Source organism: Quercus lobata, chromosome 4 (assembly GCF_001633185.2).
Source record: "Quercus lobata isolate SW786 chromosome 4, ValleyOak3.0 Primary Assembly, whole genome shotgun sequence".
Taxonomy (NCBI): Eukaryota; Viridiplantae; Streptophyta; class Magnoliopsida; order Fagales; family Fagaceae; genus Quercus; species Quercus lobata.
Genome location: NC_044907.1, coordinates 77,721,435 through 77,793,523, shown reverse-complemented (window position 1 = coordinate 77,793,523; position 72,089 = coordinate 77,721,435). Strand labels below are relative to the sequence as shown.

Genomic DNA, 72,089 nt, shown 5'->3' with positions numbered 1-72,089 from the left:
AACACAACTAACTTTTTGAATTTTATAAATTTTTCATTAGTATTTGAGTTAATGATAAGTTTTAGGCATGAGAGAAATGGTATTAATTTCAAATGATTGAGAAATATTTGTAATTGGGTTTGACGTTATTTAAAATTGACTTAGAGTAGTTTTGAAATGGGGTGACACTTGACTAAAAAACTATGGTGGATTTAAAATTAAATTTAAGATGCTTCACACAAAATTATACTGGAGCAGTAGATTATCTTAATCCTTTGACTAGGTTCCACTTTAATTATATTATATTATATTTATTGGTGGAGCCAAGGGGGAAGCAATTTCTCCCCTTTTCTTTTCATCATTGTTGTGGGGCGCAAATGATTTATGGGCCAGGCCCCTCTACCCAGGGAGAGTCCAAAGGCCCAGGCCGAGGAGGATTATGGCCCAAGTTCAACGAAATAGCCTTTGGGTACCGCCGAGGGTAGTTCAGTCCTCGGCAGACCCACAGTACCTCCAAAGGGAAGGGTAAAAACGGTATAGGACTGGAACATGGAAGAAAGATCTAAAATATCCAGGGAAAGCTGCTGTTATTGCCATTTAATGTTCTGAACCCGACAGAGCCGCATTCTTTGGCTTTTACAACCATCCCCAACGACTTTGGGTATGGGCTGATGGGACAAGTATCAGTCTTGGAAAAGTTGACCCTATACGTGGACGAAGGACAATGAACGCAAGGAGATATAAAAGGAAAGATAAGTAAACTAGAGAAGGGGCTGGGAAAAATGGCCAGAAACCAGAGCCTCCCAGCCCACCTCTAGGAAAAAGACTCCAGGGGTGTAGGAAAACTGAAACTGGTACGAACACCGTGAAAAACCCACCGCCTATCAACCAAGGCCTAGCCTTCCAAACCCACGCTCTACAAATGATATTGTTAGGGGCCTTTTTACATGCGAACCCGACACTGTTACGGTCCGCCACGAATCGCGTCCTTACAATTGGCACCGTCTGTGGGAAAGGCTTGTGTGTTGGTATGGGAAGTGGGTCGATAGAGTTTCTTCGTTATATCTAACCGTCGGTTATAGAGTTCTAGCATAAAGTTCTGTTAGGAACTATGTTTCTTGATTAGGGGCTTGGTTGGGGAGCCAACTCCCTTAAAGCCAAGGTCCCCTGTAAAGAGTAAACTAGGTACCTTGTAACGTTAACCGTATGGATAAACTCTAGGGGCTTGGCCGAGGAGCTAACTCCCCTAAAGCCAAGATCCCACACAATGAGAAAACTAGGTTTTGGACAGAACCAAGGCATTGCATGGTCCACGGACCCAAGCCTCAGGGGAAACCAACTACCTGGATGTGGAAAACTAGGTTTTGGACAGAACCAAGGCATGCATGGTCCTCGACCAAGCCTCAGGGAAACCAACTACCTGGATGTGGAAAAAACTAGGTTTTGGACAGAACCAAGCATTGCATGGTCCTCGGACCCAAGCTCAGGGGAAACCAACTACCTGGATGTGGAAAACTAGGTTTTGGACAGAACCAAGGCATTGCATGGTCCTCGACCCAGCCTCAGGAGAAACCAACTACCTGGATGTGGAAAACTAGGTTTTGGACAGAACCAAGGCATTGCATGGTCCTCGAACCCAGGCCTCAGGGGAAACCAACTACCTGGATGTGAAAACAGGTTTTGGACAGAACCAAGGCATTGCAAAGTCCTCGGACTCAAGCCTGTGGGGAAACCAACTACTTGGATGAGGAACCAACTATTTAAAGAAAAAACTATGGCCCGTAAACCTCGAAATCCCTCCGAAGAGAACTCCGCGTTAGCAGACGGGTTAATACCTTGATGGCGCGGATTCCTCGGTCTACCCTCGGATCCCCAGTATCAAAGGGGTTGATGCGATACGGCGCAACATATTACCCCAAAAGCACAACCAAAGTCCCTCGCTACTTAGCTACCCTTTCAGACGAATTATTTAGAGATTATCGTTCTCGGACATTGGTCTAGCATACATCGCGTAGTACTCAGCGCTTATCCCGGTTAGTTCCAAGAATTTATTTATTGAAAGTTACCATTGTTATACTTGATAATATTTGTGAGTTTAAATTAGTAGGAACCCGTGTTAAAGCATTTTTTCTGCCTGGAATATCCTTAAGGGCAAGCTTGCATTTAATATTCATGCATAAAGTAGTTGTTACGGAGAAGAAAGATATGTATGGAGAAATAGACACATATTTTATTAAGACAAAGGAACAGTACAGTGTACAATGAAAAGCTGAAACAAGCTTACACTGAAGCTGACTACATAAGTAAAGGAAAATACAAGCGAGTGGAGAGAAGGCCGTGGGGACAGCTCAGAGGAGAGGTTGGCTACTGCGCCAAGTTATTGTCTAAGGAAACCATTCCTCGACACCTCTGCATGCCCATAACTCAGGCAGCCAAAGAACCTGACCTCAGGCTAACACCATCTACAGAAAAGGTGCTAGGAGCTTGAGGTTGGGAAGCCCCCACAAAAATTTGCCTGCCACAAGGTAGACAGTGCTGATGGTGGAAATTCCTTCTTTGGACATACCGAAAAACTGGCATGACCAGAACCTGCTTCGGATTTCGACTAAAAGAGGGAAGAGGACCCTCTCCCCTATGACGAAATGGAATGCTCCCTTGAACTTGCACCTCCTTGGCCCGTACCTCCCTACTCTGAGTCTCGGGGGGACATGACGCCTTTGTGGCGGAGGGAGCTCCTTTTTCCCAATCTCTGCCTCAAGCATGATGAACTAAGGGAGGAATCTGAAGGATTTGTGTGTGAAAAGGAGAAACAACTTTCTCTCCTATTTATGTTAAAAGATAAGGTGGTGGCATTTAATTCGCGCAGCGTCCCAAGGAACGCTACAGACAAAACGTCTCTGGCTCGACTTCCAACGTCGTCTGCAACCCTGAGATTAAAGGAGTCTCGAGAAGGTGCACCTCGAACACTGGGACGCCAAAAGGTACCGCGTGATCAAAAGTTATGGAAACACCTCTTAATTTGTGGGCCCAGTAAATTCGCGGCCCAGGCCCGTTCGGCATATGGGCCCAGGGACAGAACCAAGGCCTTGTATGGTCCTCGGACTCAAGCCTATGGGGAAACCAAGTACGAAAAATTATAAAAATTACAAGTTTTTGGGCAGAACCAAGGCCTTGTATGGTCCTCGGACTCAAGCCTATGGGGAAACCAAGTACGAAAAATTATAAAAATTACAAGTTTTTGGGCAGAACCAAGGCCTTGTATGGTCCTCGGACTCAAGCCTATGGGGAAGCCAAGCACGAAAAATTATAAAAATTACAAGTTATTGGACAGAACCAAGGCCTTGCATGGTCCTCGGACTCAAGCCTATGGGAAAACCAAATACTTGGATAAGAAAAGGTTTGACTCTCATAAGAAAGGTTACTTGGTAAAAATGTCAGGTCACTTCATCCACGGCTTAAACACCATAAAATGTTAAGGCCAATAAAGGTGTAAGGAAGGGGGTGGAACGCCCCAGCATTTAGTCGTATAAGAGGGCTATTCATTTGGTAGGGGATATGTCCTCGGACGGCTATTTCTCACACGGCATCAAGCCTTCGGTTCTCTCCTCGGCTAGTTCCGGGTGAGTACTATTTTTTTTACGGATCGGCCTTATTGTGCCAAGCACTTCTACTAAAGCTATGGCGACATCATTTTATTATCAAATATTTTGGTCTTAGTCGTCATTGATTTAGATGCTATATTATTGTGCCGAGCAGCGCTTGCAAATTTATGAAAACATAGAGACATAACATGCGAAATAAGGTAGACAACAATTTTTATTAATATAAAAAATCATTACAACATACAAAAAGGGGCTCAAACGAGCCTATACAAAATGTAAACTGCCTAAGCAACCATTACATCTGTAGTACAGAAAAGTAAACTGTCAAGCGTCTTTTAAACTCGTCTTCAAAGTTTCTCCAATCTCTGCCTCATTGCTGCTCATACTGAGAGAGGGACTCACTTTAAAAAAGAAAATGAATGAAGAAGAAGGAAATAGTAAGGAAGAAATCAATGACGAAGATGAGGGGGATGAATAAAGAAGATGAAGGACATGAGTAAAGAAGGAGGAGAAGAAGAGAGAGAGATGAAGAGACAAAGAGAGGAACAAAAGATAGAAAAGAAACAGCACCAGGGCGGAACTGGTGCTGGGAAGACAATAAGAAGAGGGAGGGGAAGGGCACCAAGGAGCAAAAGAGGGAGAAGCAGAAGCACTTAGCCCTTGCCTCCGCCCTGACTCCTAACACGCCGGTGCCATATTAGGTACGCTCGTGAGGAGCCGGATGGTAACGATCTTGGGTGTTCTCGACTCAGTCACGTCGAAAGTTTGACGTGACGAGTCCCTGCTTCGGATTTTGACTGAAAGAAGGATGAGGTTGATTTTGAGTCTTCGCCATCCTTGTCCCGATCGAGCCATGATAAGCTTTATCGGAACGTGGCGTTTTTGGGAGGGGTGGGACTTTTGCATCCCTTGTTGTTATGGTAAAGTATTTTACGATTAAGTGTATAAACCGGCGAGTAAACCGAATCTTAAGGGAGGCTAAGTATTCCAGAGTCGCAGGAGGATGAAAAGGGATTTTTGGTAAAAACAATCACCTCCTCCTGTCCTACTTATACAGAGGGCGGAGCGGGGGGCATTTAATAGGTTCAGATCTCCAAAGGAACCAGCAAACCCAAACACGCCGGTTCCGCTTCTCCACCCCATCAAAATAAACCGTCGAATTAAAGTAGTCTCGTAAATAGTGATTATTCAAAGCGCGTTTTGAATACCCCAAGCGATAAGAATGCATCAAGCGCGAAATTTAAAACTGTCTCGTAGACCGGTGCACCTCTTAGGCATATGAAGCGCCGCCAGCATGTTCAATAGGCCGAATGGATTGGGCCGTAGGAAGAAGTTTGGCATCACCAAAACCCCCCTGTCCAGCCCAGAGGTTGGACAGCCGGGTTTTGAGGGGCTAATGTGGGGCGCAAATGATTTATGGGCCAGGCCCCTCTACCCAGGGAGAGTCCAAAGGCCCAGGCCGAGGAGGATTATGGCCCAAGTTCAACGAAATAGCCTTTGGGTACCGCCGAGGGTAGTTCAGTCCTCGGCAGACCCACAGTACCTCCAAAGGGAAGGGTAAAAACGGTATAGGACTGGAACATGGAAGAAAGATCTAAAATATCCAGGGAAAGCTGCTGTTATTGCCATTTAATGTTCTGAACCCGACAGAGCCGCATTCTTTGGCTTTTACAACCATCCCCAACGACTTTGGGTATGGGCTGATGGGACAAGTATCAGTCTTGGAAAAGTTGACCCTATACGTGGACGAAGGACAATGAACGCAAGGAGATATAAAAGGAAAGATAAGTAAACTAGAGAAGGGGTTGGGAAAAATGGCCAGAAACCAGAGCCTCCCAGCCCACCTCTAGGAAAAAGACTCCAGGGGTGTAGGAAAACTGAAACTGGTACGAACACCGTGAAAAACCCACCGCCTATCAACCAAGGTCTAGCCTTCCAAACCCACGCTCTACAAATGATATTGTTAGGGGCCTTTTCACGTGCGAACCCGACACTGTTACGGTCCGCCACGAATCGCGTCCTTACAATTGTCTTTTAAGGATTAAAAACTACAAAATTCAAATGAAGGTAGAGAAAAAGAAGAGTTAGAAAATAACACGGCTAGAGCTATTATTAAAGGAAAAAAAAATTATTAAGATTTTTAAAAAAAATTTATTGTATTAGTATTAGAAATTATTGAAGACTTATATTGTATTAGGAAATTATTTTCTGATAATTACTGTGTAGAATTGCTCATTATTGTGTAGTATTGCTCTCTTTTTCTGTTCACTGAATTATTCCGAATTTTCTATTCATTTTCTTTTTTTTTTTGTTTTTTCTAGCTTTTGTAAGGCTCTCTCTCTCTCAATAACTTTTATATCAGTTGTATGAACCAAGCCGTAAAGCCACTTGAATTATCAGTCAATTGAAATATCAGTCCTAAGCCCCTCTCAGTTCCCTATTCTCCTTATCAGTCCCCAAAAAATATAGTTGTGTATGTGGGGTTCCCATTATTGCAGAGGACAAAAAAAAAAAAAAAAAAGCCTATTATTGTGTGTCTAAAGTTTATAACAACTTAAATTCTTTATGTAATACTTTATTCTCTTTCATAAAATGATAAAATTTGTGTATAGAAAATAAAATTTTAGAATAATTTTTTAATAACATCAATTTACAATTTTAGAATAATTTCTTAATAACATCAATTTACATAAGTTGTATTTAATTAGTTTATGTGACTATTAAAAGAACATTCCCATAAGTTTAAAATTTTGACTTTGAAAAAAATAAAAACGGCCTATACATGCCCCCAAAAAAAAAACAAAAACAAAAACCTTCATATATAATCAAAATATAATTAATATGCAATTTTCTTTCATGACTTTTCTTCATTAAAACAACAGCCAAAATATATATACAAATGTTTTTGTACAACATATACATGCGCATTTGCAAACACACATGTTAGAGTACTACATGTAATATAAATTTTTCCCCTCCCCAGCTCCACCATTGATGCATGTAATAGATTATCTTGACTAATTTTTTACTTTAAAAGTTAACAAAAAATAATTATATATTCATATATATTTTTGTAAGGTCCGATTTTTTTGGTCCGGCCCAGGATGCGTGGGACTTTAGACCAGCAAGCCTGGTACAATGAATTTGTAGAGAGTGAACCAAAGAGCTAGGTTTTGGTGTATGGACAACAGTTATCATGGTGTTTTCCTTGATAGGATGAGATGGACTGAGTTCATCTAGGAGAATTGGTCCTCGGTACAGTTCCGGGAGCCTTTTCTGGTCCCTCTTGTGTGTTGGGGGGTCTTCACCCCATCCTCTTTGTTTCTTTTTACTCTCCTTTTATAGTAGTTTTCTTCCTCCTGAATGGGGTCCTTAGGGTAGGTACTTGTCCCATCAGCCCTTCCCTCCAGTTGTTAGGAGTGGTTGTAAGGACAGAGAAGTATGGTCGTGTCAGGCACAAGGTACTGAATGCAATAATGGCAGCCTTTCCTTTAGACACTTTCGTTGTCCTTTTCTGTTTTAGTACTTTTCCCGTTCCGTGGGATGATAGGGAGTGTCACTACCGGTGGCAGGTTACCTCCTCCATCCTCGGCTACACTGTGCCGAGGAGGGCTCTCCCTGTGGCTGAGGAAGGGCTTTTCCTCCCCGCGACTAAGGAGGGATTTTTCCCTTGGGCTGGGCCTTTGACCCAATATAGACATCGACATGAGCCTACTGGTCTTTTACCCCCCACAATTTTAATTACCAAGTATTAATAAAAATTAGACAATATTGTAGAAAAGATAATATTTAGATAGAAATTTCTTAGAGAATATCAAAGATAATTTAATCAAAACTTGTAATTTTGAATTGCTTTAATACCCAGTTTAATTAAAAAACATAATACTATGATTCTATGATTTTGTTTTTTAATAATTTGATAATTGCAATGAAGAAAAAGTGTTTTCAAAACTCTTGACATTAAAATATTTATATAACAATATTAAAAGTTTTTTTGGGGGGGGGGGGGGGGGGAAGAAGACTACTGATATTATTCAAAGAAAGTTGCCATAATCGACAAAGAGAATTGAATTCAGGTGTGGAGGAACATCCTTCATTCACACCGACAAACCTCTAACATGTCTAACATGTTTAGTTAGGTTGTAAAATACCTTGTTACTATAAAGTTTAAAGTCTTTAATTTTTACTATCATTATACATATACCTAACTTTTTAAAATTCACTCGCCAATTCTACTACAAGGTATACGCATTCCATCAAATCATGTTGCCAATGAAATTCCCATAAGCATCGGAAACTCAAAAAAGGGAGAGAGTGATCAAGTAAGAAATATTGGATTAGGTATGTTTCTATCTAGACTCTCTTACCATAACATGTATGGTATGCTGTAATATGTACCTTAACGGAATGTCTATTTATGAGTTATACTTAACTATTGACAATTTGACATACAATGGCAAATTAACATTACAAAAAATAAAATAAAATAAATCCCAAGAAAAAAAAATTGAACCAATGTTTTCTCAATTCTCTATCACCTTAAATTGCATGGCCATTTTTACACTTGTAAGTAGAAACTATTGATATTACATTTAAGAATAAGCTTAGGCTACCGCATCAAAAACTAGAGGAAAAGTGAATTACTTAAATCTATGGATGGTTTACGAAGAATCAAATTATTTAATTTTTTGAGGTTTAATGTGTTTTCTGAATTAATTAGGCAGGGCAAATAAAGTACAGCTCTCAATTGTTTTTAAATAAACTGATTTCCCCCCCCCCCCCCCCCCTTTTGCAGCTCGTCGACTTGTTTCAAAACTCATTAAACGATTGGGTATGCTACGTTTACTCAATTATTAGTAATTTCAAATCTTAGTAATTGATTGTGTTCAACTTTTTCTATGCTCTTTCTTATGTGTTATTTATTTATTTATTTTCTTCATCTAGTTGACAAAACTCTGTTTTAATCATTGACATAGGGATCAAACAAATTTATGAATTGAAGTTGCTTCATTACCAATCTGCTCAACTTCTAAGCCGAGTGTGCTATGAGCTACCGGGTTTAAGAGATCAACAATTGTCAGATGCTCGTGTTCTTGATGCTATACTCAAAGCTATCCAGAAAGGGTTAATTGAGTTTGTTATTGCTGTACTGAGCACAAAAAATGAACTTGTGTGGAGCAAAACAAAGGAAACATCAAGAAACACATTTATGTGGGCTGTTCAACATCGTCAGCTTAAAATATTTTGCCTCATATACCGATGTCATATAAAGAACGCAATATTGCCTTCAGTAGATATCAAGAACAATAACATATTACATGTGGCAGCGATTTTAGATTCTTCCTCTGGGCTACGTACCGTTCCAGGTGCAGCTCTACAGATGCAAAGAGAACAATGGTACAAGGTAAAATCACTCAGTTTCAGTGGCGACTCCAGGAATTTTGTCCAGGGTGTTCCTGTTCCACTTTGAAAAAATTTCAGGTAATTTCAGTCTATTTTGGGACATTTCGGTAAATACTAGCTGAAATCCAAGATTTGGCCAGCTTGAAGTTTGTGCTTAAAAAAAAAATGTTCTTAAAGCCAAAATAAATTTGTATTCTGTACACCGAAAAATCTCAAAAGGAAAAAAAAAAATGAAAAGAAAATAAATGAACAAAGGTATCTATACAATAAACTATAAGTTCATTTGAAATATTAATACAATTATTAATTATTGTTGTTTAGTTGTTTCATAAATTTGTTTTTCTTTTATAAACTATAATTTGTTGTATTGTCGTTTCATTAATTATTAAATTATTAATTGTTGTTTAACCTAACACAATTTAATTTGTTTGTCTTTTATAATGTATTAGTTAATTAAATTATTAATTATTGATGTTTAGTTGCTTCGTTAATTTTTTTTTACTAACTACTAGCAGTCTAGCACACACCTCACTGTGCATTAGCACACACTAGCACACACCTCATGTGTGCACACACCCTTGCCTCTCTGATACTGTACCAGAGGCCGTTTTGGCTTAGTTAGAGAAACGAAATATTTTGGTACTGGTTAATACCAGTATACCGTTTTGAAATTACCGCTAAATATATATATTCTCTTAAAAATTTTATATATTCTCTTAAAAATATAAAATAATTTTAAAGTCTGACATGATAATTCCTTTAAATATTAGTGATAATTATGGTTGTAGTATAAATTTTTTGGCGAAAATGCACTTTTGGTCCCTACATTTTGGGCCTTGTTACAATTTGGTCCCTAAATTGATTTAGGTCCTAGGTCAGTCCCTGATTTTCAAAAATCGTTTTTAAAATAGTCCCTACCATCAACCCAGTGATAGAAAATGCTGAAATGGCAAACGAAATACACTGTTTGCTGATGTGGCTAATAAAATAATAATAAAAAAATATATTTAAATGCCATGTCAACATTTTCTAAATTAAAAAAGCCATGTCAGTTTAATTAAAAAAATAAAAATAATTTATATTTTTCAATTTCAATTTAATTCAAACTAAATTTAAAAAAAAAAACTTTTAAATCTAATTTTATTATTATTATTATTATTATTTTTTTTTTTTTTAGGTTAGGAGGTAAGATCACAAGAACTTGTTCTTCATGTTCTTCCTGAACTCAAGAACAATCAAACCCAGAACATCAAACCAGAACAATGCAAAATTTCATACAAAATCCCTATCCTCCATGGAAACCTCCAGAACATGAAAAAATCATCAAACCCAAACCCACATGAGAAACCCAACCCAAAAAAATCATCAAAACTCCAAACCAGAAAAATCATCAAACCCAAAAACCTCTAACCCAGAACATGAACTTTATTCTTCATGTTTTTCTCCAAAAGACAAACCCAATTAACTAACTCACTCAAAATCAATCTCAGCACAAAAATCCATACTCACAAACTAAAACCACCACCAACAACCACCACAATCACCCACACCACCAACCACAACAACCACAAATCACCACCAAAAAAAAAAAAAAAAAAAACCAAATAATGAAAGCAAAACAGATCCAACACTCGCAGCGGCCCATGGCAAGCAAAACCACAGCCACCCACGAGCACCAACAGCCCCATGCTAGCCCACGGCGATCTGAATCCCACTTGTGCCAATCTGAACCCACCCACGGTGAGCCACGACCACCGAAACGCCACTACTCAACCAGAAATCACCGATTCAGAGAGAGGAAGACCAACCTAGAGGTGCTTGAGCCAGCGGCTATGTCGTCGTTGTCAAAGGAAGAGGAGCCACCACTAGCCTCACCAAAACCTGCGGAGGCTGGCTCTAAGCCGCAACCGCCACTATAACCGTCACAGTCTGAGTTTGTGGGTGTTCTGGCAAAACCACAATAGCGGAGGCACTGGAGTCAAAAGTCGTGAAATCAAGCTGCCTCGCGAGCTTCTTAGCCGCCGGAGCCTCCGTCGTAGACAAGCAGGCCACCGGTCCGTCCAATTGAGCTTTCTTCGGAGGGAAATCACTTCCCTCACCTTCCCCCATGAGGTTAACCAAAAATAGAGAGTGTGAAACATAGAGAGTGTGAAGATTTTTTTTTTTTAAGCTGATGAGGTTAACCAAAAACAAAAACAAAAAGAATTAAAACAATTATGAATTTTTATTTTTTAAGAAATGATTTTAGTTTAAATTAGATTTAAGGTTTTTTTTTAAAAAAAAATTTTAATTTACATTTTTTTTTAAATTTTCTTAGGGCTGGCTTTTTTTTTTTATTAATTTAAATGCTGACATGGCATTTAAAAAATGTTAAATATATTTTTTTATTAGCCACGTCAGCAAACAGTGTATTCCGTTTGCCACCTCAGTATTTTCTGTCACTGAGTTGACGGTAGAGACTATTTTAAAAACTATTTTTGAAAATCAAGGACTGACCTAGGACCTAAATCAATTTAGAAACTAAATTGTAATAAGGCCCAAAATGTAGGGACCAAAAGTGCATTTTCGTCAAAATTTTTTTTGAGAAGAGTTGTAGTTTAATAATAGTATCAAGTACACGTACTTACTAAATGCAGTAATTAAAAAACAAAAGAAATAAAAATCAATATGCAAAAGTTAAAACTAGACACGTGGGTGGTTGGAGATAAGCTTGAAAATTTTGATAACTGTTGACTCATTCAATGACTTCAGTTTTCACGTGGGGAGTGGACTCTAGTGTACAAAACAACATACGACAATTGGCATTCAAAACTAGAAATACCAAAGAGCAGAGAAGCGGAAAAGTCGAAGAAAAATAGAGAACGGAGAAGAAAAGGCAAGGAAGAAGAAGCTGAAGCAGGTGGGGAGACTGCGGTTGACCAAATGGAAGTGGCTGGAGACATGGAAGTGACCGGCGATGTGGTGGTGAGTGGCTGTGACGACAAAAACTGAATTTTTTTTTTTCTTTTTTCAGATTCTCTGTTACAATTTTTTTATTATTTTTTATTTATAGATTTTAGTTCAAAATTTTTTTGGCATAAAAATTTTGAGGGTGTTCCTGATATTGCTTGAGAGTGTTCCTATTTTTTTCTAAGGTAAACAAATAAAAAAAATTTAATTATTATATATAAATTTTTTTTTTTTCAAGTCAGGATGTTCCTAGGAACACCCTGACCTCTGAGTGGCGTCGCCACTGCTCAGTTTGCATTATTTTGATCAAATCTCTCAGCTATACACTACTTGTTCTTTTTTTCTTGGGAGGGGATAATATTTTTTTTGTTTTAATCTGAATTAAAAAAAAAAAAATCTATTATAGCCTAATCTAAGTGTATATATAATCTAATTGTATATATGTGTGAAGCTCTCTTCTATAGGAAAAAATATTTGATATTAAATGATACCATATCAGCGGTATCAAAATCCACTAAGTGAGAGATATGTCGGTAAAAAATAATTACCCCACTAACAAATGAATGACATATATTAGTAGGTAGTGAATTTTGCATACATGTCTTTCATTTATTGGATTTTAATACGGATGATGTAGTATTATTTGATACAAAATATTTTTTTCTCTTATAGATTTGGAATTTGGCTCTTATCCCTTAACTCACAAGAACTTATACTTGTGGAGTGACTATAATGCTAAGGGTGCGCAATACAATTCAATTGTTTTTTTAGTAACAAACTAATCTAAATTGAATTAAGTCTTAATGAAATGGCATCTTATTGTTTTTCCCTATAGATATCACAAGCAATAATAGATTTTTATTTTTATTTTTGGAAATGAGAATATTCAATACTACAAATCTTTCACTGAGAATATTGAATCATTGATCTCACTTCTTTATAATGAGAGGGAAAAAACGCTAAGTTACAAGGTGTTTCTAATATAATATTTTATCTCAATCATTACATATTTGTTCATGAGAATTTGCTTAATGAACATAGGAGGTGGAGAGTGTTGTCCATCCTTTTTTATTAGAATCTACAAACAAAGATGGCCGAACACCTCGAGAATTGTTCACGAAGACCCACAAAGAGTTGGTTGATAAGGGAGAAAAAAGGATGAAGGAGACAGCAACTTCTTGTACAGTAGTTGGTGCTCTAATTATTACCATTATGTTTGCAGCAGCAATTACCATTCCTGGTGGTAATGATTCAAATACAGGCTTGCCATTGTTTTTAAATAGCAAGGTGTTTACGCTCTTTATAATATATGATGCACTATCTCTCCTTTCTTCCTCAACTTCAATATTGATGTTTCTTGGCATCCTCACATCACGTTATGCAGAAGAAGATTTTCTTGAATCCTTACCCAAAAAGATGATTATAGGCCTTTCTACCCTTATCTTCTCTATAGCAACCATGATGATAACTTTTTGTGCCTGTCTTTTCATCATTCTACATGGAAAATCATGGATGGTCATTTGCCTTGCTGGTGTTCCAGTTGCCCTATTTACATTAACGCAATTTCGCCTTCTTATTGACATGTTCAACTCAACTTATGGATCTGGAATCTTTGACAGGAATATGGACTCTTGGTACTAAGTTTTTCATTGTGATGAATGATGTATTAGTGTATCTTAAATAATTGGCATATAGGCAGAAATGATTTTTTTTTTTTTTTTAAATTCCTTTTGTTTGGAAAGATAACTTATGAACTTTTAGTTTGTGATGCATAAATTGTGTTCTTCTAGACCTAATTATCCTTAAGATATTTTTTCATGCTCATTCTTTTCTTACGTCACACAGTGTCACCTCATTGGGGAAATTATACCACATTAGCGAAAGAATCGAAATAAAGCAAAAATAAAGGAATAATGTTATGTATACAATATTTTCAAAATCAAAGGAAAAATTTAGAGCCTCATGAATTGGACTATAATGCGCAAAAATCTTCACATTCCTAAACACAACTCAACAATACACAAAACGACCTCAAAAGCCGATACTATCCAAAACGGGTTTACAAGCCCTCTCTTGCCTCACGAAGTGGGTTCAAAAGCCCAAAGTTCTTCACTACACGGATCAAGCTTGAAGTCTAAATATAGCATTTTTTTCCATCAAAGCCTGAGGACCCTTGTCTACACAAAATAGACTACAGGAATTAAAAAATTTACCCAAAAAGCCATTGGGGTCATTCAAACTAATTGGGTTAGAGGGCTACGCTCAAGCATCAAGCCGAAGAAATGCCAAGGCAATCCAGCCCACCAAGAGTTAAAATAGAAGTAACCAAATGTTGGGCTCGTTTCTTACTAACTAGAAGAACCAGCCAACAGTTGGAGTAGTTACACTAGAAGACAAAAATGGAGCTGATGTCATAGGAGTAAGACACGTGTTCAAGGGATTCAAAATCCTCTTTTCCCCAAGTTGTCTGTCACAGTACTAGAAGTTTACTAAAGACGTTGAACAATAGGGATTCTTGTTGGGTAATAGCTTGGAAAAATATAAAGATGTCATCGGTAAAAATATATATCATTATAGTTTAAAGCGCGTCTATTGACCCTAACAGGTTGTAGAATTTTGGTATGAAGAGTAGTATCATGGAAAAGAGACAAATGATGAGACAAAGGATGAATAAAGGTGATAGCGGATGACCTTGACGAACTCCTCTAGAATGGTTGAAAGGGCTGCTAGTTTGCCCATTCCAAAGAACTGAGATCGAAAATGTTTTGGAAGCATGCCATGATGAGGTCAATTATTTACTGGGAAAAATGAAAAAATTGAAGAGTATAACATATGAAAGGCCACTTGAGATGATCATACGCCTTTCTAGGTCTACTTGACAACCATGAGACCCTTTTGTCCCCTTTTTCCATTGATTAAGTGAATCATTTCTAGCGCTATTATACAATTTTATGTTGTTTGACTCCCTAGAATGAAACCCGATTGAGCTAGGTGCACAAGGGAGGGAAGAAATTTTTTTCAATCTCAACACAATTAATTTCGAAAGTAATTTATACAGGTGTTGCAGAGACTAATAAGTCATAATTGATGGACCATTTATGGAGTGGGGACCTTAGGATTAAGGACCATTTTAATAGCGGTTAGATCTTTGTGAAATTGGCCTAATAAAAATAGTTTGGATAAATTTTGAAATATCTAGACCTATAGTATCTCATTATTGTTGAAAAAATTAGGCATGCAGCCCATCTGGATCAAAAGATTTGTCAGGATGGTGTGAATTTCGTCAGTGGAAGGAAAGGAGGTGAGGGTATTTTGAAAATGGGTTAGGTTAAAATCCATTGCACGAAAGATGACTGTAGGAGTTATAAGTAACTGGGCTGGTAGCCTATCTAATTGAAATAAGGTTTGAAAATGATTGGTCACATGATTTTGTAATTGTGTACCGTGTAAACATTGACCATTATCATCCCTAATATGTTGTCCAATAAGGGCCTAAATATGCATCTAAAAAATGGATTCAAAACTCGCAAACAATTGGGTAACTAATGTGAATTCCCTATTCCCTTTGGAATATTCTAACTTGATTCATGATTGCAAGTCTCTCATGGAGCTACCTTGGGTGATTAGAACTAGCCGTATCTAGAGAGAAGCCAATAGGCTTGTTGATCTATTGGCAAAGAAGGGAGCAGAGCAACCAAAGTGAGAAATCTTTTATGATTCTTGCCCTTCATTTTTGACGCAATGCTATTTTTGGGACTCACTAGACTTCACATCATCTCGCTCAATGGGTGGTGTGTAACAAATAAAATGAACTATATATGTTAGTTGTTTGTTAGTTGGAGTATGTGTCCTGTTTTTAGTTCTCTGTATTGTGCTATAAGCATAGTTTTTAGACCTAGATTGTTCAAAGAACAGAAAAAGAGAGATGGTTAAAGTTTTAAAGTTAGACCAAGGCTCAACCTAGGTCGAACCATGATAACATCAAAATTAATTTAATATTAATTAAAATACAAATAAATGTATTAAATGTGTACAATATGGAAATTTACCCCCCCCCCCCAAATATAAAGCTAATTAAACAACTTTCAAATTATTATTCAACATTTTTAAGTGAATAGAAAATAATAAATATAATCAAGCTTTAAAAAAAATTGTTTAATAATTTTTTTAAATAAAAAGAATTTTATTTAAAAATAAATTCATTGGTAATATAAATTTTTTACAAACTTCACAATCATATGTAATGATGTAAAAGCATAATCTTTGAAAACAAATAAATTTAGCAAATAGCATTAAGTAAATAGTGATTAAATTAAATGCATAACTATTAATCTTGTAAAACTAAAATAATCAAAATATAAATTCAATAGGATACACAAGGAAGTCAGCTAGTGTAGTGGTTAATTTGCTGTACATTGATCTTAAAATTGGTAAAAGTAACTAGTGGAACAACACAATCCACTAAATAATAGTACATGTGAAGGTGTATTATACTGTGATGTTAAAATGATCCATCACAATCGTTCACCAATGCTAGTATTCAGGGTTGGCCCCTAAAAATGGCTGAAATAGGGTCAAATGTGTGTAGTGTAGAGTAACACGAAATAGGGTCAAATGTGTGTAATGTAGAGTAACACGAAATTGGCTCCTAACCAATTGGGTCACTGGACCCAATCCTTACCCGTGCTGTTTAGAGGACCTGGCTGTCATTGGAAACAGTGTGAAGGTCGAAGTGTGGATCATGGGTTCAATCTTCAATATTGTTTTTCATCATGTTTCTATACCATATACCAAATTTGGCAAATCTCACTATTATCATATTTGACTTGGTCACTCTCCTATACCAAATTTGGTCTTTGTCAACCACCATTATTATTGGAGTTCTCTAAAAAGAGCAATAATAATAGGATATCCTCCAATGATCACTCTCTTTTATAGATGATTGTATATTTTTATTAACTTAATTATAGGTTTATATTATATTAGCAATGTAAATCTTACATCGTAAATGTGCACATTTATTTAGTCTATACCATAAATCTTGAATTGCAAGTATAATGTAAATTAAGAATTTTCCTTTCTATAATTCTTATTATGTAGAAAGATAAGACTTTTTTGTACAATACTAGCCTACTAGGAACCTACTTGGAACATAAGTCCAACAAGGCAAAACCTGTTTCCCATTAACAATGTACAAACGTGCATCTCATTGGCCGCATGAAGGTCAATGTACAAAATCAAATTCACAGCTCCTCTGATCCAGGTTGCCATGCTGTGGTCTAAAGACGCGAAACAAAACCAACGCCGTGTCCATTGTCTACAGCAGGTGCATGTAGTTGCAGACCTTCGAAATAGAATTTGTTCTCAACAATCCTTATTGAAGGTAAACGGAAGTTTTACTTTTAACACTATTTTGTTAGGTCAAATACCTATGTGTTAAAAGGAATTAAATAACCCCAAGCAATAACTAAACAAAACTCACACAAGCATTAGGGGGAAAAAACAACTATACAAGAACACAAAATTTAACTAGGTGAAAAACTCTCTACTTTAGAGGAAAAAATCACCAATCAAATCCGACCAATCCAACTTTTTAATCTTATCCATTTGGATTGAGGGAGAGGGAGGGAGAGTAGAGTAGAGTAGTATAAATTTAGCACAAAATTAGTTTATTTTTAGCCAACTCTACTCTACCTCCCTCCACTCCCCCTCCTTCCCCCCTCCATCCAAACAGGCCATTAATCTTAGCAAACATTTACTTTGGATTTTTTTTTCCCTAGTATTATTCTTTTTTGCCTAGCAACCATAATTTCTTTTTTTTTTTAGAATACTAAATATTTTTAACACACACACACGGGGAGAGAGGAGAAGGTCTTAAAGAAACCATAATTAATTTAAGCACTAATAAATGTATTGTAATGTATTAAGAAATAATTATTTTGTGTCTTTTCATTTGTTCATAATTTGTTAATACTATTTTTTGAGAAAAAATATAGACATAATTTGTTAATACTAAATGGGTGTTATTCTAAATTTTCATGAATTTTTCTTGATACTTTGGCTCCCCTCAATTGAAATCCTGTCTTTGACATTTAGAACACTATAACAGATCCTATAATATAATAGTTCCTTAGCAATAACCATTCAATTATTTGGTTGTTATTTTATTACAAGGAATAGTTTTTTTCTTTAGAAAAATTATTCTTTTATTGTGAAGAATAATCATTCATTATCAAAATAACTGTAATAACTATTACTTTACCTACTTAATATTCTAAAAATTAAAACTCCCAAATAGCCCTTGCAAAATTGTTGCTAACTTCTTCCCTGTTAGGCTCTCTCCCTATTAGCACCTTGCATCTCTCTCTTGGTTTATCCAAAAACGGACTAAGTTTATGAGCAACATATGCAATATCTAGTCTAGTTAAAGTTAGATATAAGAGTCTAACAATTAAACTTCTAGATTTTTATACTAAGGTATAAAAATTAAAGTTTTCAATATATAAAGTTGTTTTGACTTGTTAGAAAGAAAATATTTTGATGTGAGTGAATGAGAAAGTCTGTGGGCTCAAGTTTTGTGGCACTAACTTTTGCTAGAATCTTGACACGGTTGAGTGGTGTATAAAAAGTAATGGATTTATGTAAAAGTAATAGTTCGCATTGCAAATAACAATTACATATCTCTTCAAGTTGTTGCTAAAGTTGTATCAAATGGTGTGATTCTAGAAGAACCCGTTAATACTGTTGTAGTATTTAGGGTTATCGATATTTTATAATTTTATTTTTTTATGAAAAAGGTAAAACTTAAATGCAATATATTGGATTTCCCAATTAGATTCATATACTTGTTGCATTGACAAAAAATAAAAGAAAAGATGTTTTTATTTCTAATGACAATTAAATTAACTGCATTTAAGTTTAATTTAATTGAACAACATAATTTACTACACTTAAAGTATTATAATTAAATTTTATCCTAATAAAAATTCTTTATCTTGTCTAAGTCTTAATCACATAGGCCCAATAATATAATTAAGTTTTAGTCTAATAGTGTTGCATGTAGAGATTTTATAAGTAAACAATATTATATTAAATAGGTGAAGTTTACTTGTATAAATTACATTTATTGTTACATTAATTTAAAAATTTTATGTACTACTTTAACATTTTTATTTTGGGTAAAATAATATTTTGGCCACTAAATTTTATCAATTTTTTTTTTTTTTTTTGTTTCTAAACTTTAAAAAAATAATTTAGAGATAAAAATCTTTTTTTAATGTTTTAAGGTCGATTTTTTTTTTTTTTTTTTTAAGTTTAAGGACAAAAAGTGAAATGTTTTCAATAATTTAAGGACAAAAAATAAACTTGTTAAAATTTAGGAACAAAAAACAAACTTTAGACTAAAATAGTATTTTACTATCATTTATAGTTAATTTACTGTCGTGAAAATCTTGCAAGGAGAAAGATTATAGAAGATGATGTTTGTACACTATGTACAAGGACTACTGTATCTAGTATCCATGCGTAATGGGAATGCGGGATGGCGCAAGATGTCTGGGCTGATTGTTCAATTAGGCTACAGAAGTGCATTCAAGGCTAACAAGATATGCTTCAGTTATTCCGCAACTTGCTAAGCAGACTGTCCATAGCTAAGTTTGAATTATTTTAAGTTCAAGCATGGTTGATTTGGAGTTAAAGGAACGTTGTGAACCATGGGGGAGATTAAAGGATCCGAGGTGGCTAAACAAAAGGTCAAGGGACTATTTGGAGGACTTTCATCAAGCCCTAGAACAACTGATAATCCCAATGAGAAATATTGGTGTACATATATGGCAACCTCCTCTGGAGTCAATATTCAAGTTGAACTTTGATGCTACAATTTTTATAGAATTGAACAACTTCGGTGTTGGTGCAATAATTTGTAATGAGAAGGGTGAGGTGATCGCATCTATGTTAGCTAAAGGCCCTCTGATGGGAGATAGTGAAGAGGCAAAAACTTTAGCCTGTAGAAAGGCGTTGGAGTTTTCTATTGATGTAGGTTTCTCAAAAATTGGTGATTGAGGGGGATAATGCATATGTCATGAAATCAATCTCTTCCCCTGGCATAAACCTGTCTCGACTAGGTCATATTATTCATGATTAACAATGACTTGCTCAGGGGTTTCATTGGGTGAACATTAGTTGTGTAAACTGGGGTGCTAATTATGTGGCCCACTCTTTAGCTAAAAATGCTAGGAATGTATTTGAAGATGTGTACTGGATGGAGGATCCTCCTCCACCCGCTTTAACAAGCCCTCTTCCGCTAGTTGAGGTCATTTTCAAAAAAAAAAAAAATTAAAACAATAATTCATATTTGACAAGAGATAATACGTAATCCTCTCCACCAATAGAATGCCTTATGCCCTTTTTTCTTTTCTTTTTTGCTTACCTTTCAATTTTTTTATTCCACTGGATAAGAAAGAATATTAATTTATAACTTTTATGTCTCTACTTTTCTATTCTTTTCTATCACTTTTTCACTTTAAAAATGAATGGCAGTCAACAAGTTCAATAAAGTTGTAGTTTTAGTTATGACCAAAAAAAAAAAAAAAAGTAACAACGGTAAATTTTCATATAATATTTAATTATTTTATTTGATTTTAGTTTGATCTGGTTGACAAATACTTTAATTATAATGAAAATATTGTAATTTTTGTTATTGCACTTTTAGAACCAGAGAACAACTCTTCTGTTAATTTAAAGGATCATGTTAATCGATGTTTTTAGAGTAATTATTAATAAACCATAATAAGAAGGTTTTGATATTACTTTTCTGAGAAATATAAAAAATTGTTAACACTATTTATTATTTTAACATTCTCTCAATAAAATATTTATAAAAATAGCTCATAAATTAATGCTGATAGTTAAAGAATGACAAAAGCTAAAAATATTTGAAGATACGTACTTGATGGAGGATCCTCTTCCACCCGCTTTGGAGGACCCTCTTCCACTAGTTGAGGTCATTTTCCCCCCAAAAAAAAAAAAAAAAAAAAAAAAAAAAAAAGTTAAAACAATCATTCATATTTGACAAGAGACAATACGTAAACCTCTCCACCGATAGAATGTCTTACGCCCTTTTTTCTTTTTCTTTTTCCTTAACTTTCAATTTTTTTATTCCACTGGATAAGAAAGAATATTAATTTCTAACTTTTATGTTCTCTACTTTTCTATTCTTTTCTATCACTTTTTCACTTTAAAAATGAGTGGCCGTCAACAAGTTCAATAAATTTGTAATTATAGATATGACCCCAAAAAAAAAAAAAAAAAAGTAACAACGGTAAATTTTGGTATAATATTTAATTATTATTATTATTATTTTGATGAATTTAATTATTTGATTTGATTTTAGTTTGATCTAGTTGACAAATACTTTAATTATAATGAAAATATTGTAATTTTTTTTATTACACTCTTAGAACAAGTGAACAACTCTTCTATTAATTTAAGGGGTCATGTTAATCGATGTTTTAAGGACAATTGTTAATAAACCATAATAAAAAAGTTTTGATATCATTTTTATGCAAAATATAAAAAATTATTAACATCATTTATTATTTTATCATTTTGTTAATAAAATATTTATAAAAATAACTCCAAAACCAAAGATGATAATGACTAACATTTATGTCATGTATTGTATGGTATGTCTTTTTCTATTTATGGTTAACCGAGTCTTTTTTTTTTTTTTTTTGCTAGGAACAATAACCGAGTCCTATTTAAACAACTAGACTATAAAAAGTTTTTCCTATCTTAGTATCTTTTCTAGACCAGAATCAATCCAATCTTCTTGGAGCAGGAACTCAGCTCAGCCGTTCAGGTTCGTGTGCGTGCTAACTTTTTATTACGAGCTTTTAATCATTTGCATAGCTTTTTTGAAGCAACTTTCTTTTTCATAGTTCCTAGAATTTATCTTTTTTTTTTTTTCAAAGAAAATTAAAATAAATAAAATAAAAAGCATCAGAAAAATCTCAGGGAACAACATTGTACAGTGAAAAACCACAACCACTAGGAAGTCAGGGGGGCTTACTCGGAGAAACCTCGCAAGAGTCGTCAGTGAAGGAGTTGCAAATCGTAGGCCGACGTTGCCAGAGCTCGGATCTAACCCGTTCCGGTCAGATCTGGTCCGGAACCACCACTAACGGTCAACAGAGAGAGGCCTGACCCTTGTTTAATCTACCTCTTCCACTGCCCATTGTTTTAAAATTTTATTATTGTAGCTTATTTCACAATCTTTTAGGAATGATAATTAAGAAACTATTTTATAATTTTTTTTTATAAATTAATAATATGGTTAGTAATTATTGGTAAAAAAAAATGATGTTAATGATAAAGTTAGATAAAAAGTAAGAATTAGTATGAATTTTCCATATTAATAAATTGTAAAAATATTATAAAATATTACTTTAACATTTTTGTCACAATTTATTATAAAGCGAGATGTTAAGAAAAAATAATAAATTCATGTGTAAGATAGACAAACTACCTATTATTAATGGCCTTGATTTTTTTTTTTTTTAATATAAGGTAAAGAATATAAACCAAGGTTTATTTTTTATTTTTTATTTTTTATTTTTTATTTTATTTTTAAAAGAATTCCTAAATTAAGCTCCACCCCAAACCCAAAGTCACAAACCATCTTGCACAATAATAATATTTAGGTTAAACGCATGATTCATCTCTCGATCTCTTTATTTATTTATTTTTTTTTGGGATAAACCAATGCTGATATAAATTGACTACGAATAAATCTATTACAAAAAAGCCCAGTCTCTCTATTTCTCTATCTCTCAATCTCTTTTGTAAGGTTTCCTTTCTCTTTTCTCTTCTTTTCTTTTCTTTTCTATGTTTTTTTGTTTCTTTTATTTATTTATTTATTTATTTATGAGATTAGGTTAAACACATGATTTCCTTGTTGGGTTGGGGTTGGGGATGAATTATTCTTGGAGGGGAGGGGGCCCAAAGGCCCCAAACATAATTTTTTATAAAATATTATCCATTATTTTTATTATTATTATTATTTTTATTATTATTTTTTCTTGTGGTCAGAGGATGGCTTGCCCCTCCTTATTAAATACTTCAGGAGTACCATAAATGCGTACTCTTCTCTCTCACAAGAATTATGAGTCTTACTACAAATTTAATTAGTGGGATCAACAGTTATGTGAAATGGGAGAGCATGCATTTATGGTATTCTAGGAGTATCTAATAATTACCCTCCATCCCTACACAATATATTAGATGCTCTTAAAATTTTATTACCGTAGTTTATTTCACAAGTTTTGAGTAATGTTACATATACAAATTATTTTATAAATTTTTTTACAAATTGATAATATGGTAAGTGATTATTGGTAAGTTAAAAAATGATATTAGTAGTAGATCTAGATAAAAATGAAAATTAGAATGAATTTGTCACATTAATAAGTTGTAAAAATATTGTAAAATAGTTTGTGACTATAGCAGTATTCCAACTTTTTTGTCACAATTTATCATGTGACAGAGTGTAAATGGTGAATAAAAAATAGTAAATTCATGCAAGTGATAAACAAACTACCTATTATTAATGGTCTTGATTTTTTTTTTTTTTTTTTTTGGGAGGGGGGTGTTTAAATATAGGGTAAATAATATGGACCAAATTTTTTTTTTTAATAATTATTTTAAGAAATCCTAAACTAAGCCCACCCCAAACCCAAAGTCACAAACCCTCTTGCACAATAATAATATTTAGGTTAAATGCGTGATTCATCTCTCGATCTCTCTATTTTTTTGGGTAAACCAACCTTGATATAAATTAACTACAAATAAGTCTATTACAAGAAAACCTACGGGTCTCTATTTCTCTATCTCTTAGTCTCTCTATAACGTTTGGTTTCCTTTCTCTTTTCTTTTCATTTTTTTTTTCTTTCTTTTTCCTTTTTGGTTGAAATTAGGTTATGCCCAGGATTTCCTTGTTGGGCTAGGGCTGGGGATGAATTGTTCTTGGAGGGGAGGGGGGCCCAAAGGCCCCAAACATAATTTTTAATAAAAATTTACCTATTTTATTATTATTATTATTATTTTGGGGTCAGGGCATGGCCTGGCCCCCTAGTTCCGTCCTTGCGTAGTATATTAAATGCTTTTAATTAGACTTCGGTTATTTCTGTAAACTTGGGTAGGTACCTTAAATATGCCTAAAGAGGAATATATAAGAATAACAATTTATTGAGTTATTTGACTGGTTATTATGTAAATACAAGTTTATGGTCACTTTGAAAGTTTTTGGGAGAAATGATGAGAGAGGTCTAATTCTATGGAAGGGGTGCCAAACTAAAAAATAATTTAAGGTGCAATTCTGAAATATAAATATTCTTAATTTTACATTTATTACTAATATTGAGTAGTCTTATTTTTAAATATAAATTTTCTATAGGTTTTTTTTTTCCAATTATTTATTAATTTATTTTCTCTTAATCCAGTATGTTATATTCTATCCTCAAATTTTATGTATTTAGTTGTGTTTATGAGAGATTTAATATTCATCTTTTTAATAAAATGGTAGAATTTTCAAACACACCCGTATATATAGTGTAAGGTAGAATTTTAATGTTTTATATATAACATGTGTACACATTATGACATAAGTGATATCATCCTGAATTGATCCGACCCATAAAAGACTAAAAATTCATTTTTAAAAGAAAAAGACAACAATTATAGCTGCCCGATTCTAAACCTGTACCTAATTGGATTATATTCTAACCGGATTTGATTGCCAAAGTGTACCCCGATCCTAACACCATGTAGGTATATTGACAGATTAAAGATGAAATCAAGGATAGCCTCAAGTGCAGCTGTAAGTGAAGTTCTTAATGTAAACAATTATTTGGTTTGGAAAGTTCAAGTGAGAACCTATTTGATTGCTCAAGATCTTTGGGACATTGTTCAAGCAACCAACAAACGACCTAAATTAAAAAATGATAAAGCTGCTTTCAAGGCTTGGAACAAGAAGAATGCCATGGCTTTACATGTGATCCAAATTTCATGCCCGCAACGGATATGTCATGTGATTAGTCTGATTACTTCCGCCAAAATTGCTTGGGAAACTTTGGAATCAATATGCAGCATCCCCAAAAGTGATTATTTTGGTATGTCTCTCTCTATTCTGCACATGCTCAAACATTTTATACCTCAAATAGGCCTAAGTTCTAGAAGATATAATAATGAACTTAACCCCTCTCCCCCCCACCCCCCCCCCCCACCCCCAAAAAAAAAAAAAAAAACTTAAAAGAAAGAAATGAAATGAAATACAGAATCATCACGCTTTTCCTCCTCCCCTCTGTCTCGTCTGGTTGCCACCACCATTACAACGTTAATAATAAACCAACAGACAACAGTATTAAAAGAAGCAAAGGCAACATTTGAACAGCGAGAATGGCCTTATGCCAGAGGACATGTGATGGGTGCCAAATCCATGATTGGAGCATTCAAAAAAGACCCATTCTGATACTGCCATAGAAATCCCCCATCCCCATGGCAATTTTATTTAGATATAAATAAATTATAATTCATGGTCTTATAATATGCTTTTATGCTATAATCATAAAGTTAGGCTCTATTTTTTTTTTTTTTTCCAAAAGATAAAGTTAGGCTTTTTTGTGGTCAAATCTCATACTACTTAATTATCTAATAAGTTTTGGGTTAAATTACAAATTATGTCCTCTAATTTTGTCTCAAGTTCAATTCAGTTTAGCTTTTAAACTTCACTTTCGTTTAATTCAATTCTTTACTTTCAAGTTTTTTCAATTCATGTCTTCCTTTGAAACGTAATTTCCTTCGAGAAGGAATTGAAGATCCATGATTGCAGCATGGTGTTATAGTGCCTCCATGCATTAAACACTAGGCTCAAGGAATCCAAGGGTTGCGAGATTGTTCCATCAACATAACAAATCTTACTTTTGGCAGTCACTACCCTAAGAAAAGATCTACTTTCAGGTGTTGTAATTGTGTCATCCATAAAAAGTTGAGTGACAAGAATAGTGCCTGGATTATCATCCATTGTGCAAATAGTAAGGGTTTCAAGCATATTCTCCGTTTGAAGTCTGATTGGACAACGTGTGTTATTAAACGTTGAAGAAGCTACCACTGAAACAGTGGCAGTGCCCAAAAGTTTTTCAAGGGTGACTAAGCTATATATATATATATATATATATACATGAAGAATGTTTATAATTTTTATTTTAACATATGATATTTTTCTAGTTAAACAAAAATATTTATATTAAGTAAGTCTTTACATTTTTGCCAATAAATAAATAAATAAGTCTTGATAATGATGTGTCTAAAAATATACAAGTCAATTTAATAAAAATAAAAAATAAATATAGTATACATTAAATACGCTATAATTTAATGAGTTATATATGACATAAGAGCAATTGGAGGGAATTAAAAATACATTAGTCAACTATTTAAGTGCATTACATATTTTTAATAAGAATCTAGAGAGGCTAGTATTTAAATTTAGGGTAAATTATGTATTTTGTCTCTATTCTTTACATTATATATCAATTTGGTTTCTAATCTTTTAGTGTTATGTCAATTTAATCTCTACTGTTGTCCCTTTGATGAAAATTACTGATATAGCAAACGGCCAAAATAAAAAATTAGTTAATTGCCACATCAACGACAACTAATTTTTTATTTTGGCCGTTAGTCATGTCAGCAATTTCCATCCAAGAGATAACAACATAGACTAAGTTGACATGATACTAAAAGATTATGGTCAAATTTGTGATTGGAGATCAAGAATGTGATAATCTACTCTGGTTTCTCATTGAATCTGCTTATATATACAAGAAGCAGAGAATACAAAACTAGAAAAATAAGAAAAACTGAAACTCTGTCTAATTAATAGCTTATAACTAACATAACAGAAAGGTCCACCAACTCTAGGTACCAATGACAACATAACACGTGTACTGTCACAATGGTGGGATAAATACATAACTAAGCTACTTGTAGGTTTCTCTGTTTAGATGTCTAAGCTGTAGGTCGTATATAACAGAATCATTTGCTACAAACTTCTTCACTTTTTTTGCAACAAACTTCTTCACTTTTTTACTTCATCCAAAAGAAAATGTAATTATGTTACGTTTTCCCCATTAGTTAAAATTTCCCCTCATCTGTCCAACTTTATTTTGTTCTCCCAGACCTGCTATCAATTATTAGAATTGCTTTTTTTTTAATGGCTGCTACTAGTTATATTCTTGTTTGGGTGGCTAGTACTGGTAGAGTGTTAGTGAGCTTCCCTTCTATCCATTTTGTAATTTTTCTTTCATTTAGATCTTCCAAATTACAGGTTAAATATAATTAGGTGAGGAAAATGCCATAAAGTTGCTCGTTGCTATTTTTTTTTCTTAGGATTTTAATCTCTTGCTGTTAATTAAATCATAATATATTTTCATTATCAAATGGAAAATTATTAATTGTCTCATACTCCTAATATTCACACTCTATATACACCAGACATCATTTTAAAAAGAGTAAATTCTAATTTGGAATTAAAATACAAACTATTTACACTAACCACTTCTAAATCACTGAAAATAGGCTCTAAAAAATTTAAATTTTGAATTTTACCCTTCACTTAAATTGCCATTCACACTTGAACTTTGGAAAAAAAAAATTCCCCAAAGAATTTTAATGTATTTTTAATCATTCAGGGGAGGGCATGGGTAAATAATTTAGATTTTAAAGGAAGTTACTATCTTATTCCAAATTAAGGGGAGATGAGTGTCATAACAAAAAGTCTTAGAAAAAGTCACTGCTTCCCCTTTCCAAAAATGTGCATACATGATGTCCACTCTTTGTAAACAATTGTTTGGAATGCAAAGTGTGTACATTGGAAGTATGAGGAGAAGTTAAGACCAGGCAAACACTAAAGCAAGAATGGTTGAAATTTAATATACCTTATACCCCACTACGGTATTTTGGATATCTAAAAGAGTTTAATAGAATCTTCACTGAGTCACAATTTTATATTGTGAGAATGATATATCAAATTGTTGTTGGTGTTTCAGTACCAGAGGAGGAGGAGGAGGAGGAGGAAAGTTATGTGGCTTGGAGTGAGCGGATGAAAACATTTTTAATGAATCATGATCTTTGGAACATTGTTGAAACAACCACCGAACCAACTACACCTTCTTGGAGCAAGAAGAATGCTTTGGCTTTATATTTGATCAGGGAATCCTGCAGGCAGGATAGATTTTCTTTGATAGAGAAGATTAGTATGGCTAAAATCGCTTGGGATACCATTGCAGAGATGAGCAAGTCTAGTGTTGACCTAGAGATTGTAGAGATGAGCAAGTCTAGTGCTGACCCAGACTCAGGTAGCTATCTCTCTCCTGAAAATACACATGCTCTAACATTCTTAAATAATAGCTTAAAGTTTGCAAATCGATGATAAAATAATAGCTAAAATAATAACATTGGAGTGGTTGCCGTTGTTTATTCGCTATATTCGGTGTGGTTGTGGTGGTGGTGGTTTTGGTGAGTCTTTGCCCATTTGGTCACTGATAGGGTTGTAAAGAAATAAACTTTCTGAGTGAAACTAAGAAAGAAACTCTCTCTTAATAAGATTCTTATTATCGAAGAAAAGAAATGGAGAGCATAGAAATAAAATACAAAGCTCCTCTACTATTTATACTACACAATAGAGCATGTACACGAGCCCAGAAAAAGAGTGGGAAAAGAAAATAGAAATAACAAATCTAACTAATGCAACGGTTACAAAAGAAACCAATAAGATTATGACACGTGTGCTATCTAAGGACGTCGTTTTGTTAGTTTTCGTTTGTTCTTGTATAATGATATGGCATCGTTTCTTTGTCTCTTGTTTCTTTTCTTTAATCCTAATGAAACCGTTTCATCTTTGGGTTCTTCCATTATTTCTTCACAAAACGCAGTAGTTGTCTTCAGCTTCTTTTCTTGTTTTCTCTTTTCAACTTTAACAAGGGCGCGCTCAAAGAGAGAGAGAGAGAGAGGGAGAGAAATGGGTATGGTACGAGCAATGATGACAGTTTTGATTATTGGGTTATTAAGAATTTAGGGGGGTGCTGGATGAATGAGATACCTGTGAGATATGGATAATAAGGAAGGTCTGTGTATGTCTAAATTCTATATAACTGTAAATTATGAGTTTGATTTCTTTAATATATAAACAGCTCCCTATTTTCTTGATCGATAAGGAGAGTTCCGTAAAGAGATGATTATCCAAGTGTTGCTTGTACAAATCAGAGCATTCCTATCCTGGGTTTCACATTTATTTTTTTGGCGAAATTATCATTTTAGTTCATATATTTTGGGGTTATAGTCAGTTTTGACACTATATTTTAGTAATAATCAATTTGGTCTTTACTATTTTTAACTTGCAATTAATTTAGTCCCTACTAAAAACTCATTTTTGATGTGGCAAACAAATGACAAATTGGCACACTTGAAACTTACGTGGCGATTAAAAAAAATTTCAATTAACATTAAAAAAAATTGCCACAGCGTCTAAATGGAAAACAAAAATCAAAAGCACTAAAATCAATTTCTTTCTAAACAAACACTTTGTCCATTTGGTTGGGGGATGAAAAAATGAAAGGGGACCAAACTGATTTTAACCAAAAAAAATTGGTTGGGGTGTAAAAAAATAGGAGGATAGAAAATGGGGAGATGATAGAAAAGTGGAATTATAGAAGAGATTTTAATTTCTCTCATTTGTGTTTGGTTAGCGGGTGGAAATGTGGAGGGATAAAAAAACTTTTTTTGTTTGGTTGGGAAGAAAAATGAGAAGATAGAAAATAAAATCTGTATAAATTTACTTATATGCCCTTATTAAAAAATGATGCCCAATTAAAAAAAAAAAATACAATCACCTAAGTTTATTAAAAAAGAAAAATAATGTTCAATAATAAAAGTTTTATTTTATTTTTAAAAAAACCTTATACGCGAAACACCCTAAAATGAACCAAACACCCAAAAAAAAAAAAAAAAAAAAAACCAAGAAGTGAATCAGTATATCACGTCCATAAAAAGAAAAAAAGAAACAACCAAAACGTGAGATGCAGGGTAGTTTAGTCATTTCACTATAACTACTCTTCTCCTCTCTATTTTCTTCCCAAATTGTGGAGGCAACATTTTGGTAGGACCTAAACATTTTCTCCTTTGCAACATTTCAAACTTTCACTTACTTTTAACTATTTTTGCGGTTTTCTTCATTTGTTTGTCTTTAGCTACCTCTCATTTTACTTTTGCTAAATGGCCATGTGCATGCTTTTTTTTTTTTTATCAATTGCATGTGTATGCTATTTTCATTCTCTCTCTCTCTCTCTCTCTCTCTCTCTCTCTCTCTCTCTCTCTCTTTTTTTTAATTGGGCATTATTTTTGTTTTAATAAACTTGGTGGAATAATTTTTTTATTGGTTGATGTTTTTTTTTTTTTTAATTGAGCACATTTTTTTTTTTTTAAATATGGACATATCATTCAATTTATACCTACATCATTTTTCATCCTCTCATTTTTCTTCTCAACCAAATAAATGAGTTTTTCACTTTTATATATCTCTTCCCCATTTCCATCCTTCTACTTTTTCACCTTTCCAACCAAACGGGCCCTAGATATTTAAAATTTTATCTTTCTTCTCTTAGCCATGAATCACTACATGAAACTTGAGTCTCGAAACCTTTTTCTTTGTTCTTGTTCTTGGGTTAACTAAAACTAGAACAAAGGGGCTGCTTTTTTGTGCTTGTCCAAGACGAAATTTGCTTATAAGATTTTGAATTTCATTTGGCTTTTATCTCTTTGTTGATCAAAATATGTGGGTACATGAGTTTGGGTTTGAATTTTCTCTGGGTCTTACTAAAAATTTGAAGAGTGGTTGAAATTTCTGGTTTGCATGTTATCTTGCTTTGGTGGAGATTGGGTGTTACGAGTGAAATTTTCTTTGTTCTTACTAATAATTTGTAGCAATTTTTTTAATATTGATTAAAAATTTTATTATTATTTTACTCGCCACATAAGCTTCAAGTGTGCCAACTTGTCATTTGTTTGTCATGTAAGTATTTTCCGTTAATGAGTTAATGGTAAGGACTAAATTAACTTCAACTTGAAAATAGCAGAGACCATATTGATTGCTACAAAAATGTGGGGACCAAATTAACAATGACCCCAAAATGTAAGGACCAAAATAATATTTTTACCTTCATTTTAAAACACGATCCCACATCTGAAGCTCTATCCTTGTTCAAATTTTGACTTTTAGCCTGGAATCTTTTCACCTAAGTAAAAGACAGAATTCACTATGTCTTTGAGCTTGGCATAGAATTCATCGAATGCCTCATCACCTTCCATCCTTATTTCTTCAAAGCTTGTGGTAAGCCTTTGAAATTTGGAATCTTTCACAGCTTTGGTACATTCATAAGTGTTTTGAAGGATTGTCCATACTTCATTGGCACTCTTAGTGGATGAGATCTTCTTAAACTCCTCGTTAGTCACAGCACTAAACAAGGCATTCAACTATCTACTGTTGAAATTTGCAGCTTTGATCTTGTTATCATCCTCAGACATGGGTGGATCAGTAAGTTTGGTCCATCCAACCTCAAAAGCTAGCCAGACCATTTCATCTAAAGATTGCAAAAAAGCTCTCATGTGTACTTTTCAGTATGCATAGTTAGTACCATAAAAAAAGATGGTTTAATCAACGATTGTCCATGATCCATAACAACAAGGGTCAATGGATCAGACAGCAAAGATTAAAACATAAACAGAGAGTGCCCACTTTAATACCACTAGTTGGGTTAAGATAGATTGACCTCGGTTAATTAATTCAATTACCCAAGTTGATTAGTTAGATCAAATTACATGCAAATCATGGAGATACCAACAAATCACCAAATAAACTAAATGTAGTGGAAAATAAATTGACAAGGTGATTCTTGACAAAAGGGAAAAACTTTTGCATGGCAAAAACCCTATCGAGTGAATTTAAAGTCACCATTCCTAAGAATTCACTAATTAATAATCAAGTGGTTACAAGTATGAGGAATCTTACCACTAAACTGGCCTATCCCAAAATACCAACCTACAGTTGAACCTTCGCTCCAATACCCAATTGGACTTGATCTTATAGTAGCCTTCTTTCCTTTGTTACACAAATCTCCAATTTGTGACTAACTTCTTTGCATGGATTCTAGTACGTGACTAACTTTAGCAACTTGAATGATTATTGTTGGCTGCAAATTTCTTCACTTCATCAACAATAAAGATCAAGAAACACTTGGTTACAAAACCCTAAGGTGTATAAATGCAATTACTTCAACAGAGAATATGTGTTCTTAGGTCTCTGTTTTCGTGTGTGATGACTTTCAAAATAAGCCTTATATATGACTAGGGTTATGAGAAAAGAAACCCTAATCAAACAAGTCATCATGGGCCGAATTTTATATCTAGAAATTCTGAAATTGTAATTCTTGATAGATTGAGCTTATGTCGAGCTTTCTCATTAATCCTCAATAGTAGCATCTATTGAGCTAGTGTTGAGATTTAATGAATCAGCTTTTCTTCACTTTTTTCTTGGATCAATCTTCTTGTCTTTAATGAACCCTTTTGATATGTTTGAGCAACATGCTCCTTGATATATTAAACCCAACTTAGATCTACCAAATTACAAGTAAATTACGTTTTGTCAAAGGATTAGTCAATTACATAGAAAATATGACTCTAACAACTTTCTTCTTCAAGAGAGCTACTGTAACAACTCTAAAAAAATTTAGAGAGGCTATTGGAGGGTGTTTTTTTGTGTGTTTCCTCTCCAAAGATAGTTTCTGAGAGCCTATTGGAGTTGCTCTAAGATCTAAAAATAAATTCCCACTATAGCGGATTTAGTTATTTTCTTCAGTTATTTTATTCACCCTCTCTCTCTCTCTCTCTCTCTCTCTCTCTCTCTCTCTCTCTCTCTCTCTCTCTCTCTCTCTCTCTCTCTCTCTCTCCTTTTTGAAAAACTCAGACTTCCTTCATACTCTCTCTCCTATCACCAACTTAATGGATTGTCTCTGTAGATGAGACGACATTGAAGTTAGGCGATCATCTGTGGGTTGCATGGCGGTTGATTTGAGAGTTTTGGATTTGGTTGTGGTGGCCATCATGGTTGTACTGGGTAGTTGATGCTGCTATTGGTAGGTTTGCCATTGGGTTTTCATGGCTGGGTTTGGCCATAGTTGATGGTGGTTGTCATAGGATGTAATGTTGGCTGGGTTTGGGCGGTCTGGACACTTGTGTTGTTGACCATTAGTGCTGTATGGGTTTAATATTATTTCAACGGATGAGAGGTAATGTAAAAAATGGAAGGTAGGGTTTATTGTCAAGTAAGAATGTAAAAATAAAGTAAAATACTGAAGTTACAAACTATTTTACCTTCTTTTTTATTTTTTATTTTTTATTTTTTTTTAAACTACTTTTGTGGTGGGTAGTTATTAAAAAGTAAAAATGTGATGTTAAAGTTGGTCTCATGAATTTGTAATTTTTTAGCAATGAAACTTGATGGGCCTCATATATACCAATGCTTCGAGCTAATCTAGTTGGAAAGAACTAGTAGATTTTGTATTAAATATAATTGTTTTAGGTTCTCTGGGGAAATTTGGTGATCATGTTTGTTTGTATTTTTGGTTTTTAGTAATTCTTTATTGATTAAAATAAATTTTAATGATTTTAATATAAAAAAATATTTTTTTTAAAAAAAGTTTTGAACGGTGTGGAGAACAAAGAGAAGTGAAATATGAGATCCTTGCACTCTTAGTCTCACTCTTTTAATCACTAAAAAAGGAACAAAAAAAAGTAGAAAAGAAAAAAAAGAAGATGCAATAGCATCACACACCATCACAAAGGAGAATTTTGCGCTTATACTTTTAAATAAATTAAGGTTAAAATAATGGATACCCTAAGGGCAATGGTTTAGAAAATACTTTAAATAACTTTTTATGAAAAAGATTTATTTACAAAAATTTTAAGGGCACCCGTTAATTATACCCATAAATTAAATCCGAGATAGAAAGTATTATAAACATTAATGCAAATTCATGGATATGTGCTGCAAATTCTTTGTTTTATTTTTTATGTTTTACTTTATACTCTAACAATCATAATAAAAATAAAAAAAGTGATAAATTCCTGTCTCACTTTTTGTGTTCTAATTAGTACTATATCTTCTCTAATCGCGCTTTATATATATTCTGGTTGAATTCAGGCACAACTCCTGTGCAAATAATATTATTCGTTTAGTCAATGCTGAAATCTAAATGAAAAGAATAATCATCTAGGAACTGCAATTAGATATTCCAAATATTTTGACATCTATAGTAAAAGTACTAAAAACTCGGCAGGGATGGAGAACGATGAGAACGGTCTCTTCAGTAAGTATGTATCCTTTGAAAAACATATCCGCAAAGGTGAATGGGATGCTGCTAATCAGTTCATTAGCTCCAATCCGGAGGCAGTGATTGCACAAATTTCAATCTCTGGAAGTACGGCTCTACACATTGCTATCTTTGAAGGACATCTGAATATTGTGAAGGAGTTGGTAAAGATAATGTCGGAAGAAAACTTAAAAATAAAAGATACAGATAATTGTACTGTTCTAGGTTATTGTGCTATGGTTGGAAACATCCAGATGGCAAAATGTATAATTGGGAAGAGCCGGACCTTACTTAGCATTGGAAATGGAAGCGATGACCTCATTCCAGTAGTGCTAGCTCTTATGTATAACCCCAATGGAACAGAAATGGCGCGCTATCTCTATTCTGAAACTCCTAAAGAAAATCTAATGCCAAGAAGTGGCATCAACGGTGCTATGTTTGTTACCCGGGCTATTTATTCCAAAGCTATTGGTAAGAACTTCAGATTCAACTATATTTTCGTATTCATTTCTATGCTTTGAAACACTCGGCATGATTCCCTTAAAATTAATTGCTTATGTTCGCAACTCAATAGATTTGGCTTTGCAATTACTCGAGCGTTACCCTGAGTTGGCTATCGCTCTGGATTGCCACGAGCGGTCTCCTGTGGAAGTATTGGCTGGCAGGTCTTTCGCATATCGGAGCGGAAATCGGCTCGTATATTGGAAACAGTGGATCTACAACAGTAAGCATCACTCTCTTTTCTCGATCAGTCTATTAAATTATATGCTATTTTGCTCACACCTTGGAGAGTTAATTTATGAACATTGGTTTTATATATAGTTTATTTATTTTTTGAAATATACAACTATACTTTCACCCAGCTTTTTTTTTTTAAAGGTAAAAGACACAAATTATATTGATAACTGAAAGTATACAAAGTAAAAACTCTGAGCATAAAGCCGAATAGGGGAAAGACAATGGCTATAGCAGTAGGAAGAAACCGACAAAAAAAAAAAAAAAAAAAAAAAAATGGAGGAAACATAGTACAAGTAAAACCTGAGCAGACAAAAGTCACAAACAAAATCAAGAGCTTCGGTGTGCAGTATCAAGCCTCTGATGACTGATACTCATCCAAGAAAAAAAGGGCTCCATTTAAAATGGATCTGGGGTTGGCTTGAAATTTCTGGAAATAAAACTTATTCCCGAGCATTCCAAATTGCCCAAGACATCACCGCCCAACATTCCACATCAAATTGAGGAAGTCTGTACACCATCAACCTAAATAAAGCCAAGAAATCTTGGATAGCATTGAAACATTTTTGAATCTTCCCCTTTCACAAAGCCAAACGTTCCTTGCAAATGGACATTCCCATAGCAGGTGGCCTACAATTCAGGTTGCTGGCAGCATAGATCACACTGTGGTTCAACCTTTAGCTTACGTAGGTGTAAATCATCCCTAGGATATTTGAGCATGCTTGCCAAACAAATGTGCAGACCTTTGGGGGCACATTAAGGGACCAAATTCTTGGCCGAGGTGTGGGAAGGTTTTTAAAGTTGTGATTTACAAATATGTATTTTATTGGCTTTTATTCCGTACCAAATTTGATTGTAATTTTTTTCAATCTTTTGTATCCTGTATCTGTTGTGAGAATTTATTGTAAGGGTTGTGTGATAGTGAGAGAGAGTGTGAAGACTTAAGCTATTAAAGCAAGGAAAGTTTTCACAGGTATTTCGCGACTAAGCATCCCGCGAAAAGATGCATGTGCCCTACACATGATTGGAATGCGAAGAGTCTGTACAAATGGAGATAGTTGTGTCTCGCGAGTATCTCGCAGGTAAGGCCTTCCCACGAGACACCCGTAAGACATTTTGTTTTGCCAATTTGTACTACCTGATACACACTTTCTGTACCCTTATTATATATATCCATATTACCCACAAATGTGAATGAGAGCTTCTAGGAGAAAACCCTAACTAAAACACTTGAGAGTTAGAAATTGTTATACAAACAATTCTCTACACATTTGTTTGTGGAATTTTCTCATCTCCTACCTTTCCATTTCCATACCATTGGGAAGTCAATAGTTCAAATATTTACCACACCTTTTGAGAGTATCCAGTGAGGTTTTGGTGCTGTTGGGAAACATTAGAAGAAGCCAAGGATGGCAAATGCAACATGGAGCTTGTTGTGGGATCCGGAGAGCTAGACAAGACACGGTTTCCAGAAGTCTTGTTGGAGTAGGAGCTTGGAGGGCTTAGGTACAGAGGGTAGATTAGGCTTGGAGGGTCTCTTGCTTACCTGTGTATCCCAACTGATTGTTTAGTGGATCGATTTCCGCTTGGAGGGCGGCGGAGAGGTTTTTCACCGAGTTCTTCGATTTCCTCCTCGATAACACGTCTCGGTGTTATCTGTGTTTGCATCTCTCTTCCCTACTCTTATTCATTTCATTTTACTACTGTGTTACTTTAAATATGAATTAGAGTAGCTCTCTTGTGTGTTTGCTTACGTTTACACTATTCCCGTACTTAGTATTAAGTTAGTGTAAAATCAATTAAGCCGTAATTTGAATTTGGGGTCTAAACAAGCTCTTGTATTTTTAACATATTTTCGAGCTTTCAAGGTTTGTGATAATTGTGTTTACTTAAGAAGGTCAGTTTCTTTAAGACCTTCCCTCTTTCTGTGTGTGTGTTAAATACTTAATATTCTTCTAAAAAAAAAAAAATTAGGTTAGTAAGGCTGAACTTGGATACACGGTGACCTTAATCTCCAAATAGTAGCATTTCCAAGGTCAAGGGAACATCCAAAGTTTGAGCACATAGAGGGGGCGAAGGCCCTCCACTTTTGTGGCAAACACGTCAGTTCTCTTGATTGACACTACTTTTCGACGTAAATCTATCCCATTCTAAATGGAAGAGTCAATTAGGTTCTAGTCCTCATCTTCACCTATCATATCTTCCTTCTTTTATCCATTGAATTGAGATCCTAACAAAAAAGAATACATTAGAGTACTGGAAGAAATAGGGAGTACTTGATTAACTGTTAATTTTGCTGATAGGTCAAGAATGTATTGATCCCTTTGGTAACTTAATCAAATTAATTAGTCAAGTGAAATTAATTAGATTCAATTACATGTAATAAGTGTGGTAGCACAAACAAATCACCAACTAAGTTAAATGCAGCGGAAAATAAATTTGACACAGTTAATTTGTTTATGAATGGGGAAAACCATCGAGGTAAAATCTCATCGAGTGAATTTAAGGTCACCACTCCCGAGAATCCACTATTATCAAAATAAGCGGTTACAAGTAAAAGGAAACCCAGTATCTAATACCAATCTACAGTTGAACCTTTACCCCAATGCACAATTGGACTTATAATGTAGTAACAATCTCTCTTTTCAATGCATGACTCCCAGTACGTAACTAACTAATCGATGCACGGATCCTAGTACGTAACTAACACACCAACTTGAGAAAGATATTGGCTACAAAGTTCTTCAGTTTATTCACATGATGAAGATCAAGAAGCTCATTGGTTACAAAACCCTATGGCGTACAAATGCAACAGCTTCTTTAAAAGAAAGATGAGCTAGGGCAAATTGTCTCTGGTCACAATATGCATGAATAAAACCTTTGCATCAAGTTTTTATTTACTAAGACGGCCCTTAAAATAATCCTTATATATGTCTAGGGTTGTTAGAAAAGAAAACCTAATTAAACACATAGCATGGATATGCATGAAAAACAGTTCTAAAAAATTGATTTTCGTAATTCTCGATAGATATAACTGTCGAGCTTCACATTTTAAATCTTGATAGATATATCTGTCGAGCTATCTGTCGAGTTTTAAAATACAACACTTCTTCACTTGATTCTTGGACAGATATGCATGGCTTCAATACTTGAACTTTAACTTTTGTTCTTTGAAGTATTATATACATTCTAGATTTACCCAAATACAAGTAAAGTGCATTTTGTCAAATGATTAGTCAATTCTAAATGACATGTTCTTAACATGATGCACATATGTCATAACAATCTCCCCCTTTGGTAATTTGTAACAAAACCACAACAAACAAATAAAATATGAGAGAACTCATAAATTACCCAACTCATATTCACTTGTTGAATACAATAAAATCTACCCTAATACAAACTCTTGAAAAATTTTGCAAGATGGCATGGAAGACTTTGACAACTTGTATTTCTAAAACACTTTAAACAAAACTCATTATGGCATCTTAGTGTGAAACAAAAATAAAAGATTGCATACAATAAATAAGAAGCATATGCATAAAAAGAGAAAAGAAACAACACATGAAGAGATAGGTGAAAGAATGTAATAACAACCTCATCAAATATATATATATATATATATATATATCAAATAAATACAAGGTTTGTTATCACTAAGTGGTCATAAGACTAATAGTACAAGAACAAAGTGTCTAAAAGATAAAGAAAAGATACAAAAAGTCCTCACTACATCCCTCATAAAGATAAACACTCCCCTTAACAAAAATCTCCTATACTAACTCTCCCCCTAAGAACATGACTACTCTCATACCCAAAACTATCCCTTTTTGTCACGAATGACAAAGAGCAAGTCACTCAAGCAGTAATCTCGTCGTCACTGGAAGAGCTAGCATCCTCATCCTCATCCTCATCATCATCATCACCATCGGAGTCACCATCATCGTCCTCATCCTCAGATGCCTCTGGAGAAGGAGAAGAAGACGCCATGAAGCCAACAAGGTAGTCTGTCATCATGCAAAACGACCGACATGTGTGTTCACCTGACATAACTCATCACTAAAAGTGTCAAGGTGACCATTCATATGTTGAAGCTACACCATGACTGCCTCGAGGGTCACACCACCCGTGAAAGAAGAAGGAGTGGAAGAGGCTAGAGGAGTCGCTGTTTCGGTCCGTGCCCGCTTCAATCGAAGCTGGGCCTCGCTCCGTCTAACGGGCACGCCGTTGATGGCACCCATGATAGAGAAGTAAGCAAACTCTAGATAGGAGACAGACGCATGGCGAATGATTCTCATGATAGCAGAAGGGAAAATAAGCTTATTACGGGTCGTCATATTCTTATAGACATCAATAAGGGAGAGTATGAAATGAAAGGGAAAGTCAATGGTAAGCCCCTCAAGTAGGGATAACAAAAAGTGAGCACGAGGCTCAAAAATAGAATTATAGTGAGACAAGGGATATAAAACAAATGTCATCACCATATTCAGGAACCTCGGACCTTTTGCAAAGCCAGAGCAAGGGGTGTTTTGACGGTCACCCTAAGATGAAGGTGTCTCATAGAAGAGAGACATGAGTTCGTCTTTGGACACAGTCCACAGATGAGGACAACCGAGGTTATCAGGATGTGATACCCTCGGGACATGTAGCACATTGGAGATAAGCTCTGAAGTGACTACTATACGTATACCTTGAACAAAAGTGAGAAAGCGAGGTATGGAAGAATTAAATTCGTGCATATTGGAGTAAAACTCCTGTATGATCACGGAGGGACAACTAACCAGGATATCACAAAGGGACTCCCAACCTCTATTGTGAATGATAGTGGGTAAGTCAGTATCAGAAAAATCCGAAAGGATGACCTGGCATTCCGAATGAATGCCACGTCTAGAAAAGTTCTCTGAGAAGTCCTAATAGGCCTTTTTATCATGAAACCAAACGTGAAGAGGAGTAGAATTAGAGGAAGAAGATGCCCCAGAACGAAGAGGGTTCTGGGACGGAGCAGACTTGCTCTTGGGTGCCATACGTAGACTATCTGAGAGAAAGAGAGAGAGAGAGACATGTAGAAGAGTACCAATCAATAACAAATATCAAAAGGAAGAAAAGAGATGTACGTATGCATGAAAAATGCATGAACATGTGACATGCAACAAAATAAACATCATAGGCTCAGCACAATCCAAACCTACCAACACACAAGATTTCAACATATAAAAAACACATCTAAATGCATGAAACATGGTGAAAATGCAAATGTGATGTAATGCATGAGCATATAGGATCATTTAAACATAACCCAACCCAAAAATTTCACAAAAAAACTCATCAATTTTGAAAAACCCCAAAAATTATCAAAAACCTTTAAAACCTAGATCTAAATGAATGAAATGCATGATAAAAAGAGAGAAAAGATACCATAGCAGAGGAAGAAAACAAGCTTTGGGCCAAAAAACAAGTGAGGAAGGTGAAGAGGTTGAGTGAGAAGTGTTTGGGAGAGAAAAGAGTGTTTTTGTTGAGAGAAATCGAAGAGAAATGAGAAAAAAATTGTGCAAAAACTATATATAGAAAGACGAAGCTCAATGGATTGAGAGCTATCGAAAATCTGTCGAGCACCAATTCTTGACAGATTTAGCTGTCGAAGTGCTATCGAGAGCTATCAACGGCAAAGAAAGCTCAATGGATCGAATAGCTATCGAGGAGCTATCAAGCAAACAAAATGTTTCTCGATGGATCGAGAATATGCCGCGAAGCTATCGAGACAAATTCTAGAAAGCTTCGATGGATTGAAATTGTGTTAACTTCTATCGAGAAAGAAAGATCAAAGATCTCGATGGATAGCTAGCTGAAGAGAAGTTGTCGAGATGTGCAAAAACAGTTTTTCAAAGAAGGGAAAAACACAGAAATGAATGCAATCAAGCAAGCTACTCAACCAAAGATCCAAACAATATTTTAAGCTTTCAAAAACATTTCTCAACAAAAAATGTCAAGCATTTAGATCCAAAACACACACACACTAAACAAGTCAAACCAATTTTATATTTCAAAAATAAGTTAAGACAGTTTAGTGAGTATACATTAACACAAGTATTCCTTATGATGGCCAAATCACATTATACCTGCACATGTATCAAAAGTAGCAAAGAATTTGCGTGTTGTATGTGAAAAACATCGCAAGATTGCATAAGTGTCTTCATGTTATGACAATTTGAGATATGAGAAAATCAATTTAACTCACACATAATCATAACTGCTTGATGGGGACTATCACTTTTAAGGTATATCCTATAACTCCCATAACTTCTAGAAACATGCTTGCAATCATATATAAAGCATTTTGATTATTTTTGCTTTTAATTTTTCTTTGCATATTTTTTCTTTTGAGCATATCATGCACGAGCATATAAGCGAGAGAAAAGAAATACCTAATTATGTTAAGCTTTTGACATTACACTTTTGCTATGCCAAAGCATACAGATTTCATTCATGATTGGCGGGCTTTAGTGGTAAGATAGTTATTTATGCATTTTTATTAGGATTTTCTAATCATTCTCGTCAAAAAGAGTGATATGAGTGTTAAGTACAAGAGATTACTTAATCTTACTCATTACAAACACAAGCCACAAAGCCCATTTGATTAGTTGTGCATAGAGATGCTCATCTAAGTTACAAAAGATATAAAGTTTAGAAAACTTTGTTTCAATAGCCATCCAACATACACAAGAATCAATGTACACAAACACATACTGATTTTGTATTTTTTTTTTCAATTTAAAAAAAAAACAACAAAATAAAGCAAAACTGAAAACAAACAAACAAAAATATGTTAAACAAAGCATAGCATAAAAACTAGACTGACTAAAAAACAAGAAAGCAAAACACACAAGTAATGTAAACAAAAAATAGAAGGAGAGAGAAAAAGTGACTAGATCTCTTAGAGCCTTTTTCCTTCCATACCTTGGAAGAACCTTTCTGTTTGGTGAACCCTTGATCCGACAGTGAGGGGGAAGAATTGAAATTATTCAAGTTCGAAAGGAACATGAGGGTTTTGAGAAGATCAACAAAAGGAGCAAAAGACGATGGAAACTAATTCTAGTTTTTGAATGAGATCATATTGTTGTTTTGTTGAGTGGCTAACCACTTATAGCAATTAGGTTGAGTATGTCCAATAGCTCCACAATGATGATAGAGATGTTGCTTCTTCTGCTTAGACTTTTGGTTATTGCTCTTCTTAGCCCTAGGGTTTTTAGTCTCTTTCTTATTAAGCTTAAGGAGTGCTCCTAAGATAGATTTACCCTTATCTATATTCTTACCAGCTAAAACAATTTTCACATCATTATTCTCAGCATTAACATTATTAACAGGTGAAACAAACACAGTAGTACTAGAAGAAGCAATATTAGGGGAAGAGAAATCATACCCCAAACTGGTTCGATTAGAAGCAGATTTCTAAAAGCTAAACATCTCACCAAGCTTTGCACTTGAAGTCATCTCCAACTGAGCTCTGACTTAAAACAGCTCCGCTTCAAGTTTCTTGGTTTTCTCAGCCAAGAAATTGTTCTCAAATCACAGTGCTTCAATGGTTTGATTAGTTTCATCAAACTTTGTGGAGATTTCTTCTCGTTCAAGCTCCACATCATTGAGCTTTCTTGGTGGCCAGCCTATACAATTTCTCATACTTTTTAGAGACCTTGTATAATTTTGTACAGGCTATTTGGATGCCATCCTGTTCATCCATCTTCTCAAACTTAGACTCTACAAATTCCTCTTCTTCATCCATTTCTTCAACAATCCCCTTAGTAGGATTTACAGTGGTAGTGAAGGCATTCAGGATTCCACCATCCTCATTATCCGAATCATCCTTAGGCTCAGTGTCATTCAAGGTAGCAGCAAGGGCCTTACTTTTTCCAATGGTCTTGAGATAAGTTGGACATTCTTGTTTCATGTGTCCAAAACCTTGACATTCGAAGCATTTTGGTTTAGAGGGAACGGTGTATTGACCACCATCCCAAACATCCTTCTTCCCTTTATCTTGGGTCTTGAACTATGAAGAACTAGATTGCTTTCGATCCTTCTTAAATCCTTTCGGATTGACATTCTTCATGAACTATTTGAATTGCCTTGTGATGTAGGATTTCATTTTAGAATCTTTATCATCTAAAGACTCATCTGTGTCACTGTTTTTGGCCTTCAATGTCATGCTGTTACTCTTACTCAATTTCCCAATCCTGGTCAAACCCAATTCATAGGTCTACAAGTTGCCAACCAATTATGTCAAAGGAATTTTGTCAATGTCCTTTGATTCCTTAATGGTGATGATCTTGGCATAAAATCTCTTAGGTAGAGATTTGAGCACCTTTCTAACAATCTTAGGTTTGAGAATGGTTTCCCCAAGATTAAAGGCAGAATTCACTATGTCCTTGAGCTCGCCATAGAACTCATCGAATGACTCATCCTCCTCCATCTTAATCTCTTCAAAGCTTGTGGTAAGCCTCTAAAGTTTTGAATCCTTGACAGCCTTAGTTCCTTCATAGGTTGTCTGGAGGATGGTCCATGCTTCCTTTACAGTTTCAGTGGAAGATATCTTTTTGAACTCCTCATTTGTGATTGCACTGAATAAGGCATTCAATGCATAGCTGTTGAAGTTTGCCGCTTTGAGCTTAGCACCATCCCAATTAGTCGGTGCTTTATTTGGCTTGGTCCAGCTTATCTCCATAGCTTGCCACACTTTTTCATCTAATGACTGCAAGAAAGCTCTTAATGTTTACTTTCTAGTATGCATAGTTAATACCATTAAATAAATGAGGTATAATCAAAGTTTGTCCTCTATCCATGACAACAGGGGTTAATGGATCACATAGCAAAGATTAACCCTAATCAGAGTGTGTCCACTTTGATACTACTTGATAGGCCAAGAATGTATTGACCTCTTTGATAACTTAATCAAATTAATTGGGTAAATGAAATTAATTAGATTCAATTACATGTAATAAGCGTGGTAGCATAAACAAATTACCAACTAAGTTAAATGCAGCAGAAAATAAATTTAACACAGGTGATTTGTTTACAAATAGTGAAAACCACCGAGGCAAAATTCCACTGAGTGAATTTAAGGTCACCATTTCCGAGAATTGACTATTAGCAAAACAAGTGGTCACAAGTAAAAGGAATCCCAATACTTATACCAACCTATAGTTGAACCCTTACCTCAATACATAATTGGACTTGTAATGTAGTAACAATCTCTCTTTTTAATGCGCGACACCCAATACTTGACTAACCAATCGATACACAGATCCCAGTACGTGACTAAGACACCAACTTGAGAAAGATTTTGGTTGCAAAGTTCTTCAGTTTATCCACACAATGAAGATCAAGAAGCTCCTTGGTTACAAAACCCTACTGCGTAAAAATGCAACAGCTTCTTCAATAGAAAGATGAACTAGGGAAAATTGTCTTCGGTCACAATATGCATGAATTAAACCTTTGCATCAAGTTTTTATCTACTGAGACGGCCCTTAAAATAATTCTTATATATGTCTAGGGTTATGAGAAAAGAAAACCTAAACACATAGCATGGATATGCATGAAAAACAGTTTTGAAAAATTGATTTTCGTAATTCTCGATAGATACAGCTATCGAGCTTCACATTTTAAATCTCGATAGATACATCTGTCGAGCTTTAAAACACAACACTTCTTCACTTGATTCTTGAACAGATTTGCATGGTTTCAATACTTGAACTTTAACTTTTGTTCCTTGAAGTATTAAACATATCCTAAATCTACCCAATTACAAGTAAAATGTGTTTTGTCAAAGGATTAGCCAATTCTAAATAATATATGTTTTTAACATGATCCACATATGTCCTAACATATGTAATGCCCTATTTATTTTCATTGGAAAGGTCGCATTGTGGCAGGAAGAATGGGATACTCTAATGATTTTCTTGTTGGTTAGATTCCAACATTGTATATAGCTTTTAATAAGAAAACAAAAAATCACATGAACCTAAATAAAAAACATTTAAGGTGAATCACATCAATCTACTGAAATGCAAATACCAAAAATTTATATAATCCCCAAATTCTACTTCAAAACCAAACCAAATTCAACAAATTTTTATATAACATACCAAATAAAAATTTATCATTCCCTAGACTGGAAGACATAGGTTGCATTTTTTATTTTTCTCCAAAAAAATAGAGATATTTTATCTGCCATGTACAATTAAAAAAATAATAATAATTAGTAGAAATTTCAACCCAAAACCAAACCCACGATTATCAATGTGAATCTTTTTTTTTTTTTTTTTTTTTTTGAGTCCTATCATAATTTTTGTTTTTATATAGATTATCAACATTTGAATCTGAGTTTAAGTTGGACTTATTAGAGAGATAGAGTTTCACTCTTTGTTAAGTTTTGATTAAATAAAAATAATTTTATTTAAAAAAAAATGATAATAATGAGTTTGAGTTTAAGTTGAACTTATTATAGAGATAGAATTTCACTCCTGGTTAAGTTTGGACTAAAATAAATAATTTTATTTAAATATTGTGCTGACGAGAAAAATTTTTAGAGTTTCAAATGCTTCAGATATATATATAGTTATATATATATATGTATATGTATATATAGATGATGATTATTATTATTATTATTATAAATGATATTCATAGAATTTGATCTCTAAAAAATTATGGTTCCTATGCATTGACTTTAATTTATTTGTCTTCCTTTCCACCTTATGCATGAAATTAAGAAATACCTTCAATAACGTCTTTTTTCTTTTCTTTTCAGTAAATATTTCCGCAAAACATTTTATTTACATACCCTGCTAACTCTTGAAGTGTTGGATAGGTATTGAGCCAATGATATTTGACGGCTTATTGTGCATCATTCTAATATTAGGATTTTCCATTTTAATATCCCTAATTGAAAATTCTAGATTTAGACTTCAAAGTCCAAACAACTAACCGATGGATTAATTGTGGTGTTCTCGACAACTTTAGCAATTTTAATTAAATAAAAATAATTTTATTTTTAAAAAAATTATAATGATAAGTTTGAGTTTAAGTTAGACTTATTAGAGAGATAGAGTTTTACTTCTGATTAAGTTTGGACTAAAAAAAATAATTTTATTTAAATAAAATGATAATTTTATTTAAATATTTTGCTGACGTGGAAAATTGTGAGAGCTTTAGAGGTTTCGGTTTTATATATATATATATATATATATATATATATATATATCTCAAAAATTGAATCATCTTCCTTTTCAAACTTAGCTTGCTATGAATTGTTACGATTGTACTTTGTTGGGTTAAAGATTGACCCCGGTTAATTAATTCAATTATTCAAGTTGATTAATTAGATCAAATTACATGCCATATTATGGAGGCATAAACAAATCACCAATCTAAGCTATGGTGTAGCGGAAATTAAATTTGACATGATAATTTGATTACGAATGGGGAAAACCTTCACAAGGAAAAAATCTCACCAAGTAAATTTCAGGTTACCACTACATGACTGACTTCTTTGCACAAATCTCATTACATGACTGACTTCTTTGCAAAAATCCCACTACATGACTGACTTCTTTGCATGAATCTCATTACATGACTGACTTCTTTGCACAAATTTCAATACATGTCTGACTCCACAGCAATCCTTTTAACTTCTTTGCAAAAATCCCACTACATGACTGACTTCTTTGCACAAATCACATTACATGACTGACTTCTTTGCACAAATTTCAATACGTGTCTGACTCCACAGCAATCCTTTTAATTGTTGTAGTTGATTTGTAGCAACTTCACATAAAAGCACCAATAAGATCTTCAGTTGTTAGTGCTAGAGTATTGCTTGGCACATACCCCAAAGGCGAACAAGTGTCACAACAAGATCTCTTTCTTCTGTTTTCTGAACTTACAGGTTCAAAAGGTGGAGGCTAGGGTTTCAAAAAGAAAACTTTGTGAAGCATTAGGGTTAGGGTTTTCTTTTTCAACCACCTTGTTTAAATAGGATCTTAATGGGCCTTTTAAATGAGCTCTCCTATTCCTATTAGGTTTACACAAACTCATAAACAAATAGACAATTAGAATAAAACATTGCACGCTGAATTCTGAAATCTCGTACCTTGATAGATCAAAGGTGTCGAGCTAGGTATCAGGACCTGTAGATTCAGCTTTTCTTGAGTATTTTTTATATCTTCATTATTACCACTTGTTATACTTCTTCAAAGTACTTATGATAATCTTGAAACCACTTAGAACTATCCAATTACAAGTAAAGTGCATTTTGTCATAGGATGTGCCAATTAAATAAAAATATCCCTAATGATCTCCCTCTTTAGCAATCCGTGACAAAACCCCAAAGTGTACAATGGATGTTCTAGAATACATTATACTAATGATCACACAGAAAATATGTCTACTCTAATACTTGAACTCTTGTAAAACTTTGCAAGAAGAGAGATCAATGTATGAATATGACTTTGTAACCTGTCATTAACTGAAACACTAAACAAGATACATCAAGGCATCATGTGTGAAATATAAGACAAGTTATTAAATGCAATTTACATGCAAGAGATATGAAAGGAAAAGCACATGTGATACAATAAGAGAACATAAATTAAAGTATATATCAAATTAGCTCAAATGTATATTAAAGGTTTACAAAAACTAAAAGTACATGAGATAACTCCTACACTATACAAAAGTCATACAAAATTCTCACTACATCCCTCAAAGAACTCTCTCCTTAACAACTAGCCTATCCACTCTTAAAACCACTCCCCTTTTTTTGTCACGATGGACAAAGGTGGATAACTGTGAGGTAGTCATCTCATCATCAGAAGAAGTGGTAGAAGCTTTATCATCATCTCCCCTAGTAGAAGAGGCAACTGGAGAGACATTCTCTGGAGCAGGAACAAAACCACCTAGTCTAGATTGGAGGCATGCAATGCATCCTATGTGAGTGTTCATCTGAGACATCTTATTAGTAAGATGTGTCAGGCAATCATGATGGAGGTCTGAAGCTCTCAGGTTGCACCAATGTCACCTTTAACTAGCTGCAACTGATCAAGAATGGTAGCAAGAGTCGCCTTTACTCCGAAAGAAATAGATGGAGCAGATGAAGATGATGGTCGAGAAGTGAAGGCAGTATCCTCAACAGTTCTAAACTCAACCTCTTCCCAGTAAGCAGGAGTCGGATTATCTCTAGACCCCTTGGCCTAGGTCATCAGTTGCAAATAGTTCCTAGATGAAATCACCTTCCTTAAAGCACCCATGACGTAGAAGGGAGAAGAAGAAGGGAAAGAAACACGAAAAAGAGTGAGGAGCCAAGTGATAGCAAAAGGGAAAATGAGCTTTCTCATGGTTTGTGGTATTAAGACATGTATCCATAATGGATAGTATCATCTGCAAAGGAAGGTCTATGGATAGACCTTCAGTAGTGAATAAAGAAATCGAGCACAAGTTTCGATGATGGTGTTATAGATTGAAGAGTGCATATGAATTTCATGATCATGTTCAAAATCCTAGGGTTTCGAGCAAAATCACATGTCACCATACTAAGGGTTCCACCCAAAGTAGATGGACATTCACATAAACGAGAGGCCAATGCATCTCGAGAGAAAAAAGAAAGAACTAGTGACCTAGGGTAGTTAGGTTTTTCTACCTGTGGAACTCAAAGTACATCAGAGATAAGCTTTAGTGTAATAGTGATACCTAGACCTCGAACATAAGTAATGAACATAGGTACAAAGGTATTGGTTATGTATATGTTAGAGTAAACTCTTGTATAAATACACCGGGACAGGTAACTAGGCATTCACATATGAACTCCCATCCATGAGATTTAAACGTATTAGGTACCATTGTTTGTAAGCTCAGACAAAAGTATTTATCATTTTACAAGAATAGAACGCAGAGAAAAGTCTTCCTCGAAAGCCACACGGCTTAGAAGATTTAGAATGGGAAAAGTGATTACATTTGGGAATGTGCTTTTTGGGTGCCATGGGAAGATAAAATTTCGAGGGAGAGACAGAATCAAGAGATTTAGACATACGTAAGAGTATGAATTGAAGAACGATGAATGAATGTGCATGAGCATGTGACATGAACAAATATCTTCCACAAATAGGGCACAAACTCATTCCAAACTATAGCACTCAAACATAATCAAGTACACAGTCCTAGAAAATGTATGAGCATACCCCAAAATGCTAATGGAATGCAATGCATGACAATACTATAGTTAATCAACTAAACCCAAGGCCTAAACATGCGAAAACTTTCAAAATCCCCAAAATTTGAAAAACCTAGCTCTAAGATGCATGAAATGCATGAAAAAAAGAAAAAGAAAAAAATGAAGAAGACAGATTTAGACCTCATACTAACAAATTGATGAAGTTAAAAGGCCAAAAATGAGATTGGAGACTTGATTTTGGTGGTTTGGGTCAAAAGGGATTGAGAGAGGTTGAAGAGAAATCCAAGTGGGAGTGCTTGAAATGAACAGGGTTGTCCCACAAGTATATAAGCAATCTTGATAGATTGATGAGGTATCAAGTTTTAAGATTCAATGGGTCAAGAGGTATCGACAACTAAATGTCTCGATGGATTAACTAGGTGTCGGGGAGGGATTGGCCAGATAGAATGTTGAGAAATTGGTCTCGATGGATTGAAGAGGTGTTGAAACGGTATCGAGAAAAATCCAGAAATTGCCTTTGAAATTTGATAGATTGATCAGGTATCAAGGATGAACTCGATGTATCGGGGAGGTATCAAGATGCATAAAAATGTGAATTTTCAAGGTGAAAAATCATGAAGTGTATGCAATCAAGACATGATCGAAACCATGCACCTACCCTAAGCAGTTAATACCAAAGAAAAATTTCAAACATCACTCTCAAACAAGCATTGGACTCTTAATCATAAAGCACTAAGCAGTCTATCCAATTTTAATTCTAAAATCAAGTCAAGACAGTTTAGTAAGCTTTTACTAACACTGGCATCACTTGTTATGGCCAAATCACACAACTCATGTACAATGTAACAAGAATAGAAAAGGTTTGCGTGACATCTGTGAAAAAAATTGCATACAAGCATATGTTGCACAAATATGTTCGAAATTTTTATGAGAGAATCATATATACTCAAATCACAATCATAACCGTTTGATGGGAACTATCACCTTTGAGATACATCCTATAACTCCCACATCTCCTAGAAACAAGTTTACAATCATATTTTAAAGCTTTTTGATTCTTTTTGCTTTAATTTTTCTTTTGGCATATTTTTCCATTTGCATATGTTTCTTTTGTGCATATTATACATGGGTACATATAAGAGAGAATAGAAAATACCCATTAATTTTATTTGAACACCCTTTTTCTTGCTGTGCAAGTGCTACACCTTGTCGTAGCATGACTTTTATGAGTTGCACACAAGTGTTTATGATTGACGAGTTTTAGTGGTGAGATAGTTATTTATGAATTTCTCTTAGGATTTTTTAGTCCTACTAGTCAAAATGAGTGATCTAGTTATGAATTTTTTGATACTACTTGTTGGATTATAGATTGACTCCGGTTAATTAATTCAATTACCCAAATTGATTAATTAGATCAAATTGCATGCAATATTGTGGAGGCACAAAAAAATCATCAATCTAAACTAGAGTTCAGCTAAAATTAAATTTGACACGGTGATTTATTTGTAAATGAGAAAAACCTTCACAAGGCAAAAACCATATTAGGTGAATTTCAAGTCACCACTCTCGGAGAATCCACTAATTAAGATTAAGCGGTTACAAGTATAAGGAATCTTACCACTACCCGACCTATCCCAAAATACCAACCTACAGTTGAACCATTACTTGAATCCCCAATTAGACTCGATCTTGTAGAAGTCTTCTCCTTTGCACGATTCCCAATATATGACTGACTTTTTTACATGAATCCCACTACGTGACTAACTTCTCTGCACGAATCCCTCTGTATGGCTAACTCTATAGCAAACCTGTTGATTGTTGTAGTTGATTTACAGTAGCTTCACATTAAAACATCAATAAGATCTTCAATTGTTGGAGCTAGAGACTTTGCTTGATACAGAACCCAAAGGTGCATAAGAGTCGTAACAAGATCTCTTTCTTCTATTTTCTAAACTCACATGTTCAAGAGGTGAAAGGTAGGGTTTAAATAAAATAAAACCTTATGAAGCATTAGGGTTAGGGTTTTCTTTCTCTACCACCTTATTTAAATAGGAGCTTAATGTGCCTTCTAAATGGGCTCTCCTATTCCTATTAGGTTTATATAAACCCATAAACAAATAGCCAATTAGAATAAAATGTTGCAAGCTATATTCTGAAATCTAGTATCTAGATAGATCAAGAGGTATCGAGACAGGTATCGAGCTTCATCAAGTCTCGATAGATCGAAGGTGTCAAGCTAGGTATTGGGATTCATAGATTCAGATTTTCTTGTGTAGTTTCTTGAGTATTCTTCATGTCTTCAATACTACCACTTGTTATACTTCTTTAAAGTACTTCATGATGATCTTGAAACCACTTAGAACTATCCAATTACAAGTAAAGTGCATTTTGTTATAGAATATGTGAATTACATAAAAATATGACCCTAATGTACTTGTTAACATTCAAATTTGCAAGTATCACATTCTTATAGATTTGCATACCTAATTGATCACTTGGATGGAAGGGGAGGAGAGGAGAGTAAATGGGAGGGGTATGATTTAATGAACCTTGCTTAAATATTTTTTAAGAGGGGAAGGGGATGGGTTTTAAGGGATTTGGAGGGGTATCTTATATCTCCTACCCTCTCTTTTTTAATTCCCCCAAATTGGAGAGATTTGGAGGGAGAGTGGAGAGGAGGGGATTAAAAAAATATTTACTTTAAGATGTCAATTTATATTTATTTCTTTAAAAATTAATAAAATAAGGTCATTATTGTCAATTTACATGAAATTCTCATCCCCTTTCTCTCCCTACTTAATTTTTAAAACATCCAAACAAAGGAATAAATATCTATTCCCATTCCCCTTACTTAATTTTTAAAACATCCAAATAAGGTGAAGAGGTAACCATTCCCCTTTACTCTCATTTACTCCTCTTACTCCTTACTCTTTACTCCCCTTTCTCTTAAAACTTCCAAACATAGTGTAAGAGTATATATGATTCGTAGAATGAAAAGCCATATTAGAGTTATCAAAAGTACTTTAATGAATCAATTTGACCTTTATACTATGTTTGGAAGTTTGGAGAGAGAGGAGAGTAGAGGGTAAGGAGGGGAAGGAGAGGAAGAAGAATGGTTACCCTTTCACATTGTTTGGATGTTTTAAATCCCACCCCTTTATGTGAATGTTTTAAAAATGAAATAGGAAGAGGAGAGTGGAGGAGAACTTAAGGGCAAAATTGGCATTTCAATTTTTTTTAATCCCTTATGTACTACCTTCCCTTGCCAAATCTCTCTAATTTGGGGGAAATAAAATGTGGGGTTAGGAGGGGTAAGACACCCCTTCAAATCCCTTCAAACCTCTCCCCCCCTCCCCCTCTTAAAAATATCCAAGTAAGGCTCATTAAACTATATCCCTCTCATTAACTCAACTCTTCTCTCCTCTCCCTCCATTCAAACAAATTGTTAAGGAGTTTTTTCTTTTATATATAAGCATAAACAAAGAATATCACAAATATGTTGTTTGTAGCCTTAAAAAATATAATTGAGATAACTATGCTATTAGTAACTAATTTGTAATCTAAAAATAATACTACAAATAATAATAATTTGTAATCTCATGCATAAATTGCTCCATTTTTAAAGAAATACGAAGGTGATTTGTTTACCTATAAACATAAAAATATAGTTAGTATGAACATATATTGAAAATCATAGTTATAGTACTTTAGAATATGGTAAACTTCTCATTGATGTTTATACTTGAGTTAGTAGTAAGTTTTGGTAAGAGATTCTGTATTAGTTTCAAATTAATTTAAAGTAGTTTTGAACGGGCTTGAACTAGATTCAAATTAGTAGGAAGTAGTTTTAAATGGGATGAAATTATTTTTAAATATACTAGAAATTTCAAAAAGTTAGAGTGGATTGTAAATATAAATTGGGGTATCTAATATAAAAGAGTGGATTAGCATAAATTTTTTTTTTTTTGAGCTTCTATTTTAATTGAATATCTAGCTTGTAAAAATTGCATATGCATAAATGCATTTAAGAATAATCAAAATTAGATACATATGAAACTTTCTATCTAAATCTAACACAACTAATATTTGTTTTTAAATTTTTTGCTGATCCTTAAAAATCATGTAAGGATATTACATGAATAGAGTATGTTAGTTGGTCATTCTTGATTACCCTATTATGTTAAGAAATAATAAGGTAGTTTACTTTTTACTTCTTAATTTAATTCATTTTAGTGTGTTATGCAATTTTGTTCAATCACAAAAATATTTATTAAAAAAAAAAAAACCACTAGTTTTTTTTTTTTTGAACATTATATATATATATATATATATATATATATATTAGAATCAATAGTTCAAAGTGGGAGGATTTAAATCCTAAATGTCTTCATTGAAAATACAGGTACCAACCAGTTGAGTTATAAGGTTCTTGAAGGTTTGAAATAAACTTAAATGTGCTTGAGATAGTTCAAAATGGACTTGAACTAGTTGTAGAGTTTATATTTTTAGGTTGGCAACCATAAACAAATCTAACATTTTAGAACTTAGTTTGTCTAGTTGATTAGTGTTGAAATTATCTATGGAACAAGACAAATGAAGTTTAGAACAAATGAAGTCTCAAGAAATCATAAAGGTGGACTATTGAAGATTGCATTTCGATTGTAGGCTTGACTAATCAAGAACCACTTATCTCGACCGTTTGAGATTCAAGCAGATTGTGGATCTAGTTTTCTATATAGCTGTTTGATCTAGGGTTTTGATGGATCTTAATTATATATAAATACAAACCCTAGAGCACATTTTTGCACATTCAAGGGGTAGTGTTCTCTACACAAATCTGTATATTTTCCATACCCTTTTGGAACTACAGCTAGAGACCTTGTGCAAACAACAAATCTAGTCATAAAGCAAAGTTTTTGCATCCAGTCAGCCATAGTTGCTGATCTAAATCTTTGAGTGGAGATCTCAAAGTCACAAACTGGAGAGTTTGTGTGCAACAATTTCATAGTAGACTCTATGGATTCAGAGCTACGTGTGCAACAATTTCACAGTAGAAGAGTCTATGGATTTAGAACTACGTGTGGTTATGACCAGTAAATACTATTAGAGGCAGCAGTAGAGTTAGGGTTAAGTCTATTTTATAAATTTCAATTCTATTAGTGAAATGTTGCCTTGAGGTTTGTTTAGGTTAAATCTTCCCCATGTTTTTTACTATGAAACCACAATTTCATAAGCTTCCCTGGGTCATCGTTCTTTATGTTCATGTGATCTATTCTTGTTTGATGTTTTAATCAATAAAATAATTAATTATTTATTTATTTGGTTAAAAGTTGATTAATTTGGTGATAACCCTAACACTAGTGTTAAATTGGATGGACACTTAATACTACAAAATTCAAGTGAATTTGAAATCTAATTTGGGAAAATTTGCAATAATTGGATTAATTAAAATTTTAATTTATTAATACTTAGAGTTTTTTTTTTTTTAAAGAAGAAAAATAGCACATATTATTGAAAAACCGAAACAAGACTAGCCAAAGTTGGCTAGGAGAACAAAATTGTTATGTAGTGGAACATCCTCCATCCACACCATTAGACTGCTAACATGTCTAGCATGTCTAGTAAGGTCATGAGCAACTAAATTACCTTGTCTATGAATATGAGAAACACAAAAAGAATAAAAGGAAACCATAGAAAGTTTTGCCTTAGCGATAAGGTGACCATAGGAAGAGAATGATTCATCTTCGCTACAAAGAGCTTTGATGATAATCTCTAAATCACCTTCTATAATAACCAAAGGAAGGTTGAGATCTTGAGCAAAATTGACAGCTCTCATAACAACCAAGGCTTCTACATTAGTAACGGACTGTGAAAGTAGGATCTTTTTTGACATTGATGCTAAAACCAGCCCTTGAGAGTCACGAACTACAACCCCAATACCTACCTCGCCTAAATCTTTAAAGACGACACCATCAAAATTGACTTTAACCATAAGAGAAACTGGAGGGGACCAACGAACACGATCTCTTTGAATGACTAAGGACGTAAGCGATGTCCCTAGGTTGGCTTGCAAGAAATTAGTCTGGATTTGGCTTGCAAGAAATTAGTCTGGATTTGGCTTGCAAGGGTTTATCTTCAACCTGAAGTCCATTTCTGCGGAACCACAGTGTCTAGATAAACATAGCAAACTGATCTAAATCTCTATCCTCAACAATAATTTACTAGACCAGATCCAAAAACTTAGGAAAGTGTTTTGTCCAGTGAAAATTCCAAGCTGGGTCAGACTCCTACACACCAAAAATTTCAGAACAAAGCCAAATTGCATGAATCATGTCCTCAGGTAATTGTTTAGACTGCTCACATGTGTCTTCAGCTAGAACATTCCGACGAACCAGGTTGATTTTCACAGGAAGAGCATTTTTACAAGCCCTCCAGAGAGAACTCTTAACCTTATTCGGAACTTTGCAACTCTAGACATGTTTCCAAACCTCCTGATACTGGCTCGGATTGGAAGAAGTTTGTGACTCAGATGCTCTATGTTTTGAAAGAAAGTTGTGTCCTGACTTTACTATATAAACACCTGAAGAAACATGAGGCCAGACAAGCTTGTCCTCTGAAAGTCCTTGCCCGAGTGAGATTTTCTTTATCAATTCAAGCTCCTCATTCGAAAACAATTGATGCAATAGGTCCACATTCCAAGTATTACGAGTAGCTGAAAATAGAGAGTTTACTGAAGCTTCAGAAAATAAATCCACTACAAGAGATTGGATTTTGGGATGCTCCAAATATGGGAGCCATGCATCCTTCCATATACTAACCTTGGCCCCATTCCCTACCCTCCACCATGCCCCCTCAGTAGAACATCCCTACCCTTTAAAAAATGTTTTTCCATGATAGAACAATTTGACTCAGCCGCTTCCATAATAGAACAATTTGGAAAAAATCTAGCTTTGAAGATGTGATAACAAAGAGATTATTTATTGTGAAGGAGTCGCCAAACTTGTTTTGCTGAGAGGGCATAATTAAATAAGCTAAGGTCTTTAAATCACATACCTCCACCTGATTTCGGTTGGCAAAGAGTATCCCATTTCACCAAATGAATCTTGTGACGATCTTCTCGTTGTCCCCACCAAAACTTTCTGATCAAACATTCAATTTCATTATAGAGATCCAGCGATAATTTAAAGCAGCTCATAGTGTAAGTTGGAATAGCTTGGACCACAGCTTTAATTAAAACTCTCTTCCTTTGATATAGGAGCTTTTCTTCCTACTTGATATAAGAGCTTCTCTTCACAACCTTGAAGTTTGTGCCAGACTCGCTCTTTTATGAATTCAAAACTAGCTTTTTTCTTTCTCCCTATCAAGGATGGCAAGCTTGATACTTCTCATACTGTCTAACCTCTATAACTCCCAATGCTATCTTGATAAGTTGTCTGATACTATCTAAAGTAGATTTACTAAAGAAGATAACCGTCTTACTTTTGTCTATCTATTGTCTAGAACAATTACCATAGGTTTCCAGAAATTCAAGAACTTTTTGACACTCTTGCTAATTAGCTTTGAAAAAAAAAAAGACTATCGTCTCCAAATAAAAGATGAGTTAATCTGGGGCTATTCTACAAAGAGAAAAACCCCTCAGGTTACCCAAAGTAGCCTCCTTGGACCATGTAGCCTTTTCGTGCACAGAAAAAAAGAAACGAAAAGAAGGAATCTTCCTAACGGATGCCCCAAGTTAGATTGATCAAGCCTTTCGGCTCCCCATTAACTAGGATGGAATAGGTTACAGTCTTGACACAAACTATCATCAACTTAATCCACTGCTCCCCAAAACCCATTTTTTTCATCACAGCTTCAAGATTAGACCACTCCACCTTATCATGGGCCTTACTCATATCCAGTTTAATAGCCATATAATCATCATTCCCTTTATGTTTCTACATGCTTTGTAAAGTCTCAAAAACAACCAAAATATCATCATAAATAAGTTTGCTTTTAGTAAAAGCACTTTGATATTCTGTTATAATATTTGGTAGAACCTTTTTTAGCCTATTAGCTAAAACCTTAAAAAAGATTTTACACAAAACGTTGCAAAGACTAATAAGTCTATATTCAAAGATAAGTTTGGGGATTTTTACTTTTGGGATAAGGGTCACATATGTATGATTCAGATGAGATGGAAGTGTTGCAATATTTAAAAAATTGAGAATGGATTGAGTTACAGCATTGCCAACTAGCTGCCAATGATTATGGTAGAAAAGAAGAGGTATACCGTTAAGACCTGGAGCCTTCAGGGGAGCCATTTGTTTGATCGCTACCCTTACCTCCCAAGACATGGAATCAACTAATAATTGAGCATTTATGTCATCACTTATTATGCTTGGAATGGAATCAATAGTGCTCCCTTCTTGAACCAAGTTTGATGGTGAAAAGAGAGCCTGGCAATAATCAACTATAGAAGTTGCCACCTCCTCCAGAGACAAGCACCAAACACCATCACAGTTTCATATCGAGGTAATGAAATTCTTTCAACTTTGTTAAGTGGCTCTACTATGGAAATAATTAGAATTTTTATCCCCATGTGTAGCCCAATAAGCTTTTGATCTTTGAAACCACGGACAAAATGGGCTTTTGCCCTTTTCCACAAAACTAATTAGCCTTTTACCCTTCTTTCCAAACTAAATAGGGAAATGCCCCTTTTTTGAAACTCGACTTTCTCAAAATCGAGTTAAAAAAAAAAAAAATTCTAAAACCCTATAGTGACGTTTTTAAGGACCTATAGTGACGTTTGAAGAACCTATAGTGACGTTTTATAACTTGATATTCACAAAATCGAGTTATAGGCAATAAAATTGCCTATAACTCGATTTTATGGATATCAAGTTACGAAACGCCACTATAGGTCCTTAAAAACGTCACTATAGGGTTTAACTCGATTTTGAAAAAGTCGAGTTTCAAAAGAGGGGCATTTCCCTATTTAGTTTGAGAAGAAAGGCAAAAGGCTAATTAGTTTTGTAGAAAAGGGCAGAAGCCCATTTTGTCCTTGAAACCACACGCGTGTCTCTTTATCCATAAGGTATTTAATTTCGTATTTTACTGATAAAACCCAAAAGTTCAAACCAGTAATCATAGCCTCCTGCTAGGCTTCTTTGAGCAAATCTCTCTTCACTCTGAATTCACGCTTGACATTGCAAAAATTCTTCTAACTACATCACTTCAATCTTTTCCCACACTTGTCTACCTTATGCACTGTTCGAATAAATGGGTCTAAAGATACCTGCGAAGACCAAACTACTTCCACAGTATTTGTACACCCTATGTTAGAGAGCCACATCTCCTCGAAATGAAATGGTTTTTGGAATCTGGGAGGTTCCATACTAGCCAGCACTATCCAGATAGGGCTATGATTCGAAGAGTCAGAGTGCAAGGGATGTACCCTAGTCCCACTGAAATTCATAAGCCAATCATTATTGGCAAGCCCTCAGTCTAGTCATTCCCAAATTGAGTGTCCATCAGCAAAGTGCTTCTACCAAGTGAATTTCCACCCAATAAACCCAAGATGTAAGAAACAACATTCAACAATTATATTCCGAAAGAGCTGCATTTGGTTTTGGTTTTTGTTTGCCCCACCAAGTTTCTCTGAATGACTGACCAACTCAATGAAATCACTAGAGCATAGCCAAGGGAGAGACATATGATTATTTAAATCACGTAATAAACTCTAAGATTCATGCCTCAAGTGTGTAATTGGTTCCCCGTAAAAACCAATAAATCTCCATGCATCATCGTTCTCTTTATTCACTACAGGCCACCACCCTTGTTATTTCTTGGAACAAAAAACATATTATCAAAATCCAAAGTTTTCTTTATTTTTCTAGCCTTACTTCATCTGCCAATGCCTTGACGACAAACACGAAGGAAGGATCATTTAGCTAGACTAATTCACCAAGCTATTTTTTCTGTTCGTAGATTCCCAAGCCCACAATAGTTCCAAACTAGGCAATTCATTGTGTCTAACGGGGCCGATGGTTAGCCTCTGCCAATTCAAAAAAGGTCTTGTCATCCCCCTTAGAAACCTGTATTTTTTTACTAGGCAACTTTGGCTGATCTTCATCCATTTTGTCTCCCACGCGTTTCCCTAACACAGTATCATGCATAGTAAAATCATCTGAGTTTTTTTTTTCAAGCCATTTTTTTTTCATTTGTGTGGAACTAAATTCCCATGCAAGAGAGTAAGTGTGTTGGACTTAGAAGGAATACTACAATTAGGATTCTTTGGGTTAACCACATTAATGATACCTGAATTTTCTCCATCAAAAGAATTAGCCAAATAGATCCCGAAAATAACTCACCAGGTAAGGAAAGCCGTGGGGAGTCAAATTTCTGTAAGCCCGAATCAATCTCCTCTATTTGAATTTTGAAAGTGTCCTTCATGGGGGGGGGAAATCCGTAGACTTAGGGATATTTATCTTTAGGTTGGCAAATATTCTCTGTATGGGAAATATGCAGGATATTGCCCTTTTCCACCGCTATTACCATATTTGTAACTTGGGAAAAGTTAGAGCTTAACGTACCACCGTGAGCACGGGAAGTGCCGCCATCTGGAGGAGGTAGGCATCTTGTGCCACCCCAAGATCTTGCACTTGACTTCTCTTTCTTCTCCTTCTTCCTAGCTTCGTACTAACCGGGTACTATGACCACATTTTTCCTGGACATGGGATTTGAAGGTGCTCAGATCCACGACCTATACTTGGGGTTCTCCGAGGAAAGAGTTCCATTGCTCTCTATCCAAAGATCACAGTCTTTATTGTTGTGGTTTAAGCACCCACACCAGTAGCAGATATTAGGCAAGCGTTTGTATTTAAAAGAGACCCAACGCTTGGACCCTTCCTCCAGAGAGATCACCCAATCCCAGCACTAAGGGAGATTAAGTCAATTAAATTTTTATTTATGAATACTTAGAGTGGAAAACTTAATCCTCTATTGAACTTCCAAAATTTTTTTTTCTCAAAAAAAAAAAGTTTTATCATATTTTTATAAATAGTATAAACTACTTGTTAACTTGTGCATTGCATGAAAAAACTAAGAAACATATATATTATATATGATAAATAATAAGTATTAACAAATGAAATTGCAAAGAAAATGTGTATAAAAAAATCATATGAAATTAAATTAGTTTGTTTAATGTTTGATTATCATAATTTATTCAAAATTTATTTAATATTCATTTGTCTAAATCTAGTGCAACAATGAGTTTTGGTTGTTTTCAACTAACATATAACAATTTAGCACTTGTTATAACTCTAAAATTTAAAACCTAATAAAAATAAATATTATATTTTTAACATAAATGAACGTGAGCTTCTAAAAACTTACTTAATAATATTAGAAAATTTAAAAAAATGAAATCTTCCAATTTTATTTTTCTTCATCATCGTTTTTTCCTTTTCTTTTCCTATTGCAAGGTATATGCATTCCACCGGCTCATGACACCAACCAAATTCCAATAAGCGTCCAAAAATCAGAGATGGAAAAATGCGGTCAAGCGAGAAATATCAGATCAGGTAAATTGTTGTCAATATTCTTCTTTTCTTTTTCTTTTTCTTTTTTCTTTTTTTGTTCAATAGGAATTTTGGTCTGTCACAATAAAAATAATATTTTGGAAAACTTTAATTTTTCTCACCTAATAAATAGTAATAGCCTTATTTCATATTAAAAATATAGATACAACAACAACAAAGCATTAATCTTAAAATTTGGGGGTTAGCTATAGATCCTCAACAGATTAGATTGGGTCAGCCACATTAATTCTATTCCTTCAGTCTATTCTATCTAAAATCATGCTCTCCGTTACTTTCCTAATTGACATGTTGCTTTTTGTTTCTTCTTACTATCCTTTCATCTTTGTTTCTACTTTTACTAAAGTTATATTCATGTACTTTGTTTTAGTTCTACTTAACGATATGTAGATCAAAGTTATTTTTAGCTTGTAACTATCCCACAAAGTAAGGGAGGAGGTAGTTATGTGTAGGATTTAACTTCTCCATCTTCCATACAATGTGACAAATGTCTTCTTGTTTATTATCTTCTTGACAAGTGTCTTACACATGAAATTTGTTCCCAAGACATATGCCATAATTACGAAACTTCCACATGTTATGCCTACCAAGTCACATATGTCATTCTTTCTATTAATATATGTGGCTTTATGCCATCAAATAATTATAGATTAAATTAACAACCATATCTTGGTCTTAAAATTATTTTTATGGTATGAACACTATCATCGTTCAAGAACCTTCCAACTCCTTGCGTAATGTCTTGTTCCACTACCAGAGACAATGCTAAGGGTGAAAGAGTAACATTAATTAGAGTTTGAAGTGCTTGATCTCTTGCCTTCCTTTGTTGATAGAGTGAATTCTCACCTTTTAAAGTTGTACCACTCTTATCTAGGAGATACTTTTCAGGATTTAGTTGTGTACCATCAATAAAATCGAGCAAGGAATATGATCAAAGAATGAAAGGTATTATTTGATACTTTTAAAGCACATAGTTAAAGCTATCAAGCTTGATATAAATAAGATTTGATATGTGGGATAGAAAAAAATTTGGTGTTTATAATTGTGGTTGAGAACTTGTGGGATTGAAGTTATTTGTAGTTGATTAGCAAGCCGGTTGAATACAATTTGAGATCTTAGATGAAAAATTTCATTTAAATGCATTATTCTTAAATTTTTTTTTATAACTAATTCATTTGAACAATATTGTTGGGGATACTACAAATTTTGTCACATAAGCACTACAGACCGAGGCGTCACCAATGAAAAAAATTGTTTCAACCATTCATTTACTATGTTGTTTAAGTGGTACCAAACTACCAGTCTATTTTAGCCACATCATTTTGTAAATATTTTTTAGTAAAATTTGTAGTAGTTTTAGCATTTTTCATTTACTTAATGGTGATTTGTTGGATTTCTATTAATCTTTTTGTTTTTTGAGAAAATACTAAAACTACTACAAACTTTATTACAAAAATAGTACAAAATGACGTGGAAAAGAATGTAATTGGTAGCACTTTAACAACATAATAAATGAATATATAAATTAGTTCTTATAATTGGTTGTACAACAATTTGTAAGACCCATGCAATAAAATTTGTAGTATTTTCAGCTTTAATCAATTTTTTTTTTTTTGGGCATTCTTAAAAGGAATTAAAAAAATAAAAGAATTGTTAGGGTCATATTTTATGAATTGGCATATTATATAACAAAACACACTTTATTTGTAATTATGTAGTTCTAAGTGGTTTTAAGAACAGTATGAAGAACTTTGAAGAAGTATAACAATTGGTATTATTGAAGACATGGAGATTACTCAAGAAACAGTACAAGAAAAGCTGAAACAAGTTGTCTTGATACCTACATCGACACCTCTAATCTATCATGTTTTAATGAATTGCGATACATACCTCAACGCCTCTCAATCTATCGATGTATGCAAATTCTGAATTTGTAGATCTAATTTTTTGGCCATTGATGACAAGGCTTTTCTAGGGTTTCATGCTCTAAGTCTCTAGAGGATATAAAAGCAATCTTTTTTATAGTTGTCATCATAGACACAAAGACTACTATTGAGATACACGCTTTTGTGAAGCTGCTGTGACGTCTTGTGCGTCTTTGGGTTATGTACAAAGCTTATTTCAGATCTACAAGCATCAATTGAAGAACTTTGCATCAAACAACAACAATCAAGTTGTTGTGTAGTTAGTTACAGATTGAGATTCGTGCAAAGGAGAAGTTTCTACAAGATCAAGTCTAATTGGAGATTGGCATAAGGATTCAACTGTAAATTGGTATTTTGGGAAAGGTTGGGTAGTGGTAAAATTCCTTATACTTTTAACCAATTATTCTCAATTAATGGATTTTTCAAGAGTGGTAACCTGAAATTCACTTGGTGGGGTTTTTGCCAGCAAAAGTTTCCCATTCATCAACAAATCATTGTGACAATTTATTTTCCACTGTACTCTAGTTTAGATTGGTGATTTGTTTGTGTCTTCGCATGTAATTTAGATAATTAATTAATTTAAATAATTGAATTAATTAACCAAGGTTAATATATTTTTAACCCAACAAAATTGAACGACTCACATTTTTTTAAATAAAAAAGTACTTATTCACCCTGGCATTTGGGGGCAACTTATTTGCTTGAGTTGCCCAGGTCTAGGGTCAGCTGGTGATCAGTTGAAGAAATGGAAAAAATTTCTGGTTCTTTCAAGGCAATGGAGATTTGATTCTCTACTCTGCATGGATTTTACAATTCTATGTATACTGTTAAGCACGTCAATAGCTTCCTTTAGGATCTAACAAACTTCTAACTACTTGAATAAATACATTACAAATCTGCATCAGCATAACTAATATTGGCGCAACCTACTAACAGTAGCCCTAACTAACTGTTCTCTATTCTTTTTAAGTAAGCGTATTTGATTTTGTTTTTTCTTTTTTCACTTTGCAGCTCGAGGATCTGTTTGGAATCTCCTTAAATTCCTGGGTATGATACATTTAGTCAATTAATTTCATAACTTTCTCATTGATCATTGTGGTCAACTTCCTTTTTCTTCATTTTTTTTCTCTCTCATTTAATTGATTAAACATTGTTTTGATTATTGACTTAGAAATCAATCAAATATATGAATTGAAGCTTCTTCACCACCAATCCAAAAAACTTTTACTTTGCATGTGCGATGTATTACAAGGTTTGAATGTTCAACAACTAGAAAAAGAAAAAGGTAAGGTTACTGAAGCCATGATCAAAGCTGTCAAGCAAGGGAGAGTTGAGTTTGTTACCGAAATACTGAAAGCATGTCCTGACCTTGTATGGTCTCTTGAAAAATACACGAATCGACACTTAATTAATTTTGCCGTTCTTCATCGTCAGCATGAAGTACTTCGCCTCCTATGCAGATCACCTGCAAAGAACAAATTATTTGCTACGGTAGATAGCGATAAAAATAGCATATTACACTTCGCAGCGATGTTAGAACCTTCTGCTAGACGTAATACGGTTCCAGGAGCAGCTTTTCTTATGCAAAGAGAAGTACAATGGTATAAGGTATAATATATATCCCTCACTTTATTTATTTATATATTTTTAATATGTTTTCAATGATGAGTTTTTTTCAATTCTCTTATGATTAATTATCTGACACTCTTTGGAAACTCTATTCTAAACTACAACGTGAGAATGCGTGAGTGAATAGGTGACTAAGGATCCACTTAAATGTCAGAATGTGCGAGGATAACTACGACTTTAATATCCCACCAATAAGATAAAGAAAATGAATGGAAATAAGATAATTAAAAAAAGGGGAAAAAATCATAAACTGACAAATACGAAATGGAAGTGAAATGAAATAGAGTAAAAGGTTGGGTGGTTTCATATTCTAATTCCTATTAAAAAAAAAGTCATTAAATTGTTAAATTAAAATAATAGTATAATTTAATGTACCAAATATAATAAGTGGTTAATATTTAAACTATCTATAACAATGTTTTTATTGATTTGATATATTAACTCTTGTTTTCTATATAATTTTAAAAATTTTGAACATTTCATGTATAAGATAGTTATTAATCTTTTATCAATTTAATATTTTCCAAGCAAGGAGATATTATGTGTTTTCATTAACTCAATTGTGAATTTATCATAAAAATTCTTAAAAACAATTTATTAAAGTGCGTAACAAGTAATTAACAAGAGTTCCACTCCACTAAGTTTAAAAAGATACAATCTATTTAATAGAATCAACTAATATAAATTAGATGAAGTTATATAAAAAGGTATACAATTTATACCATATTTCATATTATTAGTTCTTAAATTCATAAATTTTTTTCAATTTAAGGTTCTTGCTGGTCTCTATTATCTTGGACGGCAACATAACAGATTAAAACATAAAACAAGTGATTAAGCTTTACATTTCACTTAAAATTTGTTCATAAGTCAATTTTGCAATTATTGATCAATAGAAAGCTTGGAGAGAAAACTATGGAGAGAGAGAGAGTGAGTTTCACTTAGAGAGAGAAAATGAGTCAAAACATCAAAATTGATTCCTTAGTAAAATACAAATTTTATAAATGGCTTCCTTTTTTTTTGTACTCTATTAGTGACCAAAATAACATATATGAATAAATTATATGAATACAGGCTTCAAATTTAAATAATTTTACAACTTATGATTTTAATTAACAAAATTAAAAACTTGGGACCTAATCTAAAAAAGTGTGTAAACTCTAGTCCTTTTTATGTAACTTCACCTATGAATTATAATAGATAAAACCTATAGAGTGTCATATTATTATTGTTTATCCTATATACTAGGCCTCTCTCTCCAAAAAGTTAAAATAAAAAATGAAAATTCCTAGATACTAGGCCAAATAGGCCTAGGAGCCCAAGGCCAAGTTGAACTGTCATGATTCAGAGTATCACTACACTCTATTATCCTTACATTACAATGTTCTACTTGTATATACTTGCATATCTAGGTATTTTTGTATTTTTGTATAAAAGAGAAAAGTATTCTTTCACACTCATTCACATCCACTATTTTATACGTATATCCATAATTGATGTAAAATAGCGAATATGTGAAAATCAAAAGCCATATAAAAGTAACCCTTAAACTATACACAAAACTCAACATGTTAACTTTCAGGCATTCAATCTTTCTCACTTTTTAATCCTATAAACTTTTCATTTATAATAGACAGAATCATTCTTAAAAAAAAGGAAAAAGATGAAAAGTTACAAAGTATTTAATTTTTTTTTATATCTTAATTATAGTCATTATGGGGTTTTATTTAATAAACGCAGGAGGTGGAGAGCATTGTCCATCCTTCCATGTTAGAATATAAAAACACAAATGGTAAAAGACCTCGAGAATTGTTTAGAGAAAGCCATAAAGAGTTGGTGAAAGAAGGAGAAAAATGGATGAAGGGGACAGCATCTTCTTGTACAGTGGTAGCTGCTTTGATTGTTACCATTATGTTTGCAGCAACAATTACTGTTCCAGGTGGCAACATACAAGATTCAGGCTTGCCAACCTTCTTAAATGAGAAGGTTTTTATGGTATTTATAATATCTGATGCTTTGTCTCTACTTTCTGCCTCAACTTCATTGTTGATGTTTCTTGGCATCCTCACATCACGTTATGCAGAGAACGATTTCCTTAAATCCTTACCCAAAAAGATGATAGTAGGCCTTTCCACCCTTATCCTCTCCATAGCCACCATGATGATAACCTTTTGTGCTTCTCTTTTTATTATTCTACCAGAAAAATCACAAGTGGTCATTCTTGTCATTTGTCTTGCTAGTGTTCCAGTTACCCTATTTGCATGGATGCAATTTCACCTTCTTATTGACATGGTCATTTCAACGTATGGATCAAGGACCATAAACAAGAAAGTGAAGTATGGGTCGTAAGTTATTTGTGGTGCAAGTTGATGTTAGATATTATTATTTTTACTTTGTTTTGAAAGATAACCGATGAACTTTTCTCTTGTGATGGATATTGCGTGCTTTTATTTTTATTTTTTTCATTTTAGACCTTTTTATCTTAAATCAAATAAATCATAACTCCATTATATATTTTCACTCTTTATATTATCGATTCATTTTCTAATTTAGTTATTTATTTTGAGCAAGGATAGTATGATTCCTAATCCGTTAAGTCTCATCCATGATAATTCAAATGTAGATCTTTACCTTTTGAAGCAAACGTAGTCTAATTCAGATACAAAAGTATCAGTATCCATCACTAGATAATAAGAAAACTGATTGAGAATATAAAGGACAAACTATTCTATACTATATTAATTCATGTCTGAATTCAAAGTTATGGTGACATTTAGCAATTTATTCTGTGTATAAAAATCGAAGAAAGTAGATTTTTTTTTTCCTTCCTGAAAAGCAAGGGAATCAACATCTTCTATCCCACACTCCCTATACCACATTGTGTTCCACAAATAAGAACATAACACATGTCCACTTATTTAAGCAAATCCAAAATCTATGCTTATTTTTATTTTAATTACCTAAAATAAATATATAGCCAGCACATCCTACTGCTGCCACCACCAGTAGTAGTAGCAGAGGTTAGCGACAGCAACAATGCCACCTTCCATGACTGTCCACCACCACCTAGGTTTTGAGCAGATCGGGAAAGAGAGAGTCAGGAAGCGATGGATCTAACACAATATTTGGACGAATGGTACAAAGAAAATCCCAACATATCGCCACCACCACCTCCACCAACCTTCTTCGGAGTCAACACCATCAAAGCAGCCATTTACAGCCATCCAACCGTTGGCTCTGCCAAGGATCTAAAGCCCAGCACATGAATACCTCAACTCAAACCACTGGACTTTTCTTCTAGAGATCCTTTTGGTTTTGATTGTTGGGCTCACGATGTAATACATGGATTCTTTTGATTTAGATTGATAGCCTTTACGTTTGATTTGTTTATATTTTACTCTACATCTTTTATTGCTGATTTTGTTTCTTAATGAATAATGAAGAAAGATGAGAAATAAAGTCAGATTTGTTGGTTTTTTTGGTGGTGGAGTGATGGTGGTTGGTGGGATTGGCTTGGATCTCTAGTGGTGGTGTAGATCGGGCAATTGTGGCTGCTGTGACAGGTGATGTTCAGGGCGGAGATGGCTAGCACTGGCCAAGGTTGGTGGTGGTGGTGTGTTTGGTTTCTTAATTTATTTCCAGTAATTAATTAAGAAAAGGCATAATGAGAGAATTTAATTAAATAAAAAGACAAGTAGCAAGTTCGTGGAACATAGAGTGGTACAGAAAAAGTGATATAGAAGATTTTGATTCCAAATGAGGGTGTCAAGATTGCTTTGAGTATCTGACTATTCTCTCAAGGATATGCGGTCCCTCCCTCCATCCCACACAAATTAGAGTATTATAAAAAAGAATTCCATGAAATGGTCCTAAGATACTAGCAAGAGATTTCGAATTCAAAATCTCATGATAGACTCATAGTCTATGTTAGACCTTAAAAATAATTTAAAATATATACCATTTTAGTCCCCTATTCCTTTATATGAATTTCTTATATGACAAATGGAGGGCCTATATACCTTTTTTTTTATGTGCAAAAATATGCATGTGTTTCCTAAATTTTGGTTCAGATTCTATTTTAATCCATGTGTTAAGTTCTAAGGAATTAGGAACTAATGTGTTAGAACTTCATTTTGTAATATTATCAAACCATGATCAAAACGTTTTTAGTCTTGTTTAGACTTGCTTAAAGTATGTGTTTTTAAGTAAAGTTAGAATCGAGTTACTGCAGGATTTACTGTGTAAATCTGCCTGGCTTGATCAATCGAAAGTCATGCAGATGTTTTTTCTGCAGAATTTTCAGCTCAGCCCAAGCCCGCTTAACGTGTAGGGTTTTATGTCTTGTCTTAAGTATAAAAGGGAAAACCCTAGTCACGTTTTCGGGTTGCTCTTTATGCTGTGTGTGTGAGTCTTTTGTGAGATCTAAAGGTGTTTGCCTTCACCTACACTTAGGGTTTCCAATCTCAAGATTGATGTCAAGAGTTTGGTAATCAATTCAGTTGCTGATTCAAAAGCTTAAAGATACAAAAGCGGGAGTGCTTGTACTTGCTGGGAATCCAAGAAAGAAGTAGTTCGTGGACTAGGAGTTGTCACGTGGTCGTGATAGTAAGTTTCCTACTCGAAGTAGCAATAAGATATTAGTGGTCTAAGTCGCTATTGTGTAAACTTCAATTCTTTCATAGTGGATTCATTTTACCTTGAGGATAGCTAAGTTAAATCCTCCCCAAGTTTTTTACCGGTTTGGTTTTCCTAGGTTATCATATTGTTGTATTCTTTATTTTCCGCACTTTACAATAATATGATATATGTGTGTTAACCTAGATTTCATAATTTGACTAAGTAATCACTTGACTAATTAACTAGGTTAATCTGGTTTTGTTTTAAGGGGTCTAAAAACAAACACCATAAAATTTATATTTATTTTTCTTATAATCCCCATAAAATATATATAAGAGACATGCCATTTTTTTGACGAAAAGAAAAAGACATACCTAATTTATCTTTTTGTTCCCTTCCCATTATCATATGGCTAACGGAGTGGTGATATAACCTCTTCTTTACTTGGTTTTGACCATAAACGGTTGGGCCAAATGCGGCCAAACAATTTTCATGTGTTACACTTGGATCCCACAAAAAAGACTCTTTAAAAAAAAAAAAAAAAAAAAAAAAAAACAGGGAAAAAAAAAAAATGAACACGATGAAAACCATAAGCCACAATTATCTTCTATATATTTGCAATAAAACATAAACATAAAAAATTAAAATTAAAAAGGCAATTAATAATTGGTTGAGAAACAAATAATTAGAGGAAATTTTGATCTCCAACAACAATCACTCTTTCTCTCTCTTGGTCTTAGGTTGAGAGAAAGAGATGATTTTGCAGGATCTAAGCAAGTAATGTAAGGCAAAAGGACAACAACAACAACAGCAACAACAACAACAACAACAACAACAACAACAACAACAACAACAACAACAACAACAACAAAAAGACTAAATTGAGCACTAAAATATTTCAGGAATAAAAATCACATAAGCAAGCACAAAAATAAAATATTTTCGAGATAAAATAATTTTATTTACAAAAAAATTTTAAAATACGTCCATGTTTTTATTTTATTCCTTATATATATATATATATATATATATGAGATAAGTTTAAGTTACACAATTGGTATAACTTCACAAGAGTTTCACCTTTTTTTGAACGTAGATTACCATTAGATCTAATGTTCAATAAAATTCTATGCCTTGTAATTAATATTCTATATATTGCATTAATGAGTTACCAAAAACCTCTATTTTATTTTATTCTTTAAATTAAATGCCTTCTCTCTCCAATTCCAAAGCACACACATTCTCTCTCTAATTTATCCCCTTCTCCATGGCTTCACCCATTCCACCACAAGGCACATGATATCTCATATATTCATATCTGATAATAAAGAAAAGAAATCAAGCAAGAGCCAAATCACTCCATTTGTATTGTGTTTAAAGGACAATCACTAGGGGTTTTTTTTTTCCCCAAAAATGGAAAATCCCCAAAGAAAGTGAATTAATATTTCACCTAAAATAATATGGAAAATGACGATGCATATAGAAATAGTGGTAGCTTAGTTGTTATTTGGTGCTTCTCTTTTTATTATTCTACCAAATAACAACTACGCTACCACTATTTCTATATCCATCGTGATTTTCCATATTATTTCAGGTGAAATATTAATTCACTTATAAGACATCTCTTTTCTCTCGTTGGCTCTCTCCCTTGAGATAGCTGGCGGCGATGAAAACCTAATGCTTGTATAGGCCTTCTTTTCCCCATTTTCGGTGGAACCCGTCTCTACTCTCTCCCTTATTCTCACTACCCACACTCTCTAGCCATGGACGACCTCACTGGATGATGGGCAAAGCTATCACTCAATACACAAGAAAGCCAAACTGTCCCTCTCACATTTGATATTAAAGATAACAGTAAGGTCCTTGTCGCCAAGCTCTTCACCAAATGCAGAGCTAGCATGGAAGCTCTATCAAGAACCCTCAAGACCATGTGGCGCTCCATCCTGGACTTTGAACTCCAAGATATCGGATTCAACACAGTCTTAATTCTCTTTTCCAGCGAAGCCGATGCCATTAAAATCTTTGCCCAGCAACCATGGTCCTTTGACAAGTACCTGATCGGGCTTTATAAACCGATAGCGGAGGAGTCCGTTGAAGACATCAAGTTCAACAGCGCCTCTTTCTGGATTCAAGTGCACAACTTACCTTTCAGCCGAATGAACCAAGCCAATGCAAAGGCTATTGGGCGATCTCTGGGTAAACTGCAACAGGTTGATGTGTCGCCAACTGGAGAATGTCGTGGTTGCTATCTCCGAATCCGGGTTGACATCGATATCAGCCAACCCCTCTCTCGCGGCCGCTTCGTGGATGTGGGTGAATTGGACCCACTCTAGATCTCACTTCAATATGAGAAGCTACCAGTGTACTGCTACTGGTGTGGCCTCCTAAACCATGATGAAAAAGACTGCCAAACCTGGATTAACAGTGGAGGCTCACTGAAAAAAGAAGAGCAGCAATATGGGCCTTGGCTCCAGGCAACCGTACACAATGTCCAACAACCACAAACAGTAGCACCAAGGCCACACAAACCACACCGCCACCCCCACCACACCGCCCCACTCCTTGCCCGTCCACAAAGCCAACCCTGCAAATGACCAACACCTCGGACCCACCGCCACCACCACCATTGGACACTACCGTGAGTTCAGCACCACTTCCCAAACATACCCCCATAAATATGGAAATATTGTCAAATCAAGATCTTTTCCATGCACATATTACAGAAATTGACCAAGACATAAATTACAACCCAAATTCAAATCCCATGCAACTGACAGAATCCCACCCACGTGCCCCTGATATTACTTCCATATTTGAACTCTCTAAGTCAACTCTTCCTCGAAAAGACACCACTACCTCGATAGGGACACGGAACCTTACCTCCATTACACCTGCACCACACATCTCAAACTCACACCTTGATGCCAATGCTAATCCAAGCCGTAACACCGAATCTTTGGTGGGCCTAAAAATTGGTACGT

General features: G+C 34.3%; 1 protein-coding gene across 1 annotated transcript; it reads left to right on the top strand.

The window, feature by feature from the left end:
* The first annotated feature begins 21,710 nt into the window (after positions 1-21,710).
* On the top strand, positions 21,711-66,882 carry LOC115984311. Its single transcript, XM_031107299.1, has 9 exons — positions 21,711-21,792; positions 24,771-25,099; positions 28,034-28,342; positions 34,376-34,879; positions 34,983-35,132; positions 60,824-60,922; positions 63,874-63,909; positions 64,034-64,470; positions 66,232-66,882. The coding sequence occupies exons 2-9, from the start codon at positions 24,778-24,780 to the stop codon at positions 66,838-66,840; spliced, it is 2,466 nt and encodes an 821-aa protein (XP_030963159.1). The 5' UTR covers positions 21,711-21,792; positions 24,771-24,777; the 3' UTR covers positions 66,841-66,882.
* The last annotated feature ends 5,207 nt before the right edge of the window (positions 66,883-72,089 follow it).

Excerpts from the sequence above, each read along its gene's own strand:
- LOC115984311 (XM_031107299.1), top strand. The coding sequence starts at position 24,778 with ATGAAATCAAGGATAGCCTCAAGTGCAGCTGTAAGTGAAGTTCTTAAT. Across the intron at positions 35,133-60,823 it reads GAAACAGTGGATCTACAACA|GTATATGCATTCCACCGGCT; the intron begins GTAAGCATCACT and ends TCCTATTGCAAG. Across the intron at positions 60,923-63,873 it reads AGCGAGAAATATCAGATCAG|CTCGAGGATCTGTTTGGAAT; the intron begins GTAAATTGTTGT and ends TTCACTTTGCAG.